This window comes from Ranitomeya imitator, chromosome 2, assembly GCF_032444005.1.
Source record: "Ranitomeya imitator isolate aRanImi1 chromosome 2, aRanImi1.pri, whole genome shotgun sequence".
In the NCBI taxonomy this organism is placed as follows: domain Eukaryota; kingdom Metazoa; phylum Chordata; class Amphibia; order Anura; family Dendrobatidae; genus Ranitomeya; species Ranitomeya imitator.
Window position 1 is genome coordinate 59,540,701 of NC_091283.1, and position 72,089 is coordinate 59,612,789.

The following is a 72,089-nucleotide window of genomic DNA, read 5'->3' on the forward strand; positions in this document are numbered from 1 at the left end:
GATATTCAAGAAGGTGTTATATTTCATGTGCATGACAACACAATGGAAGCCAGGGAACGTGAAATGGCTGCCACATGTGCATAAGTATCATGTTCAAAAGAACTCAAAGCGTTTTCCCCTTTGTTTATCGCAAAGGTTCATCAGGAGTAAAGTATTGACATAGTAGTACTTAGCTGACAGTGCTGATAGGAGATGGTGCTCCACTCACAGGAGGTGGCACATTGGTGATTCAGTGCTGCCCTCTCTCCTTAAGGTACCGTCACATTTAGCGACGCTGCAGCGATATAGACAACGATGCCGATCGCTGCAGCGTTGCTGTTTAGGTCGTTGTGTGGTCACTGGAGAGCTGTCACACAGACAGCTCTCCAGCGACCAACGATGCCGGAGTCCCCGGGTAACCAGGGTAAACATCGGGTTACTAAGCGCAGGGCCGCCCTTAGTAACCCGATGTTTACCCTGGTTACCATTGTAAAAGTTAAAAAAAACAAACAGTACATACTTACATTCCGGTGTCTGTCCCCCGGCGTTAGCTTCCCTGCACTGTGTCAGCGCCGACCGGCCGTAAAGCAGAGCACAGCGGTGACGTCACCGCTGTGCTCTGCTTTACGGCCGGCCGGCCGGCGCTGACACAGTGCAGGGAAGCTAACGCCGGGGGACGCGACAAACACCGGAATGTAAGTATGTACTGTTTGTTTTTTTAACTTTTACAATAGTAACCAGGGTAAACATCGGGTTACTAAGCGCGGCCCTGCGCTTAGTAACCCAATATTTACCCTGGTTACCAGTGAACACATCGCTGGATCGGGGTCACACACGCCGATTCAGCGATGTCTGCGGGTGATCAGCGACCAAAAAAAAGGTCCTGATCATTCCCAGCGACCAACGATCTCCCAGCAGGGGCCTGATCGTTGGTCGCTGTCACGCATAACGATTTCGTTAACGATATCGTTGCTACGTCACAAAAAGCAACGATATCGTTAACGAAATCGTTATGTGTGAAGGTACCTTTAGTGTCTTAAGGCAAGTCCCTTCCACCATTCAGAAAGGGAATATTGATGGCACTTTCAAAATATTTTACCATAATTACATTTTTGAAATTTTGATCAATAAGGAGCAGAACACTCAGCCTGTCTCTGGTGACCTCTTAAGGTACCTTCACACTGAACGATATCGCTAGCGATCTGTGACGTTGCAGCGTCCTGGCTAGCGATATTGTTCAGTTTGACACGCAGCAGCGATCAGGATCCTGCTGTGACATCGTTGGTCGGGGCTAGAAGGCCAGAACTTTATTTCGTCGCTGGACCTCCTGCAGACATCGCTGAATCGGCGTGTGTGACAGGATCGCTGCAGTGTCGCTAAATGTGAAGGTACCTTTAGTCTCCAAAAGAAGTTGAGTGGCCAACTGACTGCTGGGGCACCTTTGGTCATTGTATATTGATTGGTTCAGATCCATTTGTTTGTTTTTCTTATGTGATCCGGGAGCAGATACCCTGATTCCAGCAATCTGTTACTTACTAGGCTCTGTTTTGGGGTTTAAATTAAATCAGTGTTTTATCAGCAGGAGATTATCACTAGAGGACTATGTGCCTTATGACTCCTAGTCCAACCCCATTTCCACCACTGATTAGCAGCTTTCTGTCAATGCACAGTATACACTAAAAGCGGCCAATCAGTGCTGTGGGCGGGGTTATACACAGCTCAGCATTGTGAGCTCTGCTAGATCTGCAGCTAAGAAAACTGTGATTCTATCACAACTGCTGCACCCAGTAAACTAAGTGACACATCGCTGGAATCAGGATCTCTGCTTCTATATTATGCTGCTCTCAGATGAGGTAGCAAAAAAATAGTAGCAGAATTGTTTTAAAGTCTTAAGGATAATATTGTAAAGTTTTGTACCGCCTCAAGCACCCTTGTCTATTGGCTATTATCACCAAGAATGGCTGCAGACTGTGATGCATTTCTCCTGTATCAACCACTCCGAAGACCAATGTGGCACCACAGGGCGACTATTGAAATTAAAGTGTCTCCATGCCCCCACTGATAAAGGGGAGTCTGGGCTACGGGCCACCACTAGGCCACCTTAACAGAAGTTACACGGAGACAACTTTTTATTGGAAATAACATACAGTTACATAGGTTGTAAATAGACCTAGGTCCACCAAGTACAATCTTTCTCCACCAATTACACTTTTTTTTGTTGCTAAATTATCTATAACCCCAACTTTTACTAAAATAGGAGAATTTTAGATATTGTTTCTTTATTTGCCCTTTGATCCACGGCTGGAATGGTCTTTAACTTGAACATTTTGTCAAAAGCCTCAGAACTTTTCTTGCTTTACTCTTTTATTTTTCTGGTGCATAAAAGATTATGAAGCATTTGGGAAAGAAAATACACCCCAAAACACCGGCTGCAGATACAAGGATGGCGAAAACCTCTACAGCCACTGTATACTTCCCTTTGGTGCTCAGGTATGCCGGTATGAAGGAAATCCAGACACTGAAGAAGACCAACATGCTGAAAGTAATGAACTTTGCTTCATTGTATCTGTCTGGTAGATTCCTAGCTGGAAAAGCTATGATGAAACATCCCATGGCAAGGCAGCCGATAAAGGACAACATGAGGTAGAAGCCAAGGTGCTCTTCACATTCAACAATTATCTCACCGGCCTGTGAGTGGAGATCCAAAAATTGGGTAGGGGGATGTGTTCCCAACCACAAGGCACAGATAACTGCCTGGAAAGAAGAGGACAAACCAACAATGGTCCATGGGAGCTTCCTCCCCATGAATCTTCTCATTCGGCTTCCAGGTTTGGTAGCTCGAAAGGCCATAACCACAAGTATGGTTTTTGCCAATAAGGAAGACACTGAGACCGTAAAAGACATTCCAAAAACTGTTTGCCGTAGTAAACAAGTTATGTGTCCTGGATGTCCAACAAAGACCAGACAACTGCAGAATGTAAAAGTAAGCGACAAGAGAAGAAGGAAACTTAGATTTCTGTTGGTGGCTTTAATGACCGAAGAGTTCTGATAATGGGTGAAGATGGCAAGGATGAAGAGGGAAGCTAGAGAAAGCACAATGGCGCTGCAAACAAGAGTTGTACCCAAGAAGTCTTCATAGGACAGATAGATAATTTGTTTTTCAATACATTCATTTTTCTTTCCATTCGGCCATTGGTCATCTGGGCATTTCCAACAGCTGATCATGTCTGTAGGAAAGAATTAAACACAAGGTTGATAGTCTCATATTACGGCACGGCACGTGCCATATACTGAGAGCTATGGTGGTGCCAGCCTTTACCAGTGTGATTGGCAACCTCTCCTCTGGGGCAAGGAACGCAATCATAGCAGCAGGTTGGCTTTCCTTTCAGTATCATTTTCCTGGACCCAGGTCGGCAGCTGTCACTGCAGACAGAACGTGGTGGTGTCTAGGAGAGGAATAGAAATGCGTCACCATCTGGAAAAAGGTGCTAAAGGAGTAGTTTTATTTTTTTATGTCAGTACTTGTTGGGGGCTGTGGGGACACTGATTCTGTGTGAGGATCATCATATTGAGTGGGGTCCATGATACTGTGTGTTGGAGCTTCATACTAAGTGGGAACTATGATACTGTGTGGACCATAATACTATCCGTGGTGGGCTGTATGGATCATTATATTGTGTGGGGGACTGAGGGTTTCATGATACCATGTAATCATACTGTATGTTTGGGAACTATGGGGATATCATACTGTGCGGGAGACTAAGTGCCATGCTGGGGAGCTGTGGGTGACATACTGTATGTTTGGGAGGTATGGGGACATCGTACTCAGTGGGGGACAGTTGGTTCCAAGATACCATGTATGGGGGCTGTGTGTGACATTATACTGTATGTTTGGGAACTATGGGGACATCATACTGAATGAGGGGAACTTTAGGAGCATTATGCTTTGCTGAAGGTCACATTGGGAGCACTGTGTCAGCATCATACTGGGTTGGGGGCACTTATGAGGACATTGTGTGAGAACATTCACTACGGGGTACCATACTGTGTGGGTGGGGTGATTTGGGGACATCATACTCTACGGGTGCCATGGGTGCCACTAAGGGGCTTCAGTAGAGATATAAATACAGTATACATGCAGCAATACATATGGATCGCCCCCAGTAGGTCAATGGGGTACTCGGAGCCGGGCTGTTGTGAATTCCGCTCTTGGGCTCCCTCCGGTGGTTGTAAGTGGCACTTTTGTGAGTTCTGCTCTTGGGCTCCCTCTTGTGGTTTCTAGTGGTATGGCTGCTCCTTGGAGTTAGCTGTCATCAGCTGCCTCCACTTATTGTCTGTTCTGCTCCGCTATTTAAGTCTGGCTCTTTCTTCAGCCTGTGCCACTTGTCAATGTTTCCTGGCTGAATTCACATCTCTGCTTGGATTCTCCTGGTTTCCTGGCCAGTTCTGCAATGATAAGTTCTGGCTTTGCTCATTTCAGTCCACATGTTGTGGACTTATTGTTCTGTGCATTCTATATTTGTCCAGCTTGTCAGTATAGATTATTTCTGTTAGCTGGAAGCTCTGGGAAGCAGATTTACCCTCCACACCTTTAGTCAGGTGTGGAGATTTTGTAAACTCTGTGTGGATTGTTTTGTAGTTTTTATACTGACCGCACAGTATCCTTTCCTGTCCTATCTATCAAGCTAGACTGGCCTCCTATGCTAAAATCTGATTTCATTTCTGCGTATGTTATTTTCCCCTCCTCTCACCGTCAATATTTGTGGGGGGCTATCTTTCCTTTGGGGATTTTCTCTGAGGCAAGATAGGTTTCCTGTTTCCATCTTTAGGGGAAGTTAGATCTTAGGCTGTGCCGAGGGGTCTAGGGAGCGTCAGGTACCCCCCACGGCTATTTTTAGTTGCGCTGCTAGGTTCAGGGTTTGCGGTCAATACAGATACCACCTCCTTCAGAGCTTGTCTCATGTTGTTCCTAAACCACCAGATCATAACAGTACAAGTGGCCAAAAATGAATTAAATGCATCTCAAAAGAAGGAAAAGAAAGTTCTGAACCATTTTTTTTTCTGTGCTTTGGTTTGTCTTTTTTTTTTCCTCTTGATATCTGGGTGGTTCAGGATATATGTTTTGGCATGGATGTTCAGGGTTTGTTTTCTCGTGTGGATCAACTTGCTGTAAGAGTACAGAGTATCCAGGACTATGTTGTCCAGACTCCGGCTTTAGAGCCCAGAATTCCTACTCCTGATTTGTTTTTTTGGGGACAGATCCAAGTTTTTGAACTTTAAAAATAACTGCAAATTGTTTTTTGCTTTGAACCCCGTTCTTCTGGTGATCCCATTCAGCAGGTGAAAATCATCATATCCTTGCTGCGTGGTGACCCTCAAGACTGGGCTTTTTCTCTTGAAACAGGGGATCCGGCATTATTGAATGTAGATGCATTTTTTCAAGCGCTCGGATTATTGTATGACGAACCTAATTCTGTGGATGATGCAGAAAAAACCCTGTTGGCCTTGTGTCAAGGTCAGGAAGCGGCAGAGTTATACTGCCAGAAATTTAGAAAATGGTGTGTGCTCACTAAATGGAATGAAGAGGCTCTGGCTGCTATTTTCAGAAAAGGTCTTTCTGAAACCCTTAAAGATGTTATGATGGGCTTTCCTACGCCTGCCTGTTTGAGCGAATCTATGTCTCTAGCCATTCAGATTGATCGGCGTCTGCGCGAGCGCAAAGCTGTGCACCATATGGCAGTATCCTCTGAGCATAGTCCTGAACCTATGCAATGTGATATCATTTTGACTAGAATAGAACGGCAGGAATTCAGACGTCAGAATAGGCTGTGTTTTTACTGTGGTGATTCGGCTCATGTTATCTCTGATTGCCCTAAGCGTACTAAGAGAGTCGCTAGGTCTGTTACCATTAGTACTATACAGCCTAAATTTCTCTTATCTGTGACCCTGATTTGCTCATTGTCGTCCTTTTCTGTCATGGCATTTGTGGATTCAGGCGCTGCCCTGAACTTAATGGACTTAGAATTCGCCAGGCGCTGTGGTTTTTTCTTGCAGCCTTTGCAGAGCCCTATTCCTTTGAGGGGCATTGATGCTACACCCTTGGCCAAGGATAAACCTCAGTACTGGACACAGATGACTATGTACATGGCTCCTGCACATCAGGAAGATTGACGTTTTCTAGTGTTGCATAACCTGCATGATGTTGTTGTACTGGGATTTCCATGGTTACAGGAACATAATCCGGTGCTAGATTGGAAAACTATGTCGGTTCCTTTGATGTCAATTTCCTCTTCCCCCTCTTCTGAGGTCCCTGAGTTTTTGTCGGATTTCCAGGATGTATTTGATGAGCCCAAGTCCAGTTCCCTTCCTCCACATAGGGACTGTGATTGTGCTATTAACTTGATTCCTGGTTGTAAGTTCCCTAAGGGCCGACTTTTCAATCTGTCTGTGCCAGAGCATGCCGCCATGCGGAGCCATCTTAAGGAATCTTTGGAGAAAGGGCATATTCGGCCCTCTTCGTCACCATTGGGAGCGGGTTTATTTTTTGTTGCTAAGAAGGATGGCTCCTTGAGACCCTGTATTGATTATCGTCTTCTTAATAAGATCACGGTCAAATTCCAATACCCCTTGCCTTTGCTTACTGATTTGTTTGCTCAGATTAAGGGGGCTAGTTGGTTTAGTAAGATTGACCTCCGAGGGGCATATAATCTTGTTCGTATTAAACAGGGTGACTAATGGAAAACTGCATTTAATACGCCCGAAGGCCATTTTGAATACCTTGTGATGCCATTTGGGCTCTCTAATGCTCCATCTGTGTTCCAGTCTTTCATGCATGATATTTTCCGCAATTATCTTGATAAATTCATGGTCGTATATTTGGATGATATTTTGATTTTTTCCAATGATTGGGAGTCTCATGTGAAGCAGGTCAGGATGGTGTTCCAGATCCTTCATGATAATGCTTTATTTGTGAAGGGGTCTAAGTGCCTATTCGGAGTTCAGAAGGTCTCTTTTTTGGGTTTTATTTTTTCTCCCTCGTCTATAGAAATGGATCCTGTTAAGGTCCAAGCTATTCATGACTGGATCCAACCCACATCTGTGAAGGGTCTTCAAAAATTTTTGGGCTTTGCTAATTTCTATCGCCGTGTCATTGCCAACTTTTCCAGTGTGGTTAAGCCCCTTACTGATTTGATGAAGAAAGGCGCTGATGTGACTAATTGGTTCTCTGAGGCTGTTGAGGCCTTTCAGGAGCTTAAACGCCGATTTACTTCTGCCCCTGTGTTGCGTCAACCGGATGTTTCTCTTCCTTTTCAGGTTGAGGTCGACGCTTCTGAGATTGGGGCAGGGGCCGTTTTGTCTCAGAGGGAGTCTGATGGTTCTTTGATGAAACCGTGTGCTTTTTTTTCCAGAAAGTTTTCGCCTGCGGAACGCAATTATGATGTCGGCAATCGGGAGTTGTTGGCTATGAAGTGGGCGTTTGAGGAGTGGCGACATTGGCTTGAGGGAGCTAAACACCGTGTTGTGGTCCTGACCGATCATAAGAATCTGATTTACCTCGAGTCGGCCAAGCGGCTGAATCCTAGACAGGCTCGATGGTCCCTGTTTTTCTCCCGTTTTGATTTTGTGGTCTCGTATCTTCCGGGATCTAAGAATGTTAAGGCTGATAGGCCTGACCGCTGTCCAGTGGGGAAGCTGTTTGTTTCTGATAGATGGACAAGTAAGGTAATTTCTGAGGTTCATTGTTCAGTGTTGGCTGGTCATCCTGGGATTTTTGGTACCAGAGATTTGGTTGCTAGGTCCTTTTGGTGGCCTTCCTTGTGTCGCGATGTGCGTGCTTTTGTGCAGTCCTGTGGGACTTGCGCCCGGGCCAAGCCTTGCTGTTCCCGCGCTAGTGGGTTGCTTTTGCCTTTGCCGGTCCCTGAGAGGCCCTGGACGCATATTTCCATGGATTTTATTTCGGATCTTCCTGTTTCCCAGAAGATGTCTGTTATCTGGGTTGTTTGTGACCGGTTCTCTAAAATGGTCCATCTGGTACCTTTGCCTAAGTTGCCTTCCTCCTCAGATCTGGTTCCATTATTTTTTCAGCATGTGGTTCGTTTGCATGGCATTCCGGAGAATATTGTGTCTGACAGAGGTTCTCAGTTTGTCTCTAGATTTTGGCGGGCCTTTTGTGCTAGGATGGGCATTGATTTATCTTTTTCTTCGGCGTTTCATCCTCAGACTAATGGCCAAACTGAGCGAACTAATCAGACCTTGGAGACCTATTTGAGATGCTTTGTGTCTGCTGATCAGGATGATTGGGTGTCTTTCTTGCCGTTGGCCGAGTTTGCCCTTAATAATCGGGCTAGTTCGGCTACTTTGGTTTCACCTTTCTTTTGTAATTTTGGTTTTCATCCCCTTTTTTCTTCTGGGCAGGTTGAGCCTTCTGATTGTCCTGGTGTTAATTCTGTGGTGGACAGGCTGCAGCAGATTTGGACTCATGTAGTGGACAATTTGACGTTGTCTCAGGAAAGGGCTCAACGTTTTGCCAACCGCCGTCGGCGTGTTGGTCCCCGGCTTCGTGTGGGGGATTTGGTTTGGTTGTCTTCTCGTCATGTTCCTATGAAGGTTTCTTCTCCTAAGTTTAAGCCTCGGTTTATTGGTCCTTATAAAATTTCTGAAATTATTAATCCGGTGTCTTTTCGTTTGGCTCTTCCTGCCTCTTTTGCCATTCATGATGTTTTCCATAGATCTTTGTTGCGGAGATATGTGGTGCCCGTTGGTCCCTCGGTTGACCCTCCTGCCCCGGTGTTGGTTGAGGGAGAGTTGGAATATGAGGTTGAGAAGATTTTGGATTCTCGTTTTTCGAGGCGGAGGCTTCAGTATCTTGTCAAGTGGAAGGGTTATGGCCAGGGGGATAATTCTTGGGTTGTTGCCTCTGATGTCCATGCTACCGATTTGGTTCGTGCTTTTCACTTGGCTCGTCCTGATCGGCCTGGGGGCTCTGGCGAGGGTTCGGTGACCCCTCCTCAAGAGGGGGGTACTGTTGTGAATTCCACTCTTGGGCTCCCTCCGGTGGTTGTAAGTGGCACTTTTGTGAGTTCTGCTCTTGGGCTCCCTCTTGTGGTTTCTAGTGGTATGGCTGCTCCTTGGAGTTAGCTGTCATCAGCTGCCTCCACTTATCGTCTCTTCTGCTCTGCTATTTAAGTCTGGCTCTTTCTTCAGCCTGTGCCACTTGTCAATGTTTCCTGGCTGGATTCACATCTCTGCTTGGATTCTCCTGGTTTCCTGACCAGTTCTGCAATGATAAGTTCTGGTTTTGCTCATTTCAGTCCACATGTTGTGGACTTATTGTTCTGTGCATTCTATATTTGTCCAGCTTGTCAGTATAGATTATTTCTGTTAGCTGGAAGCTCTGGGAAGCAGATTTACCCTCCACACCTTTAGTCAGGTGTGGAGATTTTGTAAACTCTGTGTGGATTGTTTTGTAGTTTTTATACTGACCGCACAGTATCCTTTCTTGTCCTATCTATCAAGCTAGACTTGCCTCCTATGCTTAAATCTGATTTCATTTCTGCGTATGTTATTTTCCCCTCCTCTCACCGTCAATATTTGTGGGGGGCTATCTTTCCTTTGGGGATTTTCTCTGAGGCAAGATAGGTTTCCTGTTTCCATCTTTAGGGGAAGTTAGATCTTAGGCTGTGCCGAGGGGTCTAGGGAGCGTCAGGTACCCCCCATGACTATTTTTAGTTGCGCTGCTAGGTTCAGGGTTTGCGGTCAGTACAGATACCACCTCCTTCAGAGCTTGTCTCATGCTGTTCCTAAACCACCAGATCATAACACCGGGCCCTTCGGTTCTCGTCAGGGATGTCACGGTGGCTGACCCGGTCCATGGCCCTAGGGGTACGTCCGTTGATAAATTGGCGAAAGCTCTTTAAAGGGATAGTGTTCGTGACGCCACCTGTGGTATTCAGTCAGGGTGACCGACGCTGCTTAGGGGTCCGCTGTGGTGATGTTATGGCAGTTGGATGGTATACCTTCCCACAGGTGAAGTATGTCCCCAGGGCTTCCCAGAGAGTAGATGATGAATGATGTGAGGCATAGTGAATAACGAGGACACAAGGTTGCAGTATCTTTACCTTTACTGAAGGCTTCAGTGTCCACAGTCCAGGGCACCAGACCACAGGGCAGGCAGAGTCCAGCCGCTCTGAAGGCAATTCCAGAGTCCCCCTTATCCAGGTGGAAATCAGTAGCCTTCCTCTAGCGCCTGAGTGTTGTAGTTCCTCCCTGCTGAGCTTCTCGGTGAGGTCCTCACAACTATCGTGGATGTAATTTCTCTTTCTCTCTGTCCCCCTGACGGATAGGACACACCCGTATGACTGATGGCCTGAGGTTTTTTTTACAGGGACCCTATGACGCCCCAGCCCCCACAAGTTGCCACCGTGCCTCCTGGGTATAAGGTCGGGCAGCCAACGTGGAATCAACTGTCCTGCCAGTATCTGAAGTAACGCATAGAGATCCTTACTCACTCGGTGTTCTGGCTACCGGCTTCTGCGCTTCAGAAGGAAGCAGCCTGCTCCTGGCTGGTCTCCCTCTGATATTCCTCTCCTTTGCTATGACTTCGTTTCTCACTCACTACAAGACAATTCCCTTTGTGTCCTTTCTTAGGATGCTGCCGCACGTGGGGCAGGTGCAGCTCCGTGGACCCTTGTCCTCTGCAGACCTCAGTCTGCTTCTGGCTCCCTCTCGCTCCAGCCAGCTTCTGTCTAACTTCCTGTCCAGACTACCAGTTTTACCTAATTGTGAGGAGTGCCCTAATAGATAGAAGCATGGCTCCCCCTGGCGGCCTGGAGTGTGAAGTGTGTTGTGTGGTTAGTGATACCTGGTAAGGTGATCTCCTTTATTGCCCTCAGACGTAACATCACTCCCCCTGGTGGAAGAATAACATTACTGCAACGACCAGGACTCTGGGGCGCTGCACATATCCCTCTCATATTTTTTTTAAAGCTGGGAGGCATGAGCCCACTTATTCCACCACATATTTTTTTGAGGATGTGAGTTGGGTTGGGTTGAAGGAACCTCATGATTTCTATGTATTTTCCTGACTACAATAGAGATGTTACTATGCATTTTGTAGCTACAGCAGTACAGCTTTTTTTATAGCTGCCAAGTGGGACAGAATTGGTCTCCTAACACCATCCTTTTGCTTCACTATTACGAAATAACCTTAATTTGTCAAATCAGTCCTAGAGAAAAGGCCCATAATATCAGTGCCCACCATGCTGATTTTAAGGTCAACATTCGGTGCCGCTTTTCTGATGTTTCCAGTCCCCGAGATGGTCATACTGTAATATGAATATATTCTAGCTCTTTATTGAATAATGTACATGCATTAGACCCTATGATAGACGATCACCTGATTGCTTATGACTGCAGAGACGCTATACTAGAGGTCAGCCTTCTCTCATTCACTCTCCTTCTAAGAGAAATCCTGCACTGTCTACTGTCTTCAAGCACAAACGAACAAGATGTCTACCTGGGCAAGACGATCAGCCCATACAATGGCTGATACATCAACCGACACGTTTTCCCCACAGCTAGATGTGATGTTTCCAACTCTGATACTTCTAAGTTTCTCCTTGCGTCGGGTCACCCTATTAATCAGATCGTACATAGGAGCAGAATCTCCATGTTCATCAAAGTATACGTCCTCTCCAGCGCTATTGGTAAACTGCACTCTTCTAAGAAATTGATGAAGCTGCATGAAGAAACATATACAGGATATACAGAGCATAAATGTCACAATTGCTATTAATTACCAGTAAACATTCTTGGGATCTAAGTTCAGTAAAATGTACATTGGTAATCACCCACAGATTGAATATGCCTTATACCAGGATCTGCACCACATCTGATGACTGTTCTGCAAAGTATGCTTCATCTGGAAGTGAATGAACTTACCATAACATGGTAATTACTTTTGAAGAGTCATGAGGCGGCGCTGCTCTCCTGAAGAGTCATGAGGGGCGCTGCTCTCCTGAAGAGTCATGAGGGGGCGCTGTCTCCTGAAGAGTCATGAGGGGGCGCTGTCTCCTGAAGAGTCATGATGGGGCGCTGTCTCCTGAAGAGTCATGAGGGGGCGCTGTCTCCTGAAGAGTCATGAGGGGGCGCTGCTCTCCTGAAGAGTCATGAGGGGGCGCTGCTCTCCTGAAGAGTCGTGAGGAGGCGCTGCTCTCCTGTAGAGTCATGAGGGGGCGCTGCTCTCCTGAAGAGTCATGAGGGGGCGCTGCTCTCCTGAAGAGTCATGAGGGGGCGCTGCTCTCCTGAAGAGTCATGAGGAGGCGCTGCTCTCCTGAAGAGTCATGAGGAGGCGCTGCTCTCCTGAAGAGTCATGAGGGGGCGCTGCTCTCCTAAAGAGTCATGAGGAGGCGCTGCTCTCCTGAAGAGTCATGAGGCGGCGCTGCTCTCCTGAAGAGTCATGAGGGGGCGCTGTCTCCTGAAGAGTCATGAGGGGGCGCTGTCTCCTGAAGAGTCATGATGGGGCGCTGTCTCCTGAAGAGTCATGAGGGGGCGCTGTCTCCTGAAGAGTCATGAGGGGGCGCTGTCTCCTGAAGAGTCATGATGGGGCGCTGTCTCCTGAAGAGTCATGAGGGGGCGCTGTCTCCTGAAGAGTCATGAGGGGGCGCTGCTCTCCTGAAGAGTCATGAGGGGGCGCTGCTCTCCTGAAGAGTCATGAGGAGGCGCTGCTCTCCTGAAGAGTCATGAGGAGGCGCTGCTCTCCTGAAGAGTCATGAGGGGGCGCTGCTCTCCTGAAGAGTCATGAGGAGGCGCTGCTCTCCTGAAGAGTCATGAGGGGGCGCTGCTCTCCTGAAGAGTCATGAGGGCGCGCTGCTCTCCTGAAGAGTCATGAGGAGGCGCTGCTCTCCTGAAGAGTCATGAGGCGGCGCTGCTCTCCTGAAGAGTCATGAGGAGGCGCTGCTCTCCTGAAGAGTCATGAGGGGGCGCTGCTCTCCTGAACAGTCATGAGGGGGCGCTGCTCTCCTGAAGTGTCATGAGGAGGTGCTGCTCTCCTGTAGAGTCATGAGGGGGCGCTGCTCTCCTGACGTCATCGAGTGGTGCTACTTTTCTGAAGTGTCATTGGGTAGTGCTAATATCCTGAAGAGTCAACCAAAAAAACAAATATGGACCACAGAGCAGTAGATTAAAATAATCAGGCTACAAAAAATACATAGAGACAATACTATCATGGAAAAGAAAATTGTAAAAACAGCACGTCAAATAATGAAGATAGCAATGAAATGGCAGTAAAAGGTATAGATACTCATGAACACTCTAATTATAATATACTAGATGGTGGCCCGATTCTAACGCATCGGGTATTCTAGAATATGCATGTCCACGTAGTATATTGCACAGCCCACGTAGTATATTGCCCAGTCACGTAGTATATTGCCCAGTCACGTAGTATATTGCCCAGCCACGTAGTATATTGCCCAGCCACGTAGTATATTGCCCAGCCACGTAGTATATTGCCAGTCACGTAGTATATTGCCCAGTCACGTAGTATATTGCCCAGCTACGTAGTATATTGCCCAGCGACGTAGCATATTGCCCAGTGACGTAGTACATTGCCCAGACACGTAGTATATTGCCCAGTGATGTAGTATATTGCCCAGTGACATAGTATATTGCCCAGTGACGTAGTATATTGCCCAGTGACGTAGAATATCTCACAGCGACGTAGTATACAGCACAGAGCCACGTAGTAGATTGGCCAGTAACGTAGTATATTGCCTAGTCACGTAGTATATTGCCCAGTCACGTAGTATATTGCCCAGTTACGTAGTATATTGCCCAGCGAGGTAGTATACAGCACAGAGCCACGTAGTATATTGGCCAGTAACGTAGTATATTGCCGAACGACATAGTATACAGCACAGAGCCACATAGTATATTGGCCAGTAACGTAGTATATTGCCGAGCGACGTAGTATATTGCCGTGTGACGTAGTATACAGCACAGAGCCACGTAGTATATTGCACAGCGAAGTAGTATACAGCACAGAACCACGTAGTATATTGGCCAGTCACATAGTATATTGCCCAGCTACGTAGTATATTGCCCAGCTACGTAGTATATTGCCCAGCCAGGTTTGTCACAGGTGAAAAAATAAAAAATAAACATATACTCACCTTTCCGAAGGCCCCCTGTAGTCCACGGCAGCTTCCAATCCCAGCGTTGGTATGGGCACAGGACCTGTGATGACGTCGCAGTCACATGACCGTGACGTCATGGCAGGTCTTTTTAGCGCATGCACGCAGGGCCTGTGATGACGTCGTGGTCACATGACCATGACGTCATGGCAGGTCCTTGTCGCGCAGGCGCGCAGGGCCTGTGATGACGTCGTGGTCACATGACCGTGACGTCATGGCAGGTCCTTCTGCCATACCATCTTTGCCACCGGAAACTGCAGCGGAAGATGGCGGCCGGCGGGAGCAGCTCAGCGGACTACAGAGGGTGAGTATAGCAGGTTTATTTTTTTTTTATTATTTTTAACATTACATCTTTTACTATTGATGCCGCATATGCAGCGTCAATAGTAAAAAGTTGGGGACACACAGGGTTAATAGCGGTGGTAACAGAGTGCGTTAGCCGCAGTATTACGCGGTCCGTTACCGCCGGCATTAACCCTGTGTTAGCGGTGACCGGAGGGGAGTATGCGGGCGACAGTGTCATGATTCCAATGGCAGGGAATCACGAAAGGACAAGCACCAACGAGCTCTAGGGTGATGGAACCTGAGCTGACCGCAACCCTAAACCTGAACACACAAATAACAATAGCCGGGGAACATGCCTACGTTGATCCTAGACGTCTCGCACCAGCCGAAGATCTAACTTCCCCTATTAGAAGAAACACAGACCTCTCTTGCCTCCAGAGAAATACCCCACAGAAATAGCAGCCCCCCACATATAATGACGGTGAAATGAGAGGAAGGCACATACACAGTATGAAAACAGATTCAGCAAAATGAGGCCCGCTAAAACTAGATAGCAGAGGATACAAAAGTAAACTGCGCGGTCAGCAAAAAACCCTTCAAAAAACCATCCTGTAATTACTTGAACTCATGTTCCAACTCATGGAACATGAGGAGCAATTACAGCCCACTAAAGCAACCAGCAGCAAAGAGACAATTATATGCAAGCTGGACAAGACAAAAATAAAGCAAAACGTGGAACAAGAAAATCAAAACTTAGCTTGTCCTGAAGATTACTGAAGCCAGAAGCTGAGGTAACAAAACACTCTGATAACCTTGATAGCCGGCGGGGAAATGACAAGAAAGCCCGGTTAAATAGGAAACTCCCAAATCCTAATAGAACAGGTGGACACCAGAGACAGCAGAACACAAATCACCCAGTACCATCAGTAACCACCAGAGGGAGCCCAAAAACAGAACTCACAACACGACAGGCACTGACTGCGGGGAGTAAGGGGCGGCCATTTTTTTCTGGACTGTGCCCATCGCTGATTGGTCCCGGCAGCCATGACAGGCAGCTGGCGAGACCAATCAGCGAATGAATAACCGTGACAGAAGGACAGACAGACGGAAGTAACCCTTAGACAATTATATAGTAGACTAGATGGTGGCCCGATTCTAACGCATCGGGTATTCTAGAATATGCATGTCCATGTAGTACATTGCCCAGCCATGTAGTATATTGCCCAGCCACGTAGTATATTGCTCAGCCACGTAGTATATTGCCCAGCCACGTAGTATATTGCCCAGCCACGTCGTATATTGCCCAGTCACGTAGTATATAGCCCAGCCACGTAGTATATTGCCCAGTCACATAGTATATTGCCCAGTCATGTAGTATATTGCCCAGCCACGTAGATTATTGCCCAGCCACGTAGTATATTGCCCAGCCACGTAGTATATTGCCCGGCCATGTAGTATATTGCACAGCGACGGAGTATACAGCACAGAGCCACGTACTATACAGACTTAAAATAAAAAATAAACATAAAAAAATAATCACCCTCCGAAAGGCCGTTGAAGTCCTGGCCCTGTGTGCGGTGCACACGGCAGCTTCCGGTCCCAGAGTTGGTATGGGCGCAGGACCTGTGATGACGTCGCGGTCACATGACCGTGACGTCATGGCAGGTCCTTGTCGCATACCATCCTTGCCACCGGAACCTGCCGCTTGCATGGAGCGGTCACCGGAGCATCGCGAGGAGCGGGAAAGGCGCCGGGAGGTGAGTATATGATGATTTTTTATTTTTTTTAATTATTTTTAACATTAGATCTTTTTACTATTGAGGCTGCATAGGCAGCATCAATAGTAAAAAAGTTGGTCACACAGGGTTAATAGCAGCGTTAATGGAGTGCGTTACACCGCGGCATAACGCGGTCCATTAGCGCTGCCATTAACCCTGTGTGAGCGCTGACTGGAGGGGAGTACGGAGCGGGCACTGACTGCGGGGAGGAAGGAGCGGCCATGTTGCCGCCGGACGGCGCCCGTCGCTGATTGGACGTGGCAATCAGCGACTTGGATTCCATGACAGACAGAGGCCGCGACCAATGAATATCCGTGACAGAAGGACAGATAGAAACACGGAAGTGACCCTTATACCATTAAATAGTAGATAAAGTGACACGTGCAATAATATAAATAATACAAAGTTGTAAATAACAATAGAGTCTATCACAGAAAATCCAAAGAATCACTCCCATATCAAAATTTTACATTTCATGGCTGCTGTGAAATCATTATCAAAAAGGGACACACAAGAATTACTAATGAAGATGGTGCAGTCACCCCTGGGTTCCTCTTCCATGTCCTCACCCGAGGTTGGTTTAATTAACGGCATTTTGACTGCACCATCTTTATTGGTAATACTTGTGTGTCCCATTTTGATTATGATTTCACAGCAGCCATGATATGTTAAATTTTTCATATGGGAGTGATTCTTTGGATTTTCTGAGATAGGCTCCATTCTTACTTACATCTTTGTATTATCGCATTGCACGTGTCAGTTTATATATCATAATTAGGCTACGTTCACATTTGCGTTGTGCGGTGCTGTGTCGGCGACGCAACGCACAACGCAAACAAGAACGCATGCAAAATGCATAGTTTTGTGACGCATGCGTCCTTTTTTGGCCGGATTTTGGCCGCAAAAAAAATGCAACTTGCTGCATCCTCTGCGCCCTGACGCTTGCGCCAAAAAAACCGCATGCATCACAAAACGCATGAAAACGCATGTCCATGCGCCCCCATATTAAATATAGGGGCGCATGACGCATGCGTCGCCGTGGCTGCGCCCGACGCAGTCCCGCAAAACGCTAATGTGAACGTAGCCTTAGAGTGTTCATGAGTATCTATACCTTTTACTGCCATTTCATTGCTATCTTCATTATTTGACGTGCTGTTTTTTCAATTTTCTATGATAGAGACAATACTATGTATTTTTTGTAGCCTGATTTTGCATTTTTGACACATAACCAACCGCCTTTGCATGTGGCACTAAGGTGTCACTATCCCTTAACCGTGCCTCATTTTTTTTTAGTTTTTTAATGCATGTTATTAATATTTTTCAATAAATATCAAGTTTTAATCTACTGCTCTGTGGTCCATATTTGTTTTTTTGGTTGATACTGTTATATTTATGGATGAGCTATAATTATATGGCCTTGTTTTTTGGTAAAATATCCTGAAGTCATAGGGGCAGTACTGCTATCCTAAAGAGTCATGGGGGTGCTACTGCTATCCTAAAGAGTCATGGGGGCAGTACTGCTATCCTAAAGAGTCATGGGGGCAGTACTGCTATCCTAAAGAGTCATGGGGGCAGTACTGCTATCCTAAAGAGTCATGGGGGCAGTACTGCTATCCTGAAGATTCATGGTGTGGTACAGCTATCTTGATGAGTCATGGGGACATGCTGATATGAGTCATGGGGTGGTGCCGCTGTCCTGACCAGACGGGGTGGTGATATTATCCTGAAGAGACATGCAACAATAATATTATCCTGGACAGTAATACGTTCTATTATCTAAACCCTATCTTCCAAGTTTCATTATCACCCCCCTCCCCTCACCTGGCAACTCATCTTCATAATGTGCTCCCTCCAAGTCTTTGGTTGTGTTGCACTTCTCGAACCTGCACAACACAGTGAGGCCCACCACTTCACACATCTGTTTTTGTTTCCATATGCGGTATGTTTCTGAAGAGCTGCATTATATTCAATGGTGGTGCACACATGTCAGGTCTTTCACATGGACCAGGTGCCTGCTGCTGAAGGCAGCTCACATCATTGTCACGTGGTCTCCCTGAGATCAGCGTTACCAGGCGACAATGATGGGAGTTGGATTCAGCACCCACTGTGTCCCTTCTGCGTAAAATAAAGAATTAAAATTGTAAAAAAACCAGCGCGGGCTCTCACTCAATTTTCATAACCAGCAGAGGGAAAGCTCACAGCTGGGGGCTGATGTTAATAATAGGGGAAAAGGAACAATGACCAGGATGTGTGAAGGAGGGCTGGGATGTAGTCTGCCCTCTTCATCACTACACTATACATGACTAAAGGATCATTGAAAAGCTTGGAGGAGACAGGAATTGACCAGAACGGGAGGGTTTGAAGATAGCATGACTGCGTAGGTGTGCCGCCATTTCCATGACTCTTCAAAAGGCTTATTAACCTACAGCTAGGGGCAACAATATAAGTTCGCTTTATAGATAATGCTAAAAAGACCATTTCTACAGGGAATCTTTATGAAGCTGTTCCTCTAGTATTACGGTATGTGTTACGCTATGGTAGTTACTTAAGGACCTCAAATCAAGTGGCAGGTCCCTGACAGCTGGAGCGGTGTATTACAAAGGTAGTTCTAAAACCTTTAAAACATATATTAGGATATTAAGTTACATATTCAATTGTGGGATACCACAAAAGAAGAGGAAGTGAAGGAGAAAAAATTGTGCGTCCGTACTCCCCCTCTGACTCCCGAGAGGCGACAGTCACATGTCCGCAGTGCGTTCCACTGCGTGCCACGGTGCGCATGCTCGGGAGTCCCTTTGGCATGGTGGGACGGCCCTGTGATGCGTGCGCAGCTGTAACCTACCAGGGTCATCTTGTTTACACTCCCTCCTTCTTCTTGTGTATCCCGGAGCGGTACTGCGCACGCGCGGGGTCCGTACTCCTCCCTGACTTCCAAGAGGCGCCAATCACGTGACCGCAGTGCGCTCCACTGCGTGTCACGGTGCGCATGCTCGGAAGTCCCTTTGGCATGGTGGGACGGCCCTATGACGCGCGCGCAGTTGGAAGCTGCCTGGGATACTTCCGGTTTACTCAGCGTCACCTCCTAACATCCTATAAAAGCCCCCCACACCTCCAAAACCCTGTCCTCGCCCCTATTGAAGAAGCTACGGCGAAACAGTGCTTGTCGGGCGCACGGGAACCGCATCTGCACCTTACCATCAGCGCTAGATAACATCGCACTTGCTTTGCACCACAGGCAATCCATTCCTTGCATAAAATCTTTCTTTTGGCAGCTTTTCCACATGGGCACTTTACTGTGGGTGTACTCACTAGTACATTAGCAGGTTTTTTCCTTGCCTTGTACTTCTGGATAGACATGTACTTACCCTGTGCCTGTACATTAACCCTTTAATATGATACTTTCTATGCATTTGGGGATTATGTTTTGCTCTATGTGGATGTTTATATAATTTTACTCTGTGTACCTAGATCGCCTTTTTCTTTTCTCTGTACCATTACTACCATCATATTCCTATTGGGTTTACTTTTTTAACCCTCCATGGTATAGTGCAGATCCGTTTTCTCCAGTCTGGTGGTTTAAACCCCCCCTCCCCCTTTCTTTCTCCTCCCCCATGTTAATGATTTTGTACTACTTTTAACATATTGTTTCAATAAATTTATTACCTTTTAAATAATTTTTTCTCCTTCTTCACTTCCTCTTCTTTTGTGGTATCCCACAATTGAATATGTAACTTATTGATTTTTGAAGTGACCTGCAGCCTTGTGTTTCAAAAAGGACTATGGGAATATATATTAGGATATTGACAAGTGAAAATTTGGGGTCTAAAAACAATGTTTTTAAAATATGGACCATAACTTAAAAAAATAATTGCTATTCGCTATGGTATACAAAAAGAAGTCTTGTCACTCGAGTCACCTTCCATGGATGTTCATAAGATAGAGATGCACCCTCTATCTGCGATTCCTTCCAGTACTTGGATGCCATAAACATATGAAGGGCATGAGCCAAGGCATATATGGCGTTATATACTCGATAACTCTCCACCAGGGTCTCTGCACCCATCAGAATCTTCTTTGCCTCGTCGTGTTTGCACGTGTGATGTAGCAATTTGCCATCAACTATTTTACATTCATATAAGACGATCTTGCAGAGGAAAATAAAATTGCAGAAGGTGTATTGGTCCAACGTGATGTTCCAAAGGAAAGGCATGAGTCCAGGAATCTCCAGCGTTTTCATCTGAATGGCCAAGGTTCCATGGAAAGGCCTGAGGTCCACGACGTCCTTGTTTGTGATCAGGAGATGGTATATGTCGGTAAGAATAATCCAGACTTTCTCTGTCCTTGCTAAAGTATGTACTAACATATATAAATTACTTGTAAATTCCAGGTCAGCCCAAAAGACAATAATGGTTGCCGAGGACTCAGAAATGACTTTGGCAATACGTTTATACTCCGGTATCCAGTAGTTTGTGGAACCGAGGAACTTTTCTGTGAACTCAATGCAACTGCCTTGTGTTATAATGGAAGATTTTAACATTTGGATTGCATTTTCATTGCTTTCAACGTTGGAATAAACTATTCCAACCCAGGTCCAACCAAAATGCTTCAGCACTGAACTCAATGCATTGCTCAGATGGACAGAGCTGGGAACAGTGCGGTAGAAGTATGGAAATATCAACTTATTACTTAGATGAGGGTCTGTGGCCCCATAGCTGATCTGTAATGCAAAAGGACCTTCTTATTTGTCATCAAAAATGGCATCTGTGGTTGAATCTGATAGGAACTGACCATAAAGTTTGAAATTCGGCTGCTTCCATTTTGTAACAACATGACAAAACCTTGAGTTGACCATACACTAGATAGCTATGGGCCAAATCCTCGTTCTGACAACAGTTATTTTGCTACTCCATCGTTTTCAATAGAAGGGATAAAACCTCTGCCAGAAATCTCTGACAGTGGGTTATCCTCCCCGAAAACAAAAGGATCAGGTATTTTAAGTGGTTGTCTCACGAGAAACATTTATGTCTGACAGATGCAGGTCCCACTTCTGAAGTAAGAGAATACAGCACATTTGCTCGGCTGTATAGAGCACTCCCATAGCAGTGACTGGAGAGAGCTTTTGTGTTCGGGAGACAGGCGAGAGTCCCAGGGTTGGTCTCAGAAATGCTTCTTGTGAGAACCCCATTAAATTTCCTGATTTCCAGCTAATATAATATTTCAGGAAAGATTTGAGAAGCCCCCATAAGCATCGGATGGACCCACCAAAAATATTGGGTCTCGCCATCTTTCATCTAATCTGTAGAGGGGCCTTTAGGCTCCATTAATATAATATATGCATAAGCCAGAGAGAAGTGACCTCACTGTAGCTCTTGACAGATCCTGTTGATAGAGTTAAGCAAAATGATTCGCAGAAGCCAGGACCAGCAGCCACATTGGTAGTTTGTGGACCATGGCCATAGGAACTTCCTCCTACCTTCAGGCATCTGGGTGCCTCTTTGGATTATCATTGATTACATTGCATAGGCGTCCATCATCGAAGAGGCGCCAATCCCTGGCGCCTCTTCGATGATGGACGCCTATGCAATGTAATCAATGATAATGGCAAATAAGAGTAGGTTCACTGGGCCCTGGTTCGGACAACAAGGACTAACAAACATGGTCACTGAACTAGAGTCCTGAAAATGTTTTTGCTCAACTCTACCTATTGATTTATAATGGGAGCTGTAATTCTGCTTGCAAAAAAAGTAATATATGCGCCTCTATCCTTAACTGATGTGAAGAAACCGAGCCTATGATGCAAATGTCACAGTCTAAACAGTAGCTAAAGCTTCTTTATATGAGTAAATTCCATGCATTAACCTAAAAAATTTAGGCAAGTGCATGAGGCCAACATATTCCAACAGACTTTTTGCTATACTCGACTTTCCTAATTTTCTACATAAGAACATAGTCTGCTGCACTTCCCTATACAGAATGACTTAGCACAGAAAAAAATACACAAAATACTTTTTTTTAAATGAAACTAAGAGCCAAAGACTGAGATATGCCACCGTATGGCTTTGTTGTAGCACACATTAACGCCTTGAATTGGAAGTATACATCCGGAAATACTCCAAACTAATTAATACTATGCTATTACTTCTTGAGAAGGATACAGTGCCTTACTAGGATGATGTATGAACTATGCATGCACCCTGGCACACCAGTACAATTATTAGAGTACATGGCAATCATAGAGGGAGTTCTCTACTTAGGAACATATTAAATCACAGAGGGGCATCCTAAAGACACCTACCTGTGGGTAGCCATAAATTCCAAATGTATTTGCCACCAGAAGAGAAAGAACTGAAGATGCAAACCCCACCACAGCTACCAGATGTCCTTGGCTCGCACACTTATAATTAGGAATTTGGTAGCGCCCTCCACTTAGTATTTCCATATAACCTTTCAGCGTTTCAGCTTCATTCATGAAGGATTCAAATAGGTGAATTCCCAAAGTGATATTTGGTAGAAGATCCTCGTTCCTATTAATTTCTTCAATGGCAAATAGAACTGTGAGAGCTGTCTGGTATTTTTCCTGATAGGCACTAAAAAAAAAGAGAAACCGTGAGAAAAACCAGCAAAGGGAATGTTTAAAAGCTCATGCACGTACAGTATGTTGTGTTTGTGTCAAGATAAGGGGCCAAAGTCCACCACAGCGGCCATTGCTCTGACAGATTGTTGAGGGCCTCGATTGGTAGACAAGCTCTCTAAAATGTCCATATGCCGACACAGAGCACCTGGACATCCTCTATTTCTTGCCAGGAAGGTTTAGGCTTGAACAATGGCTGTCTGGGGTTGGAGGGTTTGGAGGACGTCTTGTTGCCTTTGTGGGAAGAGGAGTTCCAAATAGAGTAAAACCTCTGGAAGCACCTAGATGGCTAAGACCTTTAATGATTCTGGGGAAGCAGATCAGTCTGGCACGGGGTAGCTTCCCTGGTTATGTCATCTAGGTGTTGCCCAAAAAGCCTATTTCCTCTGATGGGGAGCCAAGTAAGGGCATTTTTGGATGATGGATCTTTAGACCAGGATCTGAGCTAAGATGGGCACTGAACAGCAGAATTGGCTGCAGTGTGTTTCAATTTGTATTTACAAAAGGGAAGCCTTACAAATGAACATCCATATGGATGCTTCTTGACACTTGTTGAAAAAAAGATGGCAGAGACAGATAAAGATAGGCAGAAAAGGTACCTGCGCAAATGCAGATAAAGCCTGGAAAAATAGACCCCTCCCCAAGAAAATAGCAGAAAAAAGGAGATAATAAAGGTCACTCTCTGACCCCCTGAGACAGACGGGGGTTCAAAGAAGGTACCAGGCTACCCTAAGGGTGAAACAAAGTGTGTGGCCTAGCCCCAAGTAAAGCTGCGGCTTCAATCAGTTAGGCTACCAGACAGCATTACACCCCAAGCATGACCGTAGTCGTAGGAAGCGGTCTATAAGTCAGAAAAAATGCCCTGCTGTTCAGGGGGAGAAGAGAGACCCTTGGCCACTGAGACCGCCTGATATAGCCTAAAAATGCCCTGGAGCCTGAAAATATAGCTGCAGAAAGGGGGTAAAAGTGGTATAAAAGAGCTAGGGTTAAAAAAAACAGCTAAAGGGACTGTTAAACAGAAATCCAAGAATGACACGGGGAGGTGGGAAGACTAGAGTTGAGCGACCTTGACCTTTTTAGAGTCGAGCCGGGTTTTGCGAAACCCGACTATGTCCAAAGTCGGGTCGAGTGAAATCGGCCGATTATGACGTAAAGTCGGGATCGACCGAAACACGAAACCCAATGCAAGTCAATGGGGCAGCATAGTCGGCAGTGAGTGGGGGCCAGGAAAACACCTAGAGTGCCCATTTTAATGTCAAAACCATCCATTCTTCTTAATGAAGCTTGTCAAGCGTAATTTACCTTATAATAATTGGAAGGCATTTGAAATTGGGGGTCATTTGGCTAAAGTTGTGGGGGGTAGGGCTGGTTCAAGTAATTAGTGGGCCCAGGAAATCTGGACCACGTCACGGCAGTGGAGCAGGGAGAGGTAAGTATTTCAACTTTGCAAGTGCTGTGAACCTGAGCAAGCAGGGGGGGCCCACTCGTTGGCATTGGCACTGGCACAGGGCCCCTCAAAGTACAGCGGTGTGTTTGCACGGCGGGGGCGCCTCCCACCGGCAGCAACACTTTTGCGTACTATGAGAGGCCCTGTGCCAGTGACGTCGCCAACTAGTATTCCTCCCCCCACCTGATGAAGGAACCTGCACTTTCATCTGCACCTTCCTCTTTGTCCCCGTGTAAGGTGGTATGGTATGCGGGAAGAGCAACCTGACTTTCAGCAGGGTCACAATGTTGTTGTGTAGCGTGCACGGGGAATGTTGCGTTATGGGTCAATGTACCAGCAGACTCATCTATCACTGGCTGGGCAATGGGCACGATGAAGTGGAAACACAGATATAGGCCCAAAGAAGAAAGTGGGCTAAATGCAGTTCAAAATTGGTAACACAGGAATAACCAGGGGGCATTGCAGTGGAGGACAACTGGAATGAGAGGCTGACACAGAGAGTAGGGCCAAATCAGTAAGTAGTCGAAATGCAGTTCAAAATTGGCAACCGTAGTAAACAGGCGGCACAGCTTTGTTCAGTGGAGGAGAACAGCAAGGAGTGGCAGACACCGATAGTAGGCCCCAACCCAACTAGTAGGCCAAATGCAGTCTAACATTAACAACTACTTAACGAGAGGCTGAAAATGGTATTTCAGGACAGGAAACCAGGAGAACAGCAAGGAGTGGCAGACACCGATAGTAGGCCCCAAACCAACTAGTACGCCAAATGCAGTTGTTCCATTTAACCACAATTTAATGAGAGCCTGAAGATAGAAGCTCAGGAAAGGCAACCTGGGGAACACCTTGGAGTGTAACACACCATCTCTCTCCACCCCATACCCATTTTGTAGGCCTAATGCTGTGTACTTTTCTACAACTACTAAACGAGAGTCAGAAGACCGAAGCAATGGCAAGGAAACCTGGGGAACACCTTGGAGTGTAACACACCATCTCTCTCCACCCCATACCCAATTTGTAGGCCTAATGCAGCCTACTTTCCGACACCTACTAAACGAGAGCATGAAGATCGAAGCTCAGGAAAGGCAACCTGGGGAACACCTTGGAGTGTAACACACCATCTCTCTCCACCCCATACCCATTTTTTAGGCCTAATGCAGTGTACTTTTCTACAACTACTAAACGAGAGTCGGAAGACCGAAGCAATGGCAAGGAAACCTGGGGAACACCTTGGAGTGTAACACACCATCTCTCTCCACCCCATTCCCCATTTTTTAGGCCTAATGCAGCCTACTTTCCGACACCTACTAAACGAGAGCATGAAGATCGAAGCTCAGGAAAGGCAACCTGGGGAACACCTTGGAGTGTAACACACCATCTCTCTCCACCCCATACCCATTTTGTAGGCCTAATGCTGTGTACTTTTCTACAACTACTAAACGAGAGTCGGAAGACCGAAGCAATGGCAAGGAAACCTGGGGAACACCTTGGAGTGTAACACACCATCTCTCTCCACCCCATACCCAATTTGTAGGCCTAATGCAGCCTACTTTCCGACACCTACTAAACGAGAGCATGAAGATCGAAGCTCAGGAAAGGCAACCTGGGGAACACCTTGGAGTGTAACACACCATCTCTCTCCACCCCATACCCATTTTGTAGGCCTAATGCTGTGTACTTTTCCACCAACTACTAAACGAGAGCCGGAAGATCGAAGCTCATGAAAGGCAACCCGGGGAACACCTTGGAGTGTAACACAACCTCTCTCTACACCACGAAAGGGCTGATTCTTAGGAAGGAAGGCTGTTGTAAATAAGCATTGCGCGTCCGAGGGTGATTATATTCTTATTCGGTATCTACTCACCCTCGGACGCGCCATGCTTCTTGATTTGTAATTAATGTTTATTTGCAATGTGCTTTTGACTTACTCAATTATTTTTTTAATTATTGATTTTATTAAATTAATAGTTTAACATCTTATTGGAAATAATTTAAAGGAGACGCGACAGGACAACACTCGGTGGATGCCATATCTGTGTTAACAACTCCAAAAAACTTTCAGTTAACTTCTTGCAGGAGAAAGAAATTGTAGCTGTTGGACCTTTGTAGTACAGTTCCAGATATTTGTTGTGTGTTTGTTTTGATTGTTAAAATGTCTGCATTTGAGATCTCAACACGATCTTATTTTTTATAATCAAATTAATTTTTTAAATATTTTATTAGGTTGGTTCAAGGGGTACACGGGCCGCAGTAGACAGGTCAGTGGAGGCCTAGTGGAAGGAGGGACCGCAGATGCGCCACTGTTTCACCCATACACAATTAGTAGGCCTAATGCAGCGTAGTTTCCAACAGCTACTAAACGAGAGCCGGAAGATCGAAGCTCAGGAAAGGCAACCTGGGGAACACCTTGGAGTGTAACACAACCTCTCTCTACACCACGGAAGGGCTGATTCTTAGGAAGGAAGGCTGTTGTAAATAAGCATTGCGCGTCCGAGGGTGATTATATTCTTATTCGGTATCTACTCACCCTCGGACGCGCCATGCTTCTTGATTTGTAATTAATGTTTATTTGCAATGTGCTTTTGACTTACTCAATTATTTTTTTAATTATTGATTTTATTAAATTAATAGTTTAACATCTTATTGGAAATAATTTAAAGGAGACGCGACAGGACAACACTCGGTGGATGCCATATCTGTGTTAACAACTCCAAAAAACTTTCAGTTAACTTCTTGCAGGAGAAAGAAATTGTAGCTGTTGGACCTTTGTAGTACAGTTCCAGATATTTGTTGTGTGTTTGTTTTGATTGTTAAAATGTCTGCATTTGAGATCTCAACACGATCTTATTTTTTATAATCAAATTAATTTTTTTTATATTTAATGATGTTGGTTCAAGGGGTACACGGGCAGCAATAGACAGGTCAGTGGAGGCCTAGTGGAAGGAGTGACGGCAGACAGGCATCAAAGGCCTAACATTGGGCTGGCTGTAGGCAAGTTAAAATTGGTTCCAGGGGAACACGGCCATCAGTGGCCTGGTCAGTGTAGTTGTAGTTGAAAGAACGGGACGCAGACAGGCTTCGAAGGCCTAACATAACAAACTTGGGCTGGCTGTAGGCACTTTTAAATTTGTTCCAGGGGTACATGGGCAGCAGTGTATGGTCAGTGGAAGTCTAGTGGAAGGAGTGACCGCAGACAGGCTTCCAAGGCCTAACATAACAAACTTGGGCTGGCTGTAGGCACTTTTAAATTGGTTCCAGGGGTACACGGGCAGCAGTGGTCTGGTCAGTGGAAGTCTAGTGGAAGGAGTGACCGCAGACAGGCTTCCAAGGCCTAACATAACAAACTTGGGCTGGCTGTAGGCACTTTTAAATTGGTTCCAGGGGTACACGGGCAGCAGTGGTCTGGTCTGTGGAAGTCTAGTGGAAGGAGTGACCGCAGACAGGCTTCGAAGGCCTAACATAACAAACTTGGGCTGGCTGTAGGCACTTTTAAATTGGTTCCAGGGGTACACGGGCAGCAGTGGTCTGGTCAGTGGAAGTCTAGTGGAAGGAGTGACCGCAGACAGGCTTCCAAGGCCTAACATAACAAACTTGGGCTGGCTGTAGGCACTTTTAAATTGGTTCCAGGGGTACACGGGCAGCAGTGGTCTGGTCTGTGGAAGTCTAGTGGAAGGAGTGACCGCAGACAGGCTTCGAAGGCCTAACATAACAAACTTGGGCTGGCTGTAGGCACTTTTAAATTGGTTCCAGGGGTACACGGGCAGCAGTGGTCTGGTCAGTGGAAGTCTAGTGGAAGGAGTGACCGCAGACAGGCTTCCAAGGCCTAACATAACAAACTTGGGCTGGCTGTAGGCACTTTTAAATTGGTTCCAGGGGTACACGGGCAGCAGTGGTCTGGTCAGTGGAAGTCTAGTGGAAGGAGTGACCGCAGACAGGCTTCGAAGGCCTAACATAACAAAATTGGGCTGGCTGTAGGCACTTTAAATTGGTTCCAGGGGTACATGGGCAGCAGTGTATGGTCAGTGGAAGTCTAGTGGAAGGAGTGACGGCAGACAGTCTTCGAAGGCCTAACATAACAAAATTGGGCTGACTGTAGGCACTTTTAAATTGGTTCCAGGGTAACACGGCCAGCAGTGGCCTGGTCAGTGTAGTAGTTGTAGAAAGAAGGGACCGCAGACAGGCTTCGAAGGCCTAACATAACAAAAATGTCAAAACAATGGTATTGTCAGTGCCAGGCATTGAAGGATGTCAGCGCCTAGACTACACATTGGTGAAGCTGTGAGAGATAATTTTGCTAGTGGTAGAGCACTGTTTGAGCTGGGGGGGGGAACTGTCTTGTGGCCGGCGGTACAGGCACAGGGCCCCTCATATTACAACGGTGTGTCTGACGTTGGGTGCGCACCACCACCGCCAGAGACACTTTATTGTACTATGAGGGACCCAGTGGCAGTGCCGTCGACCAAAAGCGGCCACACCCACCTCTTCAGACAAACAGCACTCTCAAGGGTCCAAGCGCAAAGTGGCGATAGCACGGCCCCGTGTGGGGAGTTTGGCCATTTCGTGAGGTGGAAACATGTCGTATGCTGGACAATCAGGTGAAGAAAATTACGAGATTGGAAAAGTCATTCAGAATAGTCCACAGGCAAGACCTTTTCATAGGAAAGCTAGGTGTCAGCCGGGCAGGGTGGGGCAAAAGATTTTGAAATCCAGTTGTGGTTCATTTTAATGAAGGTTAGATCATCTACATTTTGGGTAGCCAGACGAGTCCTTTTTTCTGTTAGTATTGAACCTGCAGCACTGAATACTCTTTCTGATAGGACACTAGCTGCCGGGCAAGCAAGCTCCTGCAATGCATATTCTGCCAATTCTGGCCAGGTGTCTAATTTGGATGCCCAGTAATCAAATGGGAATGACGGTTGAGGGAGAACGTCGATAAGGGATGAAAAATAGTTTGTAACCATACTGGACAAATGTTGTCTCCTGTCACTTTGAATTGATGCTGCAGTACCTGTCCTGTCTGCGGTCATAGAAAAATCACTCCACAACCTGGTCAGAAAACCCCTCTGGCCAACGCCACTTCTGATTTCTGCCCCTCTAACACCTCTGGTCTGCTGGCCCCTGGAGCTCGTGTGAGAACGATCACGGGCGCTGTGTGCAGGGAATGCCAGAAGCAAACGGTCAACAAGAGTTGATTGTTTTGTTGCTAATATTAGTTCCAAGTTCTCATGTGGCATAATATTTTGCAATTTGCCTTTATAGCGAGGATCAAGGAGGCAGGCCAACCAGTAATCGTCATCGTTCATCATTTTTGTAATGCGTGTGTCCCTTTTGAGGATACGCAAGGCATAATCCGCCATGTGGGCCAAAGTTCCCGTTGTCAAATCTGCAGTTGTGCTTGGTTGAGGGGCAGTTGCAGGCAAATCTACGTCACTTGTGTCCCTCAAAAAACCAGAACCCGGCCTTGCCACGCCACCAATTTCCCGTGCCCCAGGGAAAGCTTCCTCATTAAAAATATACTCATCCCCATCATCCTCCTCATCCTCCACCTCCTCTTCGCCCGGTACCTCGTCATGTACACTGCCCTGACCAGACAATCGCTGACTGTCATCAAGGCTTTCCTCTTCCTCTGGTGCAGACGCCTGATCCTTTATGTGCGTCAAACTTTGCATCAGCAGACGCATTAGGGGGATGCTCATGCTTATTATGGCGTTGTCTGCACTAACCAGCCGTGTGCATTCCTCAAAACACTGAAGGACTTGACACATGTCTTGAATCTTCGACCACTGCACACCTGACAACTCCATGTCTGCCATCCTACTGCCTGCCCGTGTATGTGTATCCTCCCACAAAAACATAACAGCCCGCCTCTGTTCGCACAGTCTCTGAAGCATGTGCAGTGTTGAGTTCCACCTTGTTGCAACGTCTATGATTAGGCGATGCTGGGGAAGGATCAAAGAACGCTGATAGGTCTGCATACGGCTGGAGTGTACAGGCGAACGGCGGATATGTGCGCAAAGTCCACGCACTTTGAGGAGCAGGTCGGATAACCCCGGATAACTTTTCAGGAAGCACTGCACCACCAGGTTTAAGGTGTGAGCCAGGCAAGGAATGTGTTTCAGTTGGGAAAGGGAGATGGCAGCCATGAAATTCCTTCCGTTATCACTCACTACCTTGCCTGCCTCAAGATCTACAGTGCCCAGCCACGACTGCGTTTCTTGCTGCAAGAACTCGGACAGAACTTCCGCGGTGTGTCTATTGTCGCCCAAACACTTCATAGCCAATACAGCCTGCTGACGTATGCCAGTAGCTGCCCCATAATGGGAGACCTGGTGTGCAACAGTGGCAGGTGCGGATGGAGTGTTTGTGCGACTGCGGTCTGTGGACGAGCTCTTGCTTCTGCAGGAGGACGAGGAGGAGGAGGAGGGGGTGCGAACGGCTACAGACAACTGTTTACTAGACCGTGGGCTAGGCAGAACTGTCCCAAACTTGCTGTCCCCTGTGGACCCTGAATCCACCACATTTACCCAGTGTGCCGTGATGGACACGTAACGTCCCTGGCCATGCCTACTGGTCCATGCATCTGTTGTCAGGTGCACCTTTGTGCTCACAGATTGCCTGAGTGCATGGACGATGCGCTCTTTAACATGCTGGTGGAGGGCTGGGATGGCTTTTCTGGAAAAAAAGTGTCGACTGGGTAGCTCGTAGCGTGGTACAGCGTAGTCCATCAGGTCTTTGAAAGCTTCGCTTTCAACTAACCGGTAGGGCATCATCTCTAACGAGATTAGTCTAGCTATGTGGGCGTTCAAACCCTGTGTACGCGGATGCGAGGCTAAGTATTTCCTTTTTCTAACCATAGTCTCATGTAGGGTGAGCTGGACTGGAGAGCTGGAGATCGTGGAACTAGCGGGGGTGCCGGTGGACATGGCAGACTGAGAGACGGTGGGAGATGGTATTGTTGCCGCCGGTGCCCTAGATGCAGTGTTTCCTACTACGAAACTGGTGATTCCCTGACCCTGACTGCTTTGGCCTGGCAAAGATACCTGCACAGATACAGCAGGTGGTGCGCTAAATGGTGGTCCTACACTGCCGGAAGGGATGTTGCGTTGATGACTAGCTTCATTGGCCGAGGGTGCAACAACCTTAAGGGACGTTTGGTAGTTAGTCCAAGCTTTCAAATGCATGGTGGTTAAATGTCTATGCATGCAACTAGTATTGAGACTTTTCAGATTCTGACCTCTGCTTAAGGAAGTAGAACATTTTTGACAGATGACTTTGCGCTGATCAATTGGATGTTGTTTAAAAAAATGCCAGACTGCACTCTTTCTAGCATCGGATACCTTTTCAGGCATTGCAGACTGAGCTTTAACCGGATGGCCACGCTGTCCTCCACCAGGTTTTGGCTTTGCCACGCGTTTTGGGCAAGATACGGGCCCGGCAGATGGAACCTGTGGCGATGTTGATGCCTGCTGCGGCCCCTCCTCCTCCTCTGCTTCAGAACTGCTGCCGCCTGCACCCTGTTCCCCCAATGGCTGCCAATCGGGGTCAAGAACTGGGTCATCTAATAACTCTTCTTGTACCTCCTGCGCAACTTCGTCTGTGTCACCGTGTCGTTCGGTGGTATAGCGTTCGTGATGGGGCAACATAGTCTCATCAGGGTCTGATTCTTGATCAGCACCCTGCGAGGGCAATGTTGTGGTCTGAGTCAAAGGACCAGCATAGTAGTCTGGCTGTGGCTGTGCGTCAGTGCACTCCATGTCAGATTCAATTTGTAATGGGCATGGACTGTTAACTGCTTCACTTTCTAAGCCAGGGACGGTATGTGTAAAGAGCTCCATGGAGTAACCCGTTGTGTCGCCTGCTGCATTCTTCTCTGTTGTTGTTTTTGCTGAAGAGGACAAGGAAGTGACTTGTCCCTGACCGTGAACATCCACTAACGACGCGCTGCTTTTACTTTTACCAGTTTCACGAGATGAGGCAAAAGAGCTAGAGGCTGAGTCAGCAAGATAAGCCAAAACTTGCTCTTGCTGCTCCGGCTTTAAAAGCGGTTTTCCTAATCCCAGAAAAGGGAGCGTTCGAGGCCTTGTGTAGCCGGACGACGAACCTGGCTCCACAGCTCCAGACTTAGGTGCAATATTTTTTTCCCCACGACCACCTGATGCTCCACCACTACCACTACCCTCATTACCAGCTGACAATGAACGCCCCCGGCCACGACCTCTTCCACTAGACTTCCTCATTGTTTTAAAAACGTAACCAAACTAACGTTATTTGTTGCAGTCACACAACTTACACGGTGAGCTATAACTTCAGTATGATTTAGCTACCCCTTTACAGGTTGGTGAGACCACAGCGAAAATCAGGCCCAATGTTACACACTCTTTTTTTGGTGGCTGCAAATTAGAGAGATGCCCCACACGCAGGACTGTCACTGAAGCACAAATGTTAATATTAATGTCACACTATTATTTTTTTTTTATTTTTATTTTTTTCAGGAACACTTTAGAAACCCCCCAAAAAAAAAAAAAATAGATTTTTGCAGGGAGAATTTAGAAAACAAATGTAACAAACTATATGCTTTCTATGGGCCACTGAGTGAGAGATGACGCACACAGGAATCAGGAGTGGCACACAAGCCCAGAGGCCAATATTTTTCTACCAATGATTGATGGAGTTATTTTCTCTGGTAGATTTTGGAACCCAAATCAAGGAAAAAAAATGTAGGCTTTCTATGGACCACAATTGGAGAGAGAGAGAGAGAGAGAGAGAGATGGCACACCCAGGAGTCAAGACTGGCACACAAGCAGAAAGGCCAATATTAATCTCCCATTTTTTTGGGGGTTTTGTTTTTTTTTTTTGTTTTTTTTTTTTTTCAGGGAGACTTTAGAAAAAAAAATAATAAAAAAAATATGATTTTATCAGGAAGAATTTAGAAACCAAATAAAATAAAATGATTTTTTCAGGGAGAATTTATAAAACAAATAAAAACAAAAATAGGCGTTCTATGGCCCACTGACTGAGAGATGACGCACACAGGAGTCAGGAGTGGCACACAAGCCCAGAGGCCAATATTTTTCTACCAATGATTGATGTAGTTATTTTCTCTGGTAGATTTTGGAACCCAAATCAAGGAAAAAAAATATAGGCTTTCTATGGACCACAATTGGAGAGAGAGAGAGAGAGAGAGAGAGAGAGATGGCACACCCAGGAGTCAAGACTGGCACACAAGCAGAAAGGCCAATATTAATCTCCCACTGTTTTTTTTGGTTGTTTTTTTTTTTTTTTTTTCAGGGAGACTTTAGAAAAAAAAATAATAAAAAAAATATGATTTTATCAGGAAGAATTTAGAAACCAAATAAAATAAAATGATTTTTTCAGGGAGAATTTAGAAAACAAATAAAACCTAAAATAGGCGTTCTATGGCCCACTGACTGAGAGATGACGCACCCAGGAGTCAAGACTGGCACACAAGCAGAAAGGCCAATATTAATCTCCCACTGTTTTTTTTTTTTTTTTTCAGGGAGACTTTAGAAAAAAAAATAATAAAAAAAATATGATTTTATCAGGAAGAATTTAGAAACCAAATAAAATAAAATGATTTTTTCAGGGAGAATTTAGAAAACAAATAAAACCAAAAATAGGCGTTCTATGGCCCACTGACTGAGAGAGAGAGAGAGATGGAACGCTTAGTACTGGCACACAAGCCCAAAGGGCAATATTAATCTCCCTTTTTTTTTCCAGGGAGAATTTCTAAAACCCCCCAAAAAAAAAAAATAGGCTTTCTATGGCCCACTATTTGTGAGAGAGATGGGACGCTCAGGACTGGCACAGATGGCACGCTCAGGACTGGCACAGAAGCCCAGAGGCCAATATTAATCTCCCTTTTTTTCTGGGAGAATTTATAAAACCAAAAAAATATTTAAATAGGCTTTCTATGGCCCACTATTTGTGAGAGAGATGGCACGCTCAGGACTGGCACAGATGGCACGCTCACAACTGGCACACAAGCCCAGAGGCCAATATTAATCTCCCTTTTTTCAGGGAAAATTTATAAAACCAAAAAAAAAATTAAATAGGCTTTCTATGGCCCACTATTTGTGAGAGAGATGGCACGCTCAGGACTGGCACAGATGGCACGCTCACAACTGGCACACAAGCCCAGAGGCCAATATTAATCTCCCTTTTTTCAGGGAAAATTTATAAAACAAAAAAAAAAATTAAATAGGCTTTCTATGGCCCACTATTTGTGAGAGAGATGGCACGCTCAGGGCTGGCACAGATGGCACGCTCAGGACTGGCACACAAGCCCAGAGGCCAATATTAATCTCCCTTTTTTTCAGGGAGAATTTATAAAACCAAAAAAAAAAATAAATAGGCTTTCTATGGCCCACTATTTGTGAGAGAGATGGCACGCTCAGGGCTGGCACAGATGGCACGCTCAGGACTGGCACACAAGCCCAGAGGCCAATATTAATCTCCCTTTTTTTCAGGGAGAATTTATAAAACCCAAAAAAAAATAAAATAGGCTTTCTATGGCCCACTATTTGTGAGAGAGATGGCACACTCAGGACTGGCACACAAGCCCAAAGGCCAATATTAATCTCCCACTGTATTTTTATCAGGGAGAATTTATACACCCCACAAAAAAAAATACAGAAAAATGAAAAGGCTTTCTATGGCCCACTATGTGAGAGAGATGGCACACACAGGGATGGCACTCTAGCAGAAATGCCAAATTGCCAATCTTAATCTCCCACCAAAAAAAAAACAAAAAAAAAAAACAGGGAATGTCCTACAATTACTATCTCCCTGCCTGCAGTAATCTCAGCCAGGTATGGCAGGCAGCTACTATCTCCCTGCCTGCAGTAATCTCAGCCAGGTATGGCAGGCAGCAATAAGGAGTGGACTGATGCACAAATGAAATAAAAAGTGTGGACAAACAAAAAAGATAGCTGTGCAGAAAGGAAGGAACAAGAGGATTTGTGCTTTGAAAAAAGCAGTTGGTTTGCACAGCGGCGTACACACAGCAATGCAGCTATCAGGGAGCCTTCTAGGGCAGCCCAATGAGCTACAGCGCTGAGGGGAAAAAAAAAAAAAAAAAAACTTCCACTGTCCCTGCACACCGAGGGTGGTGTTGGACAGTGCAAATCGCTGCAGCACAAGCGGTTTTGTGGTTAATGGACCCTGCCTAACGCTATCCCTGCTTCTGACAAAGCGGCAGCAACCTCTCCCTAAGCTCAGATCAGCAGCAGTAAGATGGCGGTCGGCGGGAACGCCTCTTTATAGCCCCTGTGACGTCGCAGACAGCAAGCCAATCACTGCAATGCCCTTCTCTAAGATGGTGGGGACCAGGACCTATGTCATCACGCTGCCCACACTCTGCGTTTACCTTCATTGGCTGAGAAATGGCGCTTTTCGCGTCATTGAAACGCGACTTTGGCGCGAAAGTCGCGTACCGCATGGCCGACCCCGCACAGGGGTCGGATCGGGTTTCATGAAACCCCGACTTAGCCAAAAGTCGGCGACTTTTGAAAATGTTCGACCCGTTTCGCTCAACCCTAGGGAAGACGACTCAGGAGGAATAAAGTGAAGACCCTAACCAGAACTCATAGGAGAGTGGTGCAATTATACCTATTTGATCCAAAAAAATTCTACCAATCCCAAGAAAATAATAATATGCAGCAGGGTAGAAAAGGTACTAAATTAAATAAAATTTAACTTTTAATATTAGTATTTAAAATCGTAAAAGACAAGAGCAACTAACACACAAAATACACATACCGCAAGCCACCCAAAGTAGCAAAAAACAACCTCTGAGTGTATCATAGATAAGCTACTCAGGTAGATAAATAAGTATAAGTCCCGGTCAATAACATCTAATAGGGCCGAGCAAAAATCGCAATATAGCAGTGTCCCTGGGTAATGTCAGCATACTCAAAAGTAGAGAGTCCAGCTATACCATATCAACATAATAAACCATATGGTTACCCTCGCATAAGAAATGACATCTGCCACAAAATGGTAATAAATGGAACGGTCTCACCCAGGTAGATCGTACTTCATGTTCCTCCTGGTCTCTCTGGCAGTTCCAAAGGGAATACTTCAGGTTAATCCCAGAATGTGGGGAAACGGATATACCTTAATCACCGTAATATTACAAACCCACCATTAGGATCCGCGGGGTGTCGCATAGCTAGTTAGCATGCCGGAGTCTCGTTCGTTATCGGAATTAACCAGACAAATCGCTCCACCAACTAAGAACGGCCATGCACCACCACCCACAGAATCGAGAAAGAGCTTTCAATCTGTCAATCCTTTCCGTGTCCGGGCCGGGTGAGGTTTCCCGTGTTTCCCGTGTTTCACGGGAAACCTCACCCGGCCCGGACACGGAAAGGATTGACAGATTGAAAGCTCTTTCTCGATTCTGTGGGTGGTGGTGCATGGCCGTTCTTAGTTGGTGGAGCGATTTGTCTGGTTAATTCCGATAACGAACGAGACTCCGGCATGCTAACTAGCTACGCGACCCCCCGCGGATCCTAATGGTGGGTTTGTAATATTACGGTGATTAAGGTATATCCGTTTCCCCACATTCTGGGATCAACCTGAAGTATTCCCTTTGGAACTGCCAGAGAGACCAGGAGGAACATGAAGTACGATCTACCTGGGTGAGACCGTTCCATTTATTACCATTTTGTGGCAGATGTCATTTCTTATGCGAGGGTAACCATATGGTTTATTATGTTGATATGGTATAGCTGGACTCTCTACTTTTGAGTATGCTGACATTACCCAGGGACACTGCTATATTGCGATTTTTGCTCGGCCCTATTAGATGTTATTGACCGGGACTTATACTTATTTATCCACCTGAGTAGCTTATCTATGATACACTCAGAGGTTGTTTTTTGCTACTTTGGGTGGCTTGCGGTATGTGTATTTTGTGTGTTAGTTGCTCTTGTCTTTTACGATTTTAAATACTAATATTAAAAGTTACATTTTATTTAATTTAGTACCTTTTCTACCCTGCTGCATATTATTATTTGCAATTATACCTGCAGCGCCCCAGAGATCTGGTCGTTGCAGTAGCGTCGCTCTACCACTAAGGGGAGTGATGGTACGTCTGATGGCACTAAAGGAGTTCTTCTGACCAGGTATCAACAGCACACATTACACTTCACACTCCAGCCACTAGGGGGAGAAAAAGGCTTTATTTATTGGGCCACTCCTCACACTGGTAAAACTAGGGGTTGGATAGGAAGTTAGTCAGAAGCTGACTGGGTTGGATTGAGGCAACATCCCGTGGCAGGGGGTGTTGCAGGGAGAAGATTCAGGGGGGTCCCTGTCAGGCATGGGAACCTGGCAGGTACCTAGCGACCAGAACAGAACGTTACGGAACCGCGCCTGCACTACCTTGCGGCGGTTTCCTAAGAAAGAGACACGAAGCGAAGGATATTGTGGAACAGTGAGAAACGAGATCAAGCACAAAGGAGAACCAGTAGGAGTCGTGCCCCGAGAACGGCAACATCCTACTGAGGCGCGTAGCCGGTGGCCGGAACACCGAGGAAGTAACTGACTCTATGCCTTACTTCAAACTCCGCAGGACAGTTAATTATAGGTTGGCTGTCTACCTTACATCACCTACGCAGACATAGGGGGCAACGGGTGGAGAGGGGCATCTCTAGGGTCCCGGAAGAGCTCCGAGCCTACCCGTCAAACGGGTGCGTCCTAGCCATAACATACCTGGGGGACGGAGAACTAGAAAGATCTGGAACGAATTAGAACGAACGAGAATAGAAGTTGTGAGGACTATTCCAAATGCTCAGCAGGGTAGCACTACAACACACAGGCGCTATTGGTAGGCAACGATTTCCACCTGTAAAGAGAACTCTGGATGTGCCATTGACCGGCCGGTCTCAGACAGCCCTGTTAACTGTGCTCTGGATTGAGGAATCTGAAGTCTTCAGTAAAAAGGTAAAGAGACTGCAAACCTGTGTCCTCGTGTTTGTCTGCACCTCACACCATCGCCATCCACCTTACTGGGAAGCCCTGGGGATATACTTCACCTGTGGGAAGGTATACCATCTAGCTGCCATCACATCACCCCAGTGGACCCCGAGCAGCGTCGGTCATCCTGAGCGAATACCACAGGTGGCGTCACGAAACCTTGACAGACTCCTATCACCTTTCATTGGACGCCCCTTAGCAGGGTCACGGACCGGGTCCAGCCACCGTGACATCCCCAGAACTGAGCCAGCAGAGGACCGGTACCAAGTCACCCGCGGCCCTGCGTCTGGGGGCGCTCCATACCCACCTATCCAATGTCTTCATATACCCGCAGGGTTACCCCTTTGATGGCCTTGCATATATTGTAAGGGCATAGGTACTCTGCTGAGGCAGCAGTCTGGAGGACAGGTGACGTGATGAAATGACGACATCTGCAGAGAGGTAGACTACTGTGGAGTGCATGATGTGACCTCCCTGAGATAGTGAACACAAAGTGGAGGACATTAAAAAAAAAAAAGGAAAACTAAAAATGAAAAGAAAAAATGTGCAGCAGATTTGGTCATGTCTGCTTCTATGGAAAATAGGCTAAAAGTGAGCTGCCTCATCTCTGAGAAGAGGGCATAGGAGAGAGAACACTTTTACTCACCTTGTGTCGAACCTTCTTTTTCTAATCAGATAAATTTTAATTGAACATAACATTGTGTCGAAATTCTAGTGCCAGGGCTCATACCTACAGTCCTGGGTCCCACTATGCCAATAACAACTAAAAAAGTTTAAAACTAATCAAAGGCTAAAAATAAAAAAGTATGTTTGGTATTGACCTTTACGTAAAAATCCAATCTAAGAAAATCTAAAGTTGTTTAACCCTCATAGTAAACAGCATAAACAAAAATCCATACCCTCAAATTGGCTTTTTTTTTAGTCTCCACATCTGTACACATAAAAAAAAAACAATGAAAAACGATCAAGATATCATGTAGGCTCCAAAATAGTACTATTAAAAACTAAAGGTTGGTACAAGAAAAACAACAAGTCATCATACAGGTTCATCAATAGAAAATGAAAAAAGCTATGAGTCTCACAGAATGGAGAAGGAAACCACATTTTCTTTTCTTCGAGGTTCAGAATTTTTTTAAAGGGAAGGTGCCAGCAAAAAAAAATTTTTTTCCAGCAATTGAAAAAATGAAAAGAATTAATGTTTACATTTTCTTAAAAAATATTATCATTTGTTTATAATTTAGTAAAATCTGAAAAATAATTTTCAAAGGTTTGGCATTTCCCCTTTCAAACACTAGGGGGAGCAGCTGCAGAAATTTGACAAAAGCCTAGTGTACAACTAGTGCAGCGCCCCAGAGACCTGGTCGTTGCAGTAATGTCGCTCTGCCGCTAAGGAGGGTGATGTTATGTCTGATTGCACTAAAGGAGTTCACATGACCAGGTATCACAAGCACACATTACACTTCACACTCTGGCCACTAGGGGGAGCAAAAGGCACTATGTATTAGGCCACTCCTCACACTGGTAAAACTAGGGGTCGGATAGGAAGATAGAACAGAACGCAGCCTGGGAGAGCTCCAGGGAGGACCTGTCAGGGGTGGGTTCCTGACAGGGGCCTAGCAGAATGAACAGAAAGCAATGGAACCGCACCTGCACTACCTTGCGGCGGTATCCTAAGAAAGGACAAGAGGAGAAGGATATTGTGAAAAGTGAGAAACGAGATCAAGCACAAAGGAGAGCCAGTAGGAGTCGTGCCCCGAGACCGGCAACTTCCTACTGAGGCGCGTAGCTGGTTACCGGAACACCGAGGGAGTAACTGACTATATGCCTTACTTCAAATACCGCAGGACAGTTAATTATAGGTTGGCTGTCTACCATATATCACCTAAGCAGACATAGGGGGCAAGCGTGGAGAGGGGCGTCTCTAGGGTCCCAGAATAGCTCCGAGCCTTCCCGTCAAATGGGTGCGTCCTATCCAGATAAACTTGACATAGGGTATACGTGAGTTCCGTGACCTGGAAAAAATTACCCCAACCCCCTTAAACAGATCTCTTAACAATCTAAAGAATAAACTTCTAACGTACTCAAAACAGCAGACGGAGACATATGTTGGATTTAATTGGCCACAGCAGCCATTTTATTAAATAAAAGATAACAGAACTTTTATGACAACCCAGAATAGGAGGGGCGGTCCTCGAAGCCCCAAAGTTATAAAAAACTCAGTATCCCAAAAACTCCACAATGTTCAGCCCAGGATGAGTCTTACCCCCAGCCGTAAAGCACCAGCTCAGGGATAGATAACAACCAATCCTGGTCCACCGAACCCACCCCCATGCCAGGGGTCCATAAATCCACCTCACGCGGAATAACCGTACCGCGCCTTGTTAAATTCTCTCATGGGGTGTCCAGGACCTCTCAAGATCCCCACCCCATTGAACCACGATTTACCATTTCCACCGACTTCGAGGACCTCCACCCCCGCCAACTGCCGTGACAATACCCTGACAGCATTCACATAACAAAATAAATACATTTAGACGCCTCTTAAAACAATACTCCAAAAGCCCACATATGCCGACTTCACCCCCCCATTACCCTAACCAAAAAAGGGAGGGTGGGCGGGAGATTCCTCACTTGTCACGCAGGCACCTAAAATGGATGCCTGCGTGAGGAGCGTGCCCCTTTTTATGTGCCCCCTCCCCACAGTCCCCTAGTTCCACCCCTTATTTTCAAAAAATGCCCCTAAAGCCACCCCTCAAGTTCCCAGTTAACCCCTTACCACCGTATCCCTTCTAACTGCTCCAGCTCCCCAGGTCCCACGTAACCCCGTCATGGCGGCCTCCCTTTACGTGCCGTGGGCCCCCAGTACAGCCTTTCTTGACATAGGGTATACGTGAGTTCCGTGACCTGGAAAAAATTACCCCAACCCCCTTAAACAGATCTCTTAACAATCTAAAGAATAAACTTCTAACGTACTCAAAACAGCAGACGGAGACATATGTTGGATTTAATTGGCCACAGCAGCCATTTTATTAAATAAAAGATAACAGAACTTTTATGACAACCCAGAATAGGAGGGGCGGTCCTCGAAGCCCCAAAGTTATAAAAAACTCAGTATCCCAAAAACTCCACAATGTTCAGCCCAGGATGAGTCTTACCCCCAGCCGTAAAGCACCAGCTCAGGGATAGATAACAACCAATCCTGGTCCACCGAACCCACCCCCATGCCAGGGGTCCATAAATCCACCTCACGCGGAATAACCGTACCGCGCCTTGTTAAATTCTCTCATGGGGTGTCCAGGACCTCTCAAGATCCCCACCCCATTGAACCACGATTTACCATTTCCACTGACTTCGAGGACCTCCACCCCCGCCACGAACACGAATGGCCTGACACCTTAGCCATTCATGTCCCTCCACACCTTCAAGCTTAATTCAATGCCACTACGGATAGCCAAACACCACATATCATTACCCACCGCGTTCAGGTGCACGCCATCAGCTCTCCAGTAAGCTCCTTGACCCGATTCCAAGTCCACATGTCTCACGGCCAACGCGCCATTCCTCACCATAAACCGAGATATGGCCCTGTTTATTTTAATCCGGGCCCTGTTCACCCCCTCGTGTGATCTAGCACCTCTCCATCTTTTACGGGGAATGATGTCGGACCACACCAACAACACTTTTGGAAACATGACCCAGAACCTCAGGATATCGAATTTGATATCCTTAATCAGCTCCCTACAAGACCGTTTAGCCAAATCATTCCCCCCTAAATGTATCACCACGATCTCCGGCACTCTATCCAGTCTAACAAAACGATGAAATTCAGGTAACCATTCCTTCCACACCATCCCCCTTTTACCGATCCATCGTAAAGTCACTGTCTCTCGAGAAAGACCCAACTGACGACCGTCCGGACGAACCGCAGCACGCAACGCAGCCCATACAACATACGAATGCCCCATGATCCAGACGAGCATCGGATCAGGCCCTGCAACACAGAAAGAAAGGCAACAAACAATTAACTTAACACAGCTTCTAACTCACAATAGGTTTGGGCGAACATACGACTGGAATCTTGAAGATTCCCACCTCCCAATTCTCCGAACCACATCCTCACCAAGGCCCCACCTAGCGGCCTCAGTCGCTGCCCCGATCCTGAAGGAGTGACCACTATATTGTGTTGCAGGTAAGCCCGCTGCCGCCAAACATTTCCTAAAAACAGAAATGAACTGAAAACGGGACAAGAAAGACCCATTTTCGTGCACCAAGAATGGCTCGTCTAACACCCCGCCTTTTGCCATGTACTTCTTCACGGATGCCACCGGGCACACCGGGGATCCTTCAACATTGAACAACACCACTTTGCACCCTTTCCCATACACGTCCGTTTTGGAAGCCTTAATAAACACTACCACCTTATTCCCTTCGACATCCACGTTTTCTCTTAACAAAATACCTTTTTTACTAACGGACGGGCTAACCAACTCACCTAACCGAAATGCCCCAAAGAAGGCCAAAGAAAAGGCTGCACAGAACAGAACCACTTCCCATTCGGAAAAACACACCTCTTGCAACTTCCGCTCAATGGCTGAGAGCACCTCATAAGATACGGGTCGGCGACCGTCCGAAGCCTTCCAGCCTTTCTTCCAACCCCGAACAACTTGCTGAACCAAGAAGGATTTCGTTATATCCTTACCCCCCCTCCATTTAAGGTTGAAGGCTAGCCCCGCCAGAAACTTATTCAAACGTGTCACAGACCAACCTGCCTCCCAATGATGACCTAAGAACAACAACAAACCATACTCCTCCTCCATATCCTGGTCCATACTTGACATCCAGGATTCCCACAAGCTCCAAGCCTGATTATAATGAGACCAAGATGAATCCGCGAGCGATTTGGTAAATAACTCTGTTACGGCCCTCGCGGCAGGTTCCACAACTCCACTGGACAATCCCGGCCCGCGCTCTCCGCCTGTGGTGCCAAATCCCGGAAAAGCTGCCACTGAAATTGAGAAAGAGCAACAACTATTGGATCAGGCGCTGACAAGCTAACTTCAGATACAATCCATAAGTTAAACTTAAGACCCAGGAAAACCAAGTGCTGCAAGACCTTCACTACTGCAGGCGTAGCCGCTGACAACGAGTTTACCGCCGTCACCGTTCCAACATGCTCACAATGAAAAGAAATCTTCAAATTCCTCAATTTGTCACCCCACAGGGCCAACGCAACTACCCTGGGGAACAAATGCAACAGTAGCCGGTTGTTTGTTAACCCCTCCTCCTTCCATTCTTCCGGCCAAGCCGCTGCTGACCAGCTACCATGAAAGAAAAGACCAAAGCCACTCATTTCAACGACATGCACCAAAATGCCCAAGGAGGTAGCATCTGCCACCGGCTGAATCCACAGAGATCTGCCATTGTACTCGTCCAGAAAATCCGCCCACATCTTCAAATCGTCCCGAAACTCTTTCTTTATCCTGATGAAATGCAAAGGGGACTTTACCCCTACTGTTGCCAAGGATAGGCGGCGGCAGAACGCTCGACCCATCGGCATGATCCTACATGCAAAGTTCAGTTTCCCTAACAACGATTGCAAACTGCGCAAATTTATCTTCTTCAAACCAATCGTATTAACCACATCTTGGCGCAACGCGGTAACCTTGTCTGCAGGTAGCCTACATTCCATTGCTACCGTGTCGATTTCAATGCCTAGGAAGCTCAACACTGTCACCGGACCAACTGTTTTATCCTCCGCCAAAGGCACCCCGAAGTTTTTTGTCACACTCTCCATTGTATGCAACAAAATCGAACAATCTGCTGATTCCGCTGGCCCTATAAACAGAAAGTCATCCAGATAGTGCGAACATGAGCGTATCCCAGACACATCTTTCACCACCCATTCTAGGAACGTGCTGAAGGCCTCAAAGTAAGCACATGAAATCGAGCAACCCATGGGAAGACAACGATCAACAAAGAAGCCGCCATCCCAAAAACAACCCAATAAATGCAAACTGTCAGGATGAACTGGCAACAAACGAAAGGCCGCTTCGATGTCGGTCTTAGCCAGCTTAGCCCCCTTTCCACATGCTCTAACCCACTCCATCGCTGAATCGAATGATAAGTACGACACCGAACTCAACTCGGGATCAATACCATCATTAACCGAAGATCCCTTCGGAAATGACAGGTGATGGATTAACCTAAATTTATTAGGTTCTTTCTTAGGGACCACGCCAAGAGGTGACACCCTCAGATTTGCAATCGGAGGGGCGACAAACGGGCCTGCCATTCTTCCCAGAGCAACTTCCTTATTCAACTTCTCCGACACGACCTCCGGGAATTGTAACGCCGATTTCAAATTTTTTCTTTTTAAACTAACATCCTGCTCAACATAAGGGATTTTGAAACCCTCCTTAAAACCGTCGCGCAATAAAACTGCAGCTGACCTATCAGGGTATCTACTTAGAAAGGCCTCCATCACGACCCACTGCACCGGAGTCACCCCTTTTGTCAGCTGAATCTCCAACTTTTTGCCTGTTACCCCTGAAACATTTTGAAGCGCTATGCACCCCCCCGCAGGTTGAACACTCGTGCCTATATTTACACTTGCTCCCGAATCTGCATATGCCATCATTGAAGGCGAAACACAGTCCCTTCTGCAAAGCCGCCGAGTGTCCTGACTGCCCTGAACTCCCGGCGCCCCCGTGAAAAGGCTGGCTAGTCTCACCTAAACGGGACGGGACCATAACTCTCATCCACAACGCTATGTCCTTGTGATCCCACCTGATACTTGGCCTAAAAGCCTTACGCTGATGAAACTGTTCGTCATAGCGTAACCAACCCTGTCCCCCATAGGTCCTGTAAGCCTCCCCTATGGCATCTAAGTAACAAAATAATGCCGAGCAATTTTCCGGGGCCTTCTCCCCGATTACGCTAGCCATAATAGCGAAAGCTTGCAGCCAATTTGAAAATGATCTGGGAATCAGCCTATATCTCCGTTTCTCCTCATCTTCTTTTTTAGAGTCCTCCCTTCTAGGTCTATCCAAATTAAATCTCTCTAGGGGTAAAAGAGAAAATATTTCTATGTACTCCCCTTTCCAGATTTTTTCCCTAACCTCTTGTTTTAAATGTGCCCCTAACGGGCCCTCGAAGCAGACATAGACCTCCCCCCTAGCCGCATCGTCTAGTTGCGGTACATCCTCCTTTTCCTTATCCTGCAAAGCTCCCTCACCTGGTGCATCAATTCCTGACCCAGGCCCTGGTGCTGTTCCGTCCTTCTCCCTTGATGAGCTCCCCGTGTCTGCCACAGGACCCGCACTGCTGGATGTACCCGTAACTTCAGACAACTGTCTAGACCCCTCAAACGACCCCGTATTTCCCAACCAAGCAGCTGACGGCAAAGACCCCCTGCTAAGACCGGACCCCCACAAGCCCGCTAGCTCCCCTAAACCTCTAAGGATTAAACCCATACCCCCGCTAGCAACTCCCGAAGTAATGTCACTATTCCTAGCTTCAGGGGAAACTATGCCTGGCAAATTAAAGATAGGGAAAATGTTCTCACCTAGCTGCCTGGGTGCTGTGAGCCCAGCAGCCGAAGATCCAGCTCCCAGCCGAAGGTGTCCTGCATCCCGACCGGCTTGATCCGCGATGTTGCCCGCCGAACTCCTGGCGGCCGTATCCGTGTCCTGGCGACTCGGTGATGCCGTCGACTGCCCTGGTGCTGCGGAAAGGGAAAAGGCCGAGCCAGCATCCTGCCGCCCGATGGAAGATGTGCGGCTCCTTGCCACGGATACGTCCCCGGCACTGCGTACCGAAGCGACGGAATGTCGCCTGCCGGAATCCGGAAAATTTCCGCCACCACCAGCAGAGGACGCAGATCCAGGAAAGTTCCGGCCATCACCAGCAGAGGGCGCAGATCCAGGAAAATCCCGGCCATCACCAGCAGAGGGCGCAGCTGCAGGAAAATCCCGGCCAACACCAGCAGAGGGCGCAGAACTTGCAATATCCAGGCCACCACCAGCAGAGGGCGCTGCTGCGTTGAAGACTCCAGAGCTGTGCATTGCAGAAGGCCGCACGCTGATGCCAGGGCCAGCCGACTGCCGCCCGCATAATCCTCGGCGCTGAGGGGCCACCGCACCTGACCCCCGTCTCCTCGGCTGTCGCTGCCTCCCACGCTGAGCGGCGCCAGCGGGCATGCTGGCGGCCGCCGTACCGGCTCCTGCTCCTGCCGCCCCACGTCGCCCGGACACTGAAGGAGGGGAGGAAGGATCCACCCCCCGTTGTAGGCCCCGCCGCACTGGAGGATTCCTCCCGGCGCCGCGCTGTGAGGTGGAGGGAACAGCGCTGCTTACCGGAGGGTCCGCAGAGGGGCTCCTATTTCGGCGCCGGGCCCTGGGGATGATGTCCGGGCTTAGGCGCGCCGGAGGCCTAGTCCTCCGCGGCCGGCGCCCGTCCTGCGGTGCCTGCGATGGTGCTCCCGATGTCCCCTGGAGAAGGCTGTTAACGGATGCATTCAGCCAATCTGTCCCCTGGGAGCTGGCTGCCGTCCGGAGACGCTGGAGGATCGCTTCAACGTCCATTCTGGTAAGTGTGACAGAGATTCCTCACTTGTCACGCAGGCACCTAAAATGGATGCCTGCGTGAGGAGCGTGCCCCTTTTTATGTGCCCCCTCCCCACAGTCCCCTAGTTCCACCCCTTATTTTCAAAAAATGCCCCTAAAGCCACCCCTCAAGTTCCCAGTTAACCCCTTACCACCGTATCCCTTCTAACTGCTCCAGCTCCCCAGGTCCCACGTAACCCCGTCATGGCGGCCTCCCTTTACGTGCCGTGGGCCCCCAGTACGGCCTTTCTTGGGGGATGGAGAGAGAGAAAGAGAAAGAACGAGAACAGAAGTTGTGAGGACTATCCCGAATGCTCAGCAGGGAAGAACTACAACACACAGGCGCTAGTGGTAGGCACTGATTTCCACCTGCAAAGGGAACTCTGGATGTGCCTTCGGACCGGCCGGTCTCAGATAGCCCTGTTGACAGTGCTCTGGATTGCGGATCCCGAAGTCTTCAGTAAAAGGTAAAGAGACTGCAACCCTGTGTCCTCGTTATTGACTGCACCTCACACCATCGCCACCTACACTACCGGGAAGCCCTGGGGAAACACTTCACCTGTGGGAAGGTATACCATCTAGCTGCCATTACATCACCCCAGTGGACCCCCAAGCAGCGTCGGTCACCCTGACCGAACACCACAGGTGGCGTCACGAAACTTTAGCCGACTTTCATCACCCCTTTTATTGGACGCCCCTTAGCAGGGTCATGGACCAGGTCCAGCCACCGTGAAAACTCTAGAACTGAGACAGAGAGGACCGGTACCGAGTAACCCGCGGCCCTGCGTCTGGGGGCGCTCCACTAGCTCACATTACTGCACTGCAGTAATTATGGGTGGAGTCTGCTGACGTGTGTGATGTCTCCTCTCCTCTTCTCCTGGGTGTTTGCTAAGGGATAAGAGAGGATGAGATTTAGGAACACATTGAGCAGCCATTTTGTTGGTGGCTGCAGAGTTAGGCCGGCCTCACACTCAGCGTAATTTACGGCCGTAATACGCAGAAAAGTCCCCAAAATAGTGGTCCGTATCTCATCCGTAGGCAGGGTGTGTCAGCGTATTTTGCGCATGGCATTCTCCGTATGTAATCCGTATGGCATCCGTACTGCGAGATTTTCTCGCAGGCTTGCAAAACCGACATACAGACATACAATAAATCCATGTTCTCAAAAAATCATAAAAACATATATACTGTCTATATATATATATATATATATATGTCAGTGAGACACATATACAGTATATATATATATATATATATATATATATATATATATATATATATATATATATTTCATACAGCGCTAGATAGCTTAAAAGCCGGTAATTCAATTGCCGGCTTTTGCTATCTCCTTCTCAAACCCGACATGATATCAGACATGGTTTACATACAGTAAACCATCTCATATCCCTTTTTTTTGCATATTCCACACTACTAATGTTAGTAGTGTGTATGTGCAAAATTTGGGCGCTCTAGCTATTAATTTAAAGGGTTAAATCACGGAAAAAATTGGCGTGGGCTCCCGCTCAATTTTCTCCGCCAGAATGGTAAAGCCAGTGACTGAGGGCAGATATTAATAGCCTGGAGAGGGTCCATTGTTATTGCCCTCCCACCCTCCCCGGCTAAAAACTTCTGCCCCCAGCCACCCCAGAAAAGGCACATCTGGAAGATGCGCCTATTCTGGCACTTGGCCACTCTCTTCCCATTCCCGTGTAGCGGTGGGATATGGGGTAATGAAGGGTTAATGTCACCTTGCTATTGTAAGGTGACATTAAGCCAGATTAATAATGGAGAGGCGTCAATTATGACACCTATCCATTATTAATCCAATTGTAGAAATGGTTAAAAAACACACTCCCCCTGTCCTGTATATATACACTGCACAGTACCACTCCTCATGTATATATACACTGCACAGTACCACTCCCCCTGTATATGACACTGCACAGTACCGCTCCACCTGTATATATACACTGCACAGTACCGCTCCCCCTGTATATATACACTGCACAGAACCACTCCTCCTGTATATATACACTGCACAGTACCACTCCCCCTGTATATATACACTGCACAGTACCACTCCCCCTGTATATAGACACTGCACAGTACCGCTCCCCCTGTATATAGACACTGCACAGTACCACTCCTCCTGTATATATACACTGCACAGTACCACTCCTCATGTATATATACACTGCACAGTACCACTCCCCCTGTATATAGACACTGCACAGTACCGCTCCCCCTGTATATATACACTGCACAGCACCACTCCCCCTGTATATATACACTGCACAGTACCACTCCTCATGTATATATACACTGCACAGTACCACTCCCCCTGTATATGACACTGCACAGTATCGCTCCACCTGTATATATACACTGCACAGTACCGCTCCCCCTGTATATATACACTGCACAGAACCACTCCTCCTGTATATATACACTGCACAGTACCACTCCCCCTGTATATATACACTGCACAGTACCACTCCCCCTGTATATAGACACTGCACAGTACCGCTCCCCCTGTATATAGACACTGCACAGTACCACTCCTCATGTATATATACACTGCACAGTACCACTCCCCCTGTATATAGACACTGCACAGTACCGCTCCCCCTGTATATATACACTGCACAGCACCACTCCCCCTGTATATATACACTGCACAGTACCACTCCTCATGTATATATACACTGCACAGTGCCACTCCCCCTGTATATGACACTGCACAGTACCGCTCCACCTGTGTATATACACTGCACAGAACCACTCCTCCTCTATATATACACTGCACAGTACCACTCCCCCTGTATATATACACTGCACAGTACCACTCCCCCTGTATATAGACACTGCACAGTACCGCTCCCCCTGTATATAGACACTGCACAGTACCACTCCTCCTGTATATATACACTGCACAGTACCACTCCTCATGTATATATACACTGCACAGTACCACTCCCCCTGTATATAGACACTGCACAGTACCGCTCCCCCTGTATATATACACTGCACAGCACCACTCCCCCTGTATATATACACTGCACAGTACCACTCCCCCTGTATATATACACTGCACAGTACCACTCCCCCTGTATATAGACACTGCACAGTACCACTCCCCCTGTATATATACACTGCACAGTACCACTCCCCCTGTATATAGACACTGCACAGTACCGCTCCCCCTGTATATAGACACTGCACAGTACCACTCCTCCTGTATATATACACTGCACAGTACCACTCCTCATGTATATATACACTGCACAGTACCGCTCCCCCTTGTATATAGACACTGCACAGTACCGCTCCCCCTGTATATATACACTGCACAGCACCACTCCCCCTGTATATATACACTGCACAGTACCACTCCCCCTGTATATATACACTGCACAGTACCACTCCCCCTGTATATAGACACTGCACAGTACCGCTCCCCCTGTATATAGACACTGCACAGTACCACTCCTCCTGTATATATACACTGCACAGTACCACTCCTCATGTATATATACACTGCACAGCACCACTCCCCCTGTATATATACACTGCACAGTTCCACTCCTCCTGTATATATACACTGCACAGTACCACTCCCCCTGTATATATACACTGCACAGTACCACTCCCCCTGTATATAGACAGTGCACAGTACCGCTCCCCCTGTATATATACACTGCACAGTACCACTCCCCCTGTATATAGACACTGCACAATACCGCTCCCCCTGTATATATACACTGCACAGTTCCACTCCTCCTGTATATATACACTGCACAGTACCACTCCCCCTGTATATATACACTGCACAGTACCACTTCCCCTGTATATAGACAGTGCACAGTACCGCTCCCCCTGTATATATACACTGCACAGTACCACTCCCCCTGTATATAGACACTGCACAGTACCGCTCCCCCTGTATATATACACTGCACAGTACCACTCCCCCTGTATATAGACACTGCACAATACCGCTCCCCCTGTATATATACAGTGCACAGTACCTCTCCTCCTGCATATATACACTGCACAGTACCACTCCCCCTGTATATATACACTGCACAGTACCACTCCCCCTGTCCTGTATATATACACTGCACAGTACCACTCATCCTGTATATATACACTGCACAGTACCACTCCCCCTGTATATATACACTGCACAGTACCACTCATCCTGTATATATACACTGCACAGTACCACTCCCCCTGTATATATACACTGCACAGTACTACTCCCCGTCCTGTATATATACACTGCACAGTACCACTCCTCCTGTATATATACACTGCACAGTACCACTCCTCCTGTATATATACACTGCACAGTACCACTCCTCCTGTATATATACACTGCACAGCACCACTCCTCCTGTCCTGTATATATACATTGCACAGTACCACTCGTCCTGTATATATACATTGCACAGTACCACTCCTCCTGTATATATACACTGCACAGTACCGCTCCTCCTGTCCTGTATATATACACTGCACAGTACCACTCCTCCTGTATATATACACTGCACAGCACCTCTCCTGTATATATACACTGCACAGCACCTTTCCTCCTGTATATATACACTGCACAGCACCACTCCCCCTGTATATATACACTGCACAGTACCACTCCCCCTGTATATATACACTGCACAGTACCACTCCCCCTGTATATAGACACTGCACAGTACCACTCCCCCTGTTTATATACACTGCACAGTACCACTCCCCCTGTATATAGACACTGCACAGTACCGCTCCCCCTGTATATAGACACTGCACAGTACCACTCCTCCTGTATATATACACTGCACAGTACCACTCCTCATGTATATATACACTGCACAGTACCGCTCCCCCTTGTATATAGACACTGCACAGTACCGCTCCCCCTGTATATATACACTGCACAGCACCACTCCCCCTGTATATATACACTGCACAGTACCACTCCCCCTGTATATATACACTGCACAGTACCACTCCCCCTGTATATAGACACTGCACAGTACCGCTCCCCCTGTATATAGACACTGCACAGTACCACTCCTCCTGTATATATACACTGCACAGTACCACTCCTCATGTATATATACACTGCACAGCACCACTCCCCCTGTATATATACACTGCACAGTTCCACTCCTCCTGTATATATACACTGCACAGTACCACTCCCCCTGTATATATACACTGCACAGTACCACTCCCCCTGTATATAGACAGTGCACAGTACCGCTCCCCCTGTATATATACACTGCACAGTACCACTCCCCCTGTATATAGACACTGCACAATACCGCTCCCCCTGTATATATACACTGCACAGTTCCACTCCTCCTGTATATATACACTGCACAGTACCACTCCCCCTGTATATATACACTGCACAGTACCACTCCCCCTGTATATAGACAGTGCACAGTACCGCTCCCCCTGTATATATACACTGCACAGTACCACTCCCCCTGTATATAGACACTGCACAGTACCGCTCCCCCTGTATATATACACTGCACAGTACCACTCCCCCTGTATATAGACACTGCACAATACCGCTCCCCCTGTATATATACAGTGCACAGTACCTCTCCTCCTGCATATATACACTGCACAGTACCACTCCCCCTGTATATATACACTGCACAGTACCACTCCCCCTGTCCTGTATATATACACTGCACAGTACCACTCATCCTGTATATATACACTGCACAGTACCACTCCCCCTGTATATATACACTGCACAGTACCACTCATCCTGTATATATACACTGCACAGTACCACTCCCCCTGAATATATACACTGCACAGTACTACTCCCCGTCCTGTATATATACACTGCACAGTACCACTCCTCCTGTATATATACACTGCACAGTACCACTCCTCCTGTATATATACACTGCACAGTACCACTCCTCCTGTATATATACACTGCACAGCACCACTCCTCCTGTCCTGTATATATACATTGCACAGTACCACTCGTCCTCTATATATACATTGCACAGTACCACTCCTCCTGTATATATACACTGCACAGTACCGCTCCTCCTGTCCTGTATATATACACTGCACAGTACCACTCCTCCTGTATATATACATTGCAAAGCACCACTCCTCCTGTATATTTACACTGCACAGCACCACTCCTCCTGTCCTGTATATATACACTGCACAGTACCACTCGTCCTGTATACAGTGGGGCAAAAAAGTATTTAGTCAGTCAGCAATAGTGCAATTTCCACCACTTAAAAAGATGAGAGGCGTCTGTAATTTACATCATAGGTAGACCTCAACTATGGGAGACAAACTGAGAAATAAAAATCCAGAAAATCACATTGTCTGTTTTTTTAACAATTTATTTGCATATTATGGTGGAAAATAAGTATTTGGTCAGAAACAATCAATCAAGATTTCTGGCTCTCACAGACCTGTAACTTCTTCTTTAAGAGTCTCCTCTTTCCTCCACTCATTACCTGTAGTAATGGCACCTGTTTAAACTTGTTATCAGTATAAAAAGACACCTGTGCACACCCTCAAACAGTCTGACTCCAAACTCCACTATGGTGAAGACCAAAGAGCTGTGAAAGGACACCAGAAACAAAATTGTAGCCCTGCACCAGGCTGGGAAGACTGAATCTGCAATAGCCAACCAGCTTGGAGTGAAGAAATCAACAGTGGGAGCAATAATTAGAAAATGGAAGACATACAATACCACTGATAATCTCCCTCGATCTGGGGCTCCACGCAAAATCCCACCCCGTGGGGTCAGAATGATCACAAGAACGGTGGGCAAAAATCCCAGAACCATGCGGGCGGACCTAGTGAATGAACTGCAGAGAGCTGGGACCAATGTAACAAGGCCTACCATAAGTAACACACTATGCCACCATGGACTCAGATCCTGCAGTGCCAGACGTGTCCCAATGCTTAAGACAGTACATGTCCGGGCCCGTCTGAAGTTTGCTAGAGAGCATTTGGATGATCCAGAGGAGTTTTGGGAGAATGTCCTATGGTCTGATGAAACCAAACTGGAACTGTTTGGTAGAAACACAACTTGTCGTGTTTGGAGGAAAAAGAATACTGAGTTGCATCCATCAAACACCATACCTACTGTAAAGCATGGTGGTGGAAACATCATGCTTTGGGGCTGTTTCTCTGCAAAGGGGCCAGGACGACTGATCCGGGTATATGACAGAATGAATGGGGCCATGTATCGTGAGATTTTGAGTGCAAACCTCCTTCCATCAGCAAGCGCATTGAAGATGAAACGTGGCTGGGTCTTTCAACATGACAATGATCCAAAGCACACCGCCAGGGCAACGAAGGAGTGGCTTCGTAAGAAGCATTTCAAGGTCCTGGAGTGGCCTAGCCAGTCTCCAGATCTCAACCCTATAGAAAACCTTTGGAGGGAGTTGAAAGTCCGTGTTGCCAAGCGAAAAGCCAAAAACATCACTGCTCTAGAGGAGATCTGCATGGAGGAATGGGCCAACATACCAACAACAGTGTGTGGCAACCTTGTGAAGACTTACAGAAAATGTTTGACCTCTGTCATTGCCAACAAAGGATATATTACAAAGTATTGAGATGAAATTTGGTTTCTGACCAAATACTTATTTTCCACCATAATATGCAAATAAAATGTTAAAAAAACAAACAATGTGATTTTCTGGATTTTTTTTTCTCAGTTTGTCTCCCATAGTTGAGGTCTACCTATGATGTAAATTACAGACGCCTCTCATCTTTTTAAGTGGTGGAACTTGCACTATTGCTGACTGACTAAATACTTTTTTGCTCCACTGTATATACATTGCACAGCACCACTCCTCCTGTATATATACACTGCACAGTACCACTCCTCCTGTCCTGTATATATACACTGCACAGTACCTCTCCTCCTGTCCTGTATATATACACTGCACAGTACCTCTCCTCCAGTCCTGTATATATACACTGCACAGTACCACTTCTCCTATCCTGTATATATACACTGCACAGTACCACTCCTCCTGTATATAGACACTGCACAGTACCACTTCTCCTGTCCTGTATATATACACTGCACAGTACCACTCCTCCTGTAAATAGACACTGCACAGTACCACTTCACCTGTCCTGTATATATACACTGCACAGTACCACTCCTCCTGTATATACACTGCACAGTACCACTCCTCCTGTATATACACTGAACAGTACAACTCCTATCCTGTATATATACACTGCACAGTACCAGTCCTCCTGTCCTGTATATATACACTGCACAGCACCACTCCTCCTGTATATATACACTGCACACTACCACTCCTCCTATATATATACACTGCACAGTACCACTCCTCCTGTATATACACTGAACAGTACAACTCCTATCCTGTATATACTGTATACACTGCACAGTACCACTCCTCCTGTATATATACACTGCACAGTACCACTCCTCCTGTCCTGTATATATACACTGCACAGCACCACTCCTCCTGTCCTGTATATATACACTGCACAGCACCACTCCTCCTGTCCTGTATATATACACTGCACAGTACCACTCCTCCTGTCCTGTATATATACAGTGCCGGCAAAAAAAATCTTTACACTTGCGCAGCAAAAAAAACTTTACATATAAAATCCACATCATAATTTCACTTTTTAAAAGTGTACACAATGGGGGAGATAATTAAAAACTGTCTAATATTAAAGCTGGCTTTGTTGCAAATATCAACCAATCAACGCTCAGTTTTCACTTCTCTGGTAAAGCGAAAGCTGCACTCTGATTGGTTGTTATGTGTAGCTCAGCCAGTTTTGCTATTAGGCAGTCTTTTATCATCTCCCACAATGGATCGAAAGAAGCTTAAAATGGAAGAGAAAGCCCGTGCCTTGAATCTGCTCGAGAAGGGGGATTCAGTGATTGCTGTAGGTAGAGATCTGGGAGTGTCAAGAGAAGCAACTTATCAACTAAGGCTACGTTCACACTAGCGTTGTGCGCCGCTGCGCAAACGCACGCAAAAACGCGTTTTTCGACGCGTGCGTCGTTTTTTGACGAAAATCGGACGCAAGAAAAATGCAACTTGTTGCATTTTCTTGGTCCGATGCTAGCGTCAAAAAAGACGCACGTGTCGGAAAACGCAACAAGCATAAACGCATGCGTCCCCCATGTTAAACATAGGGGTGCATGACGCGTGCGTCGCCGCTGCGTCGCCCGATGCTAGCGCGACACACACTAGCCGAACGCTAGTGTGAACGTAGCCATAGTTGATAATTTGTTGATAAGTTGTTAATTAACAGTTGATAAATTGCTTCTCTTGACACTCCCAGATCTCTAGCTACAGCAATCACCGAATCCCCCTTCTCGAGCAGAGTCAAGGCACGGGCTTTCTCTTCCATTTTAAGTTTCTTTCGACCCATTGTGGGAGATGATAAAAAACTGAGGGAGATAATAAAAGACTGCCTAATAGCAAAACTGGCTGGGCTGCACATAACAACCAATCAGAGTGCAGCTTTCGCTTTACCAATAAAGTGAAAACTGAGCGTTGATTGGTTGATATTTGCAACAAAGCCAGCTTTAATATTAGACAGGAATATCGCGCACTGCCCCCCGTCACACTCACCTGCTCCTTGCGCTGTCCCTTCACATCTGTTCCCCAGCAGCTTCTTCCTGTAGTGTGCGGTCACATGGTACCGCTCATTACAGTAATGAGATGCGGCTCCACCCCTATGGGAGTGGAGTCAGGTCCATATTCATTGCTGTAATGAGTGGTACCATGTGACTGCTCACTACAGGAAGAAGCTGTCAGTGCCGGAGAACCAGGGACCTGCAGGGACCGCGCCAGGAGCAGGTGAATATGATTAGACAGCTGCTGCTCCCCCTCCTCTGCCGACCCCTGGGTATGACTCGAGTATAAGCCGAGAGGGGCAATTTCAGCCTAAAAAAATCTGCTGAAATTCTCGGCTTATACTCGAGTATATACGGTATATATGGCGGCATTATATATGATCCATATGGCATTGTGCTGGTCTAGAGAGGTCACAGAGATGTATGGTGGAAGGAACAGGGTGACAAGAGCACAGAGTATTTCAGGAGAGCAGTGTACTGGTCTATGGGAGGAGTGTGCTCACACTCACGCTGACACTCAGATGCTCACAACTGTATACTTAGCCTTTATTGGCTATTAAAATGGGGGACACTCCCCCAAAAAAGATGTGGGGTCCCCTTATAATTAATGACCAGCAAATGCTATGCAGACAGCTGTGGGCTGACATTAATAGCCTAGGAAGGGGCCATGGATATTGTCCCCCCTAAGCTAAAAACATCAGCTTTCAGCCTTCTATTAGATGCGTCTTTTCTGGCGCTTTGCCTGGCAATTCCCACTTGCCCTGTAGCGGTAGCAAGTGGGGTTCATATTCAGGGTCGGACTGGCCCACCGGGAGATCGGAGAATCATCCAGTGGGCCCACCCCCCAGAGGGCCCTCCCCCTCACCAGACTCCTGCTCTGTCCTGTATTTTAGCACATTATGATTGCATGCACCCAGCAGTGAGTGTTATTCCATACCGGGTGCCGGCTGCCTGCACTGCTCAGTAACGTGATGTGAGGTGAGAGCATAGGCAGCATCAATAGTAAAAAGAGAGAGCGAGAATTTCCCTGACGGGAAATTCTTCCACGCATGCTCTCTTTGAAAAGATGGGACCCGTCGCTGGATTCCTGCTTTTCACAGGCATCGACGCATTGGCTTCCATTGTAGCCAGTGACGGGCAGCGCAGGATGCATCGCTGACCGATTTTCCGACGTGCAGAAAAAACGTTCCTCTGAACATTTTCTCTGCCCGACGGACCGTTTTTTTTATGCAGGATCCAGTGAAAAAGGGAAGACTCTGCACTTAGTACCCCTTAAGCATGGTGGGCCTTTAGAATGATTTTCTCTGGTGGGCCCAAACTACTCCAGTCCGACGCTGTTCATATTTGGAGGGTTGATGTCACCTTTATATTGTCTGGTGACATCAAGCCCACGGCTTAGTAATAGAGAGGCGTCTATAAGACTCCTATCTGTTACTAATCCTATACTTGTATGGTAAATAAAGACACAGCCAGAATAAAGTCCTTTATTAATCTTAACCCCTTCCCGACCTTTGACGCCACGTAGGCGTCATGAAAGTCGGTGCCAGTCCGACCCATGACGCCTATGTGGCGTCATGGAAAGATCGCGTCCCTGCAGATCGGGTGAAAGGGTTAACTCCAATTTCACCCTATCCGCAGGGACAGGGGGAGTGGTAGTTTAGCCCAGGGGGGGTGGCTTCACCCCCCCCCGTGGCTACGATCGCTCTGATTGGCTGTTGAAAGTGAAACTGCCAATCAGAGCGATTTGTAATATTTCACCTATTAAAACTGGTGAAATATTACAATCCAGCCATGGCCGATGCTGCAATATCATCGGCCATGGCTGGAAACACTAATGTGCCCCCACCCCACCCCACCGATCGCCCCCCCCCCAAGCCACCGATCTGTCCGGTACACTGCTCCGGCTCCCCTCCGTCCTGTGCTCCACTCCCCCCGTGCTCTTGTCCGCTCCCCCCGTGCTCCAATCACCCCCCCCCCCGTGCTCTGATCCAACCCCCCTGCACTCCGATCCACCCCCCGTGCTCCGATCCACCCCCCATGCTCTGATCCACCCCCCGTGCTCCAATCCACCCCCCCGCGCTCCGATCCACCCCCCATGCTCCGATCCCCCCCTGTGCTCCCCCCCTACCCATTATACTTACCGATCCTCCCGGGGTCCGTCCGTCTTCTCCCTGGGCGCCGCCATCTTCCAAAATGGCGGGCGCATGCGCAGTGCGCCCGCCGAATCTGCCGGCCGGCAGATTCGTTCCAAAGTGCATTTTGATCACTGAGATATAACCTATCACAGTGATCAAAATAAAAAAAATAGTAACTGACCCCCCCCCCCCTTTGTCACCCCCATAGGTAGGGACAATAAAAAAATAAATAATTTTTTTTTTCCACTAAGGTTAGAATAGGGTTAGGGTTAGGGTTAGGGTTTCGGTATATGCACACGTATTCTGGTCCTCTGCGGATTTTTCCGCTGCGGATTTCATAAATCCGCAGTGCTAAACCGCTGCGGATTTATGGCGGATTTACCGCGGTTTTTCTGCACATTTCACTGCAGTTTTACAACTGCGATTTTCTATTGGAGCAGTTGTAAAACCGCTGCGGAATCCGCAGAAAGAAGTGACATGCTGCGGGATGTAAACCGCTGCGTTTCCGTGCAGTTTTTCTGCAGCATGTGTACAGCGATTTTTGTTTCCCATAGGTTTACATTGAACTGTAAACTCATGGGAAACTGCTGCGTGTGCACATACCTTTAGAATTAGTCTATGTGCACATGATGCGGATTTGGTTGCGGATCTGCAGCGGATTGGCCGCTGCGGATTCGCAGCAGTGTTCCATCAGGTTTACAGTACCATATAAACCTATGGAAAACCAAATCCGCTGTGCCCATGGTGCGGAAAATACCGCGCGGAAACGTTGCGTTGTATTTTCCGCAGCATGTCAATTCTTTGTGCGGATTCCGCAGCGTTTTACACCTGTTCCTCAATAGGAATCCACAGGTGAAATCCGCACAAAAAACACTGGAAATCCGCGGTAAATCCGCAGGTAAAACGCAGTGCCTTTTACTAGGGTTGAGCGAAACGGGTCGAACATTTTCAAAAGTCGCCGACTTTTGGCTAAGTCGGGGTTTCATGAAACCCGATCCGACCCCTGTGCGGGGTCGGCCATGCGGTACGCGACTTTCGCGCCAAAGTCGCGTTTCAATGACGCGAAAAGCGCCATTTCTCAGCCAATGAAGGTAAACGCAGAGTGTGGGCAGCGTGATGACATAGGTCCTGGTCCCCACCATCTTAGAGAAGGGCATTGCAGTGATTGGCTTGCTGTCTGCGACGTCACAGGGGCTATAAAGAGGCGTTCCCGCCGACCGCCATCTTACTGCTGCTGATCTGAGCTTAGGGAGAGGTTGCTGCCGCTTTGTCAGAAGCAGGGATAGCGTTAGGCAGGGTCCATTAACCACAAAACCGCTTGTGCTGCAGCGATTTGCACTGTCCAACACCACCCTCGGTGTGCAGGGACAGTGGAAGTTTTTTTTTTTTTTTTTTTCCCCTCAGCGCTGTAGCTCATTGGGCTGCCCTAGAAGGCTCCCTGATAGCTGCATTGCTGTGTGTATGCCGCTGTGCAAACCAACTGCTTTTTTCAAAGCACAAATCCTCTTGTTCCTTCCTTTCTGCACAGCTATCTTTTTTGTTTGTCCACACTTTTTATTTCATTTGTGCATCAGTCCACTCCTTATTGCTGCCTGCCATACCTGGCTGAGATTACTGCAGGCAGGGAGATAGTAGCTGCCTGCCATACCTGGCTGAGATTACTGCAGGCAGGGAGATAGTAATTGTAGGACATTCCCTGTTTTTTTTTTTTTTTTTTTTTTGGTGGGAGATTAAGATTGGCAATTTGGCATTTCTGCTAGAGTGCCATCCCTGTGTGTGCCATCTCTCTCACATAGTGGGCCATAGAAAGCCTTTTCATTTTTCTGTATTTTTTTTTGTGGGGTGTATAAATTCTCCCTGATAAAAATACAGTGGGAGATTAATATTGGCCTTTGGGCTTGTGTGCCAGTCCTGAGTGTGCCATCTCTCTCACAAATAGTGGGCCATAGAAAGCCTATTTATTTTTTTTTTTGGTTTTATAAATTCTCCCTGAAAAAAAGGGAGATTAATATTGGCCTCTGGGCTTGTGTGCCAGTCCTGAGCGTGCCATCTGTGCCAGCCCTGAGCGTGCCATCTCTCTCACAAATAGTGGGCCATAGAAAGCCTATTTAATTTTTTTTTTTGTTTTATAAATTTTCCCTGAAAAAAGGGAGATTAATATTGGCCTCTGGGCTTGTGTGCCAGTTGTGAGCGTGCCATCTGTGCCAGTCCTGAGCGTGCCATCTCTCTCACAAATAGTGGGCCATAGAAAGCCTATTTAAATATTTTTTTGGTTTTATAAATTCTCCCAGAAAAAAAGGGAGATTAATATTGGCCTCTGGGCTTGTGTGCCAGTCCTGAGCGTGCCATCTGTGCCAGCCAGCCCTGAGCGTGCCATCTCTCTCACAAATAGTGGGCCATAGAAAGCCTATTTAATTTTTTTTTTTGTTTTATCAATTTTCCCTGAAAAAAGGGAGATTAATATTGGCCTCTGGGCTTGTGTGCCAGTTGTGAGCGTGCCATCTGTGCCAGTCCTGAGCGTGCCATCTCTCTCACAAATAGTGGGCCATAGAAAGCCTATTTAAATATTTTTTTGGTTTTATAAATTCTCCCAGAAAAAAAGGGAGATTAATATTGGCCTCTGGGCTTGTGTGCCAGTCCTGAGCGTGCCATCTGTGCCAGCCAGCCCTGAGCGTGCCATCTCTCTCACAAATAGTGGGCCATAGAAAGCCTATTTAATTTTTTTTTTTGTTTTATCAATTTTCCCTGAAAAAAGGGAGATTAATATTGGCCTCTGGGCTTGTGTGCCAGTTGTGAGCGTGCCATCTGTGCCAGTCCTGAGCGTGCCATCTCTCTCACAAATAGTGGGCCATAGAAAGCCTATTTAAATATTTTTTTGGTTTTATAAATTCTCCCAGAAAAAAAGGGAGATTAATATTGGCCTCTGGGCTTGTGTGCCAGTCCTGAGCGTGCCATCTGTGCCAGCCAGCCCTGAGCGTGCCATCTCTCTCACAAATAGTGGGCCATAGAAAGCCTATTTAATTTTTTTTTTTGTTTTATCAATTTTCCCTGAAAAAAGGGAGATTAATATTGGCCTCTGGGCTTGTGTGCCAGTTGTGAGCGTGCCATCTGTGCCAGTCCTGAGCGTGCCATCTCTCTCACAAATAGTGGGCCATAGAAAGCCTATTTAAATATTTTTTTGGTTTTATAAATTCTCCCAGAAAAAAAGGGAGATTAATATTGGCCTCTGGGCTTGTGTGCCAGTCCTGAGCGTGCCATCTGTGCCAGCCAGCCCTGAGCGTGCCATCTCTCTCACAAATAGTGGGCCATAGAAAGCCTATTTAATTTTTTTTTTTGTTTTATCAATTTTCCCTGAAAAAAGGGAGATTAATATTGGCCTCTGGGCTTGTGTGCCAGTTGTGAGCGTGCCATCTGTGCCAGTCCTGAGCGTGCCATCTCTCTCACAAATAGTGGGCCATAGAAAGCCTATTTAAATATTTTTTTGGTTTTATAAATTCTCCCAGAAAAAAAGGGAGATTAATATTGGCCTCTGGGCTTGTGTGCCAGTCCTGAGCGTGCCATCTGTGCCAGCCAGCCCTGAGCGTGCCATCTCTCTCACAAATAGTGGGCCATAGAAAGCCTATTTAATTTTTTTTTTTGTTTTATCAATTTTCCCTGAAAAAAGGGAGATTAATATTGGCCTCTGGGCTTGTGTGCCAGTTGTGAGCGTGCCATCTGTGCCAGTCCTGAGCGTGCCATCTCTCTCACAAATAGTGGGCCATAGAAAGCCTATTTAAATATTTTTTTGGTTTTATAAATTCTCCCAGAAAAAAAGGGAGATTAATATTGGCCTCTGGGCTTCTGTGCCAGTCCTGAGCGTGCCATCTGTGCCAGTCCTGAGCGTCCCATCTCTCTCACAAATAGTGGGCCATAGAAAGCCTATTTTTTTTTTTTTTTGGGTTTTAGAAATTCTCCCTGAAAAAAGGGAGATTAATATTGGCCTCTGGGCTTGTGTGCCAGTTGTGAGCGTGCCATCTGTGCCAGTCCTGAGCGTGCCATCTCTCTCACAAATAGTGGGCCATAGAAAGCCTATTTAAATATTTTTTTGGTTTTATAAATTCTCCCAGAAAAAAAGGGAGATTAATATTGGCCTCTGGGCTTCTGTGCCAGTCCTGAGCGTGCCATCTGTGCCAGTCCTGAGCGTCCCATCTCTCTCACAAATAGTGGGCCATAGAAAGCCTATTTTATTTTTTTTTTGGGTTTCAGAAATTCTCCCTGGAAAAAAAAAGGGAGATTAATATTGCCCTTTGGGCTTGTGTGCCAGTACTAAGCGTTCCATCTCTCTCTCTCTCTCAGTCAGTGGGCCATAGAACGCATATTTTTGGTTTTATTTGTTTTCTAAATTCTCCCTGAAAAAATCATTTTATTTTATTTGGTTTCTAAATTCTTCCTGATAAAATCATATTTTTTTTATTATTTTTATTTCTAAAGTCTCCCTGAAAAAAAAAAAAAAAAAACAACCAAAAAAACAGTGGGAGATTAATATTGGCCTTTCTGCTTGTGTGCCAGTCTTGACTCCTGGGTGTGCCATCTCTCTCTCTCTCTCTCTCCAATTGTGGTCCATAGAAAGCCTACATTTTTTTTCCTTGATTTGGGTTCCAAAATCTACCAGAGAAAATAACTCCATCAATCATTGGTAGAAAAATATTGGCCTCTGGGCTTGTGTGCCACTCCTGATTCCTGTGTGCGTCATCTCTCACTCAGTGGCCCATAGAAAGCATATAGTTTGTTACATTTGTTTTCTAAATTCTCCCTGCAAAAATCTATTTTTTTTTTTTTGGGGGGTTTCTAAAGTGTTCCTGAAAAAAATAAAAATAAAAAAAAAATAATAGTGTGACATTAATATTAACATTTGTGCTTCAGTGACAGTCCTGCGTGTGGGGCATCTCTCTAATTTGCAGCCACCAAAAAAAGAGTGTGTAACATTGGGCCTGATTTTCGCTGTGGTCTCACCAACCTGTAAAGGGGTAGCTAAATCATACTGAAGTTATAGCTCACCGTGTAAGTTGTGTGACTGCAACAAATAACGTTAGTTTGGTTACGTTTTTAAAACAATGAGGAAGTCTAGTGGAAGAGGTCGTGGCCGGGGGCGTTCATTGTCAGCTGGTAATGAGGGTAGTGGTAGTGGTGGAGCATCAGGTGGTCGTGGGGGAAAAAATATTGCACCTAAGTCTGGAGCTGTGGAGCCAGGTTCGTCGTCCGGCTACACAAGGCCTCGAACGCTCCCTTTTCTGGGATTAGGAAAACCGCTTTTAAAGCCGGAGCAGCAAGAGCAAGTTTTGGCTTATCTTGCTGACTCAGCCTCTAGCTCTTTTGCCTCATCTCGTGAAACTGGTAAAAGTAAAAGCAGCGCGTCGTTAGTGGATGTTCACGGTCAGGGACAAGTCACTTCCTTGTCCTCTTCAGCAAAAACAACAACAGAGAAGAATGCAGCAGGCGACACAACGGGTTACTCCATGGAGCTCTTTACACATACCGTCCCTGGCTTAGAAAGTGAAGCAGTTAACAGTCCATGCCCATTACAAATTGAATCTGACATGGAGTGCACTGACGCACAGCCACAGCCAGACTACTATGCTGGTCCTTTGACTCAGACCACAACATTGCCCTCGCAGGGTGCTGATCAAGAATCAGACCCTGATGAGACTATGTTGCCCCATCACGAACGCTATACCACCGAACGACACGGTGACACAGACGAAGTTGCGCAGGAGGTACAAGAAGAGTTATTAGATGACCCAGTTCTTGACCCCGATTGGCAGCCATTGGGGGAACAGGGTGCAGGCGGCAGCAGTTCTGAAGCAGAGGAGGAGGAGGGGCCGCAGCAGGCATCAACATCGCCACAGGTTCCATCTGCCGGGCCCGTATCTTGCCCAAAACGCGTGGCAAAGCCAAAACCTGGTGGAGGACAGCGTGGCCATCCGGTTAAAGCTCAGTCTGCAATGCCTGAAAAGGTATCCGATGCTAGAAAGAGTGCAGTCTGGCATTTTTTTAAACAACATCCAATTGATCAGCGCAAAGTCATCTGTCAAAAATGTTCTACTTCCTTAAGCAGAGGTCAGAATCTGAAAAGTCTCAATACTAGTTGCATGCATAGACATTTAACCACCATGCATTTGAAAGCTTGGACTAACTACCAAACGTCCCTTAAGGTTGTTGCACCCTCGGCCAATGAAGCTAGTCATCAACGCAACATCCCTTCCGGCAGTGTAGGACCACCATTTAGCGCACCACCTGCTGTATCTGTGCAGGTATCTTTGCCAGGCCAAAGCAGTCAGGGTCAGGGAATCACCAGTTTCGTAGTAGGAAACACTGCATCTAGGGCACCGGCGGCAACAATACCATCTCCCACCGTCTCTCAGTCTGCCATGTCCACCGGCACCCCCGCTAGTTCCACGATCTCCAGCTCTCCAGTCCAGCTCACCCTACATGAGACTATGGTTAGAAAAAGGAAATACTTAGCCTCGCATCCGCGTACACAGGGTTTGAACGCCCACATAGCTAGACTAATCTCGTTAGAGATGATGCCCTACCGGTTAGTTGAAAGCGAAGCTTTCAAAGACCTGATGGACTACGCTGTACCACGCTACGAGCTACCCAGTCGACACTTTTTTTCCAGAAAAGCCATCCCAGCCCTCCACCAGCATGTTAAAGAGCGCATCGTCCATGCACTCAGGCAATCTGTGAGCACAAAGGTGCACCTGACAACAGATGCATGGACCAGTAGGCATGGCCAGGGACGTTACGTGTCCATCACGGCACACTGGGTAAATGTGGTGGATTCAGGGTCCACAGGGGACAGCAAGTTTGGGACAGTTCTGCCTAGCCCACGGTCTAGTAAACAGTTGTCTGTAGCCGTTCGCACCCCCTCCTCCTCCTCCTCCTCGTCCTCCTGCAGAAGCAAGAGCTCGTCCACAGACCGCAGTCGCACAAACACTCCATCCGCACCTGCCACTGTTGCACACCAGGTCTCCCATTATGGGGCAGCTACTGGCATACGTCAGCAGGCTGTATTGGCTATGAAGTGTTTGGGCGACAATAGACACACCGCGGAAGTTCTGTCCGAGTTCTTGCAGCAAGAAACGCAGTCGTGGCTGGGCACTGTAGATCTTGAGGCAGGCAAGGTAGTGAGTGATAACGGAAGGAATTTCATGGCTGCCATCTCCCTTTCCCAACTGAAACACATTCCTTGCCTGGCTCACACCTTAAACCTGGTGGTGCAGTGCTTCCTGAAAAGTTATCCGGGGTTATCCGACCTGCTCCTCAAAGTGCGTGGACTTTGCGCACATATCCGCCGTTCGCCTGTACACTCCAGCCGTATGCAGACCTATCAGCGTTCTTTGAACCTTCCCCAGCATCGCCTAATCATAGACGTTGCAACAAGGTGGAACTCAACACTGCACATGCTTCAGAGACTGTGCGAACAGAGGCGGGCTGTTATGTTTTTGTGGGAGGATACACATACACGGGCAGGCAGTAGGATGGCAGACATGGAGTTGTCAGGTGTGCAGTGGTCGAAGATTCAAGACATGTGTCAAGTCCTTCAGTGTTTTGAGGAATGCACACGGCTGGTTAGTGCAGACAACGCCATAATAAGCATGAGCATCCCCCTAATGCGTCTGCTGATGCAAAGTTTGACGCACATAAAGGATCAGGCGTCTGCACCAGAGGAAGAGGAAAGCCTTGATGACAGTCAGCGATTGTCTGGTCAGGGCAGTGTACATGACGAGGTACCGGGCGAAGAGGAGGTGGAGGATGAGGAGGATGATGGGGATGAGTATATTTTTAATGAGGAAGCTTTCCCGGGGGCACGGGAAATTGGTGGCGTGGCAAGGCCGGGTTCTGGTTTTTTGAGGGACACAAGTGACGTAGATTTGCCTGCAACTGCCCCTCAACCAAGCACAACCGCAGATTTGACAACGGGAACTTTGGCCCACATGGCGGATTATGCCTTGCGTATCCTCAAAAGGGACACACGCATTACAAAAATGATGAACGATGACGATTACTGGTTGGCCTGCCTCCTTGATCCTCGCTATAAAGGCAAATTGCAAAATATTATGCCACATGAGAACTTGGAACTAATATTAGCAACAAAACAATCAACTCTTGTTGACCGTTTGCTTCTGGCATTCCCTGCACACAGCGCCCGTGATCGTTCTCACACGAGCTCCAGGGGCCAGCAGACCAGAGGTGTTAGAGGGGCAGAAATCAGAAGTGGCGTTGGACAGAGGGGTTTTCTGACCAGGTTGTGGAGTGATTTTTCTATGACCGCAGACAGGACAGGTACTGCAGCATCAATTCAAAGTGACAGGAGACAACATTTGTCCAGTATGGTTACAAACTATTTTTCATCCCTTATCGACGTTCTCCCTCAACCGTCATTCCCATTTGATTACTGGGCATCCAAATTAGACACCTGGCCAGAATTGGCAGAATATGCATTGCAGGAGCTTGCTTGCCCGGCAGCTAGTGTCCTATCAGAAAGAGTATTCAGTGCTGCAGGTTCAATACTAACAGAAAAAAGGACTCGTCTGGCTACCCAAAATGTAGATGATCTAACCTTCATTAAAATGAACCACAACTGGATTTCAAAATCTTTTGCCCCACCCTGCCCGGCTGACACCTAGCTTTCCTATGAAAAGGTCTTGCCTGTGGACTATTCTGAATGACTTTTCCAATCTCGTAATTTTCTTCACCTGATTGTCCAGCATACGACATGTTTCCACCTCACGAAATGGCCAAACTCCCCACACGGGGCCGTGCTATCGCCACTTTGCGCTTGGACCCTTGAGAGTGCTGTTTGTCTGAAGAGGTGGGTGTGGCCGCTTTTGGTCGACGGCACTGCCACTGGGTCCCTCATAGTACAATAAAGTGTCTCTGGCGGTGGTGGTGCGCACCCAACGTCAGACACACCGTTGTAATATGAGGGGCCCTGTGCCTGTACCGCCGGCCACAAGACAGTTCCCCCCCCCAGCTCAAACAGTGCTCTACCACTAGCAAAATTATCTCTCACAGCTTCACCAATGTGTAGTCTAGCCGCTGACATCCTTCAATGCCTGGCACTGACAATACCATTGTTTTGACATTTTTGTTATGTTAGGCCTTCGAAGCCTGTCTGCGGTCCCTTCTTTCTACAACTACTACACTGACCAGGCCACTGCTGGCCGTGTTACCCTGGAACCAATTTAAAAGTGCCTACAGTCAGCCCAATTTTGTTATGTTAGGCCTTCGAAGACTGTCTGCCGTCACTCCTTCCACTAGACTTCCACTGACCATACACTGCTGCCCATGTACCCCTGGAACCAATTTAAAGTGCCTACAGCCAGCCCAATTTTGTTATGTTAGGCCTTGGAAGCCTGTCTGCGGTCACTCCTTCCACTACACTTCCACTGACCAGACCACTGCTGCCCGTGTACCCCTGGAACCAATTTAAAAGTGCCTACAGCCAGCCCAAGTTTGTTATGTTAGGCCTTGGAAGCCTGTCTGCGGTCACTCCTTCCACTAGACTTCCACTGACCAGACCACTGCTGCCCGTGTACCCCTGGAACCAATTTAAAAGTGCCTACAGCCAGCCCAAGTTTGTTATGTTAGGCCTTGGAAGCCTGTCTGCGGTCACTCCTTCCACTAGACTTCCACTGACCAGACCACTGCTGCCCGTGTACCCCTGGAACCAATTTAAAAGTGCCTACAGCCAGCCCAAGTTTGTTATGTTAGGCCTTGGAAGCCTGTCTGCGGTCACTCCTTCCACTAGACTTCCACTGACCAGACCACTGCTGCCCGTGTACCCCTGGAACCAATTTAAAAGTGCCTACAGCCAGCCCAAGTTTGTTATGTTAGGCCTTGGAAGCCTGTCTGCGGTCACTCCTTCCACTAGACTTCCACTGACCAGACCACTGCTGCCCGTGTACCCCTGGAACCAATTTAAAAGTGCCTACAGCCAGCCCAAGTTTGTTATGTTAGGCCTTCTAAGCCTGTCTGCGGTCCATTCTTTCAACTACTACTACACTGACCAGGTCACTGCTGCCCGTGTACCCCTGGAACCAATTTAAAATTGCCTACAGCCAGCCCAATTTTTTTATTTTAGGCCTTCGATGCCTGTCTGCGGTCCATTCTTTCAACTACTACTACACTGACCAGGTCACTGCTGTCCGTGTACCCCTGGAACCAATTTAAAATTGCCTACAGCCATGTGTTATTATTTTAGGCCTTCGATGCCTGTCTGCGGTCACTCCTTCCACTAGGCCTCCACTGACCACACCACTGCTGTCCGTGTACCCCTGGAACCAATTTAAAATTGCCTACAGCCAGCCCAATTTTTTTATTTTAGGCCTTCGATGCCTGTCTGCGGTCCATTCTTTCAACTACTACTACACTGACCAGGTCACTGCTGTCCGTGTACCCCTGGAACCAATTTAAAATTGCCTACAGCCATGTGTTATTATTTTAGGCCTTCGATGCCTGTCTGCGGTCACTCCTTCCACTAGGCCTCCACTGACCACACCACTGCTGTCCGTGTACCCCTGGAACCAATTTAAAATTGCCTACAGCCATGTGTTATTATTTTAGGCCTTCGATGCCTGTCTGCGGTCACTCCTTCCACTAGGCCTCCACTGACCACACCACTGCTGTCCGTGTACCCCTGGAACCAATTTAAAATTGCCTACAGCCATGTGTTATTATTTTAGGCCTTCGATGCCTGTCTGCGGTCACTCCTTCCACTAGGCCTCCACTGACCACACCACTGCTGTCCGTGTACCCCTGGAACCAATTTAAAATTGCCTACAGCCAGCCCAATTTTTTTATTTTAGGCCTTCGATGCCTGTCTGCGGTCCATTCTTTCAACTACTACTACACTGACCAGGTCACTGCTGTCCGTGTACCCCTGGAACCAATTTAAAATTGCCTACAGCCATGTGTTATTATTTTAGGCCTTCGATGCCTGTCTGCGGTCACTCCTTCCACTAGGCCTCCACTGACCACACCACTGCTGTCCGTGTACCCCTGGAACCAATTTAAAATTGCCTACAGCCATGTGTTATTATTTTAGGCCTTCGATGCCTGTCTGCGGTCACTCCTTCCACTAGGCCTCCACTGACCACACCACTGCTGCCCGTGTACCCCTGGAACCAATTTAAAATTGCCTACAGCCAGCCCAATTTTTTTATTTTAGGCCTTCGATGCCTGTCTGCGGTCCATTCTTTCAACTACTACTACACTGACCAGGTCACTGCTGTCCGTGTACCCCTGGAACCAATTTAAAATTGCCTACAGCCATGTGTTATTATTTTAGGCCTTCGATGCCTGTCTGCGGTCACTCCTTCCACTAGGCCTCCACTGACCACACCACTGCTGTCCGTGTACCCCTGGAACCAATTTAAAATTGCCTACAGCCATGTGTTATTATTTTAGGCCTTCGATGCCTGTCTGCGGTCACTCCTTCCACTAGGCCTCCACTGACCACACCACTGCTGTCCGTGTACCCCTGGAACCAATTTAAAATTGCCTACAGCCAGCCCAATTTTTTTATTTTAGGCCTTCGATGCCTGTCTGCGGTCCATTCTTTCAACTACTACTACACTGACCAGGTCACTGCTGTCCGTGTACCCCTGTAACCAATTTAAAATTGCCTACAGCCATGTGTTATTATTTTAGGCATTCGATGCCTGTCTGCGGTCCATTTTTTCAACTACTACTACACTGACCAGGTCACTGCTGCCCGTGTACCCCTGGAACCAATTTAAAATTGCCTACAGCCATGTGTTATTATTTTAGGCCTTCGATGCCTGTCTGCGGTCACTCCTTCCACTAGGCCTCCACTGACCACACCACTGCTGCCCGTGTACCCCTGGAACCAATTTAAAATTGCCTACAGCCAGCCCAATTTTTTTATTTTAGGCCTTCGATGCCTGTCTGCGGTCCATTCTTTCAACTACTACTACACTGACCAGGTCACTGCTGCCCGTGTACCCCTGGAACCAATTTAAAATTGCCTACAGCCATGTGTTATTATTTTAGGCCTTCGATGCCTGTCTGCGGTCACTCCTTCCACTAGGCCTCCACTGACCACACCACTGCTGTCCGTGTACCCCTGGAACCAATTTAAAATTGCCTACAGCCATGTGTTATTATTTTAGGCCTTCGATGCCTGTCTGCGGTCCATTCTTTCAACTACTACTACACTGACCAGGGCACTGCTGGCCGTGTACCCCTGGAACCAACATCAGAAAATATAAAAATAAGTATTTTGCTTATAAAAAAGAAAATACTGGTGAGATATCAAATGCAGACATTTTAACATTAAAAACAAACACACAACTCTAATCTGGTACAGTACTAAAAATGGCCACCAGCTACAATTACTTTCTCCTGCAAGTAGTTAACTGAAAGTTTTTTTAAATTGAAAACACACATATGGCATCCACCGAGTGTTGTCCTGTCGCGTCTTCTTTATATTATTGCCGAGAAGATGCAAAATAATGAAAATAATAAAATCATTAATTACCAAAATAATAGAGAAAGTCAACACCACATTGCAAATAAACATTCATTCCAAATAAAGAAGCAGGGCGCGTCCGAGGGTGAGTATATACCTAATAAGAATATAATCACCCTCGGACGCGCAATGCTTATTTCCAACAGCCTTCCTTCCTAAGAATCAGCCCTTCCGTCGTGTAGAGAGACGTTGTGTTACACTCCAAGGTGTTCCCCAGGTTGCCTTTCCTGAGCTTCGATCTTCCGGCTCTCGTTTAGTAGTTCTTGGAAACTACTCTGCATTAGGCCTTCAAATTGGGTATGGGGTGTAGAGAGATGGTGTGTTCCACTCCAAGGTGTTCCCCAGGTTGCCTTTCCTGAGCTTCGATCTTCCGGCTCTCGTTTAGTAGTTGTTGGAAACTACGCTGCATTAGGCCTTCAAATTGGGTATGGGGTGTAGCGAGAGGGTGTGTTACACTCCAAGGTGTTCCCCAGGTTGCCTTTCCTGAGCTTCGATCTTCCGGCTCTCGTTTAGTAGTTCTTGGAAACTACACTGCATTAGGCCTTCAAATTGGGTATGGGGTGTAGAGAGAGGGTGTGTTACACTCCAAGGTGTTCCCCAGGTTGCCTTTCCTGAGCTTCGATATTCCGGCTCTCGTTTAGTAGTTGTCGGAAACTACGCTGCATTAGGCCTACAAATTGGGTATGGGGCGTAGAGAGAGGGTGTGTTACACTCCAAGGTGTTCCCCAGGTTGCCTTTCCTGAGCTTCGATATTCCGGCTCTCGTTTAGTAGTTGTCGGAAACTACGCTGCATTAGGCCTACAAATTGGGTATGGGGTGTAGAGAGAGGGTGTGTTACACTCCAAGGTGTTCCCCAGGTTGCC

The 72,089-nt window shown here is 47.0% G+C and overlaps 1 protein-coding gene across 1 annotated transcript; it reads right to left on the reverse strand.

The window, feature by feature from the left end:
* Positions 1-2,343: 2,343 nt before the first annotated feature.
* Positions 2,344-39,009, reverse strand: LOC138666250 (vomeronasal type-2 receptor 26-like). Its single transcript, XM_069754480.1, has 6 exons — positions 38,957-39,009; positions 22,530-22,821; positions 20,151-20,951; positions 11,495-11,716; positions 3,299-3,425; positions 2,344-3,206 (listed from the first exon to the last, which is right to left on the reverse strand). Exons 1-6 carry the CDS (start codon positions 39,007-39,009, stop codon positions 2,344-2,346), a joined length of 2,358 nt encoding a protein of 785 aa, XP_069610581.1.
* Between the last annotated feature and the right edge of the window lie 33,080 nt (positions 39,010-72,089).

Bases quoted from the DNA above. Each gene is read 5' to 3' on its own strand.
- LOC138666250 (XM_069754480.1), bottom strand. From the start codon at position 39,009: ATGTTATGTTCAATTAAAATTTATCTGATTAGAAAAAGAAGGTTCGAC. The intron at 22,822-38,956 runs GTGAGTAAAAGT...CTTTTTTTTTAG, and splicing joins AAAAGAAGGTTCGACACAAG to TGCCTATCAGGAAAAATACC. The intron at 20,952-22,529 runs GTAGGTGTCTTT...TTTGCATTACAG, and splicing joins GAATTTATGGCTACCCACAG to ATCAGCTATGGGGCCACAGA.